General features: G+C 55.2%; 3 protein-coding genes and 1 long non-coding RNA gene across 5 annotated transcripts in view; 2 read left to right on the forward strand and 2 right to left on the reverse strand.

Annotated features, from left to right (window-relative positions):
* Positions 1-557: 557 nt before the first annotated feature.
* LOC119248189 (cytokine receptor common subunit beta-like) lies at positions 558-7,611 on the forward strand (the record flags this gene model as incomplete). The annotated part of the gene is made up of 11 exons (XM_037515166.2): positions 558-768; positions 1,149-1,300; positions 1,382-1,550; positions 2,065-2,200; positions 2,319-2,473; positions 3,528-3,664; positions 4,456-4,618; positions 5,080-5,170; positions 5,388-5,445; positions 5,979-6,082; positions 6,695-7,611. Coding segments are annotated over 11 exons (2,193 nt in total), but the record flags the coding sequence as incomplete, so codon positions are not given.
* Positions 7,612-13,877: 6,266 nt separating this feature from the next.
* On the reverse strand, positions 13,878-35,677 carry LOC119247297 (cytokine receptor common subunit beta-like). Its single transcript, XM_037513634.2, has 14 exons — positions 35,640-35,677; positions 27,586-27,832; positions 26,498-26,621; positions 24,036-24,226; positions 22,753-22,904; positions 22,503-22,671; positions 21,853-21,988; positions 21,580-21,734; positions 20,659-20,798; positions 19,625-19,787; positions 18,468-18,558; positions 18,193-18,250; positions 17,545-17,648; positions 13,878-16,933 (listed from the first exon to the last, which is right to left on the reverse strand). The coding sequence occupies exons 2-14, from the start codon at positions 27,659-27,661 to the stop codon at positions 15,811-15,813; spliced, it is 2,682 nt and encodes an 893-aa protein (XP_037369531.1). The 5' UTR covers positions 27,662-27,832; positions 35,640-35,677; the 3' UTR covers positions 13,878-15,810.
* Positions 35,678-35,837: 160 nt separating this feature from the next.
* Positions 35,838-37,055, forward strand: LOC119248244 (uncharacterized). Its single transcript, XR_005125877.2, has 3 exons — positions 35,838-36,176; positions 36,347-36,427; positions 36,709-37,055. It is a non-coding gene; the product is annotated as an uncharacterized LOC119248244 (long non-coding RNA).
* Positions 37,056-58,816: 21,761 nt separating this feature from the next.
* Positions 58,817-68,741, reverse strand: part of NCF4 (neutrophil cytosolic factor 4) — a 13,385-nt gene continuing 3,460 nt past the window's right edge. The window contains exons 2-10 of one of the 2 annotated variants that reach the window (XM_037513635.2): positions 67,527-67,611; positions 66,984-67,137; positions 65,893-65,963; positions 64,557-64,684; positions 63,471-63,528; positions 62,753-62,851; positions 60,275-60,405; positions 59,911-59,976; positions 58,817-59,189 (exon numbers count right to left, since the gene is read on the reverse strand). In XM_037513635.2, coding sequence (XP_037369532.1) covers positions 58,994-59,189; positions 59,911-59,976; positions 60,275-60,405; positions 62,753-62,851; positions 63,471-63,528; positions 64,557-64,684; positions 65,893-65,963; positions 66,984-67,137; positions 67,527-67,611 — 988 coding nt within the window. In that variant the 3' untranslated portion in view covers positions 58,817-58,993. Of the gene's footprint in view, positions 59,190-59,910; positions 59,977-60,274; positions 60,406-62,740; positions 62,852-63,470; positions 63,529-64,556; positions 64,685-65,892; positions 65,964-66,983; positions 67,138-67,526; positions 67,612-68,741 lie in introns of both variants that reach the window. The other variant, XM_054696057.1, reaches the window with a different exon arrangement.

A 68,741-nucleotide genomic window follows, 5' to 3' on the forward strand; every position in this document is an offset into this window, starting at 1 on the left:
CCCTGACAGACGCCCCTGAGGATGGCAGCTCAGTACCCCGTGACCTGCTCTCCTCCAGCTGAGCTTCATGCTCTGCTTTTTTTCTGGGAGACGCTGCTACCTTTTTCCATGTACCTCCTGTGAAGCCACCCCCATAAGGTTTCACCCCCCATGGCAGCCAACCCCCCTTTAGGATGCCTGTGCCTGTGTGCTGAGCCTCTATCAGCATTCCTGCCTCCCTGGTGACCTCTGCAGAGGCGCACGGGAGACCCCCTGCCTTCTGCTTGACCTCAGGACAGTCCACTCTTGGGGGTACTTTGTGTCTCTCTGGCTTCCGATATCCTGCCTGCTTCTCCCTGTGCCCCGCCCTGCAAAGGGTCAAATCACAGCCCGTCCCCTCCCGTTGTGTTTGTACGCAGTTTTCTCCGTGGACACGGGACAGAATACTCACCAGGAGGTCGGCTCTGCAGGCCGGGATGTCCGCGTCCATCACTGCCAGGCCCCCGTCCATGGCCAGGCCCCGTCCCGGGGAACCAGCCAATAACGCTGCTGCCGGAGTGACTCCTCCTCAGGGCTGACCCCCGCTCTCCCCTGGCAGGGACCCCCGTCAGCCAGTGTCCTGTGACCTCAGTGATGACAAGTCCTGGTTAGACGGCCCGTGTCCTGACTGTGTGCCCCAAAGATGCATCATTCCCTACCAAATGTTCTCTCTTGACCGATTGGACTCATTCTCATTCCGCCCAGACCGGCCTCTGAGCACCCAGATCAGCGTCCTTCTGACCCAGCATGGTGAGGCCTGGGGTCCCTGCAGGGGTGCTCCCCTGGTGAGCAGAGGGGCCCAGCCGGCAGGGAGCATGTCTCCCAGGGGAGGAGACCTGCTGGGCTGGGCTCCATCTCGGGAACAGAGGAGGCTCCTTGAGCACGCGCTGGCTCCATTTTTACCCAGCCTGAGCCACGCGCCCGTGAACGCTCCGCCTCACACTCACATGACAGCCCCTGGGTGCAGCCCAAAGGGCTGGGCTCCCGGAGGACAGGGGTCTCGTCAGAGTCACTCAGCTGGTGGGGCAGCCCGCAGCCCAGGCCAGTCTGCCCCAGGCTGGAGCCACACAGGCCCCTAGCTGCCCCCAAGTGGTGCAGCCCCTCAGGGGCCTTTCCCTCCTCCCCTGCAGTGCGACCCCCTGCACCCAAGGACCTGCAGATCAGAGCCTCTGGGGACCAGGTCCTGCTGAACTGGAGCATGGCCCTGGGGCCTCCCGGCAGCCTCTGGCTGTCGGACCTGGAGTACGAGGTGGTCTACAGGCGACTTGAGGACGGCTGGGAGGTAGGGACCTCGGCAGCTCTGCCCAGCACCCCCAGGGAGAGGGTCCCCAGTCCCTGCTCCAGCACCCCTCTCTCCCCACAGGACGCCCTCACCATCTACTCCAACTCCACCCAGGCCGCGCTGGGGCCCCAGCACCTCCTGCCCAGCAGCCCCTACCTGGCCCGAGTGCGCGCCCGGCTGGCCCCAGGCTCGGGGCTGTCTGGGCAGCCCAGCCACTGGAGCCCCGAGGTGCAGTGGGACTCCCCACCAGGTGAGGAGAGGGACTGGCCGGGCTGTCTGTGGGACAGCGGCTCTGGACGCTCCCAGGCAAAGCCAGAGCTTCACAGGGCAGGATCCGAATCTTCTGTGTCCTGGGGTTCCGGGAGCTCTGCGGCCCCCACGCCGCCCCCGCCAGGACTGCAGACTGCGGAGCTGCATCCTGCTCAGTCCTGGGCCTGGTTTTCTGAGTCCCTGCTGCCAAGGCGCACGGCCGCTGCCCATGCCTCCGGGCCAGCTGTCTGTCCTGGAGCTGCCCCGGGAGCGACAGCCCCCACCTTCATGTCGGCCCCGCACAGACACTTAAGTGCTCGGCGCAGGCGGGTGAGCAGCTTCTGGAACGTGCGCGCTGACCTGCGGGCAGGCCGCTGGCAGGTCCAGGGTTCCCTGTCGCCGCTGGGCTCACTGGCCCCAAAGCCCACAATCTGTGCAGAGGCTCCTGGCGGTGCCCGCGGGGGCTGGTGAGGGAAGGGAGCAGGCGAGGAAGCAGGGGCTGTCTGTGCTCGCAGGGGACGAGGCGCAGCCCCAGAGCCTCCAGTGCTTCTTCAACGGGCTCGACGCGCTCAGCTGCTCCTGGGAGGTGAGGTCCGAGGTGACCAGCTCCGTGTCCTTCTCCCTCTTCTACAAGCCCGGCCCCGACAGAGAGTGAGTGTCCACCCCTGCTCGGGTCTCCCGTCCCTGGGCCCCAGCGGAGTCCAGGCTCCTCCCGAGCGCCCCCTGCTGTGTGTGTCCCCCCACCCTTCACCTCCCCCGCGATCCTCAGGGAGAAGGAGTGCTCCCCAGTGCTGACGGAGGCCAGCGGCCCCTACACCCGGCACCGGTGCCAGATCCCCGTGCCCGACCCCGGGGTCCAGGGCCACTACACCGTCTCCGTGCGGCCCAAGGACGAGGAGAAGCTCATCAAGAGCTCCAAGAACAGTGAGTCTGTCCCGGCCCCCAGCGTCTCGGCACGGCGCTGTGTCGTCACGTAGCCCGTGCAAACTCGGGGTGCCCCGTGCTCCAGTCTCCGTGCTTGTCACTTTCAAATCACGCAGTCAGGGAGCCAGAGTGAGCAAACGCGAATCTCCCCCTCACGAAGGCCTGAGAGCACCGGCGCCTGACCCTGGGCACGGCGCGGAGATGCTGCCGGTGACTGCCCAGGAGTCCTCCTTGTCCCTTTCTCTCCTCTCCCTGTGCCCTTCTCTCCCCAGCTCTGCCCTGAGCGCCTCCCGCCACACCTCCCTTTTACTCCTTGACAGGACTGTTCAGGTTGCAAGTGCTGCCCTGGCTGGGGTCCCTGCCGGACGAGGACTGGCCAGCAGGGCCCGGGGGTGTCTAGGGACGGCCGCCCCACGCGGGCTCACGGCGTTGCTTCCTCTCCCGCAGCAGGGCCGGGGGAAGGGCCTCCCGCGCCGCTCCCCATGTCCAGGTCCTCGCCCAGGCCGCGAGTGTGTCAGAGCCCAGCCCAGCAGCAGGTGGTCTCAGCCCCCTGGCCCGCATGCCCCTCTCCCTGGTGCTGGGTGCGGCTGTGACTTCTGCCCCCGCCAGGTCTTAGTTGCCTGTCGCTGGGCCAGTTGCCGAGTCCTCCCGGGCTCCGTCTGCCCCGCTCGTGCGCGATGTGAAGAGCGCCCGCTGGGCGGCTGTGGGGTCGCGTGACATAATCACGCACTCTGAGCACGTGCTTCAGTGCCCACAGGTGGTCAAGACTCTGGAAGTTAACCCACTCATGGTGATTTTAGTTTCACTTTAACCCTCAGAGTCACCCGGTGTTGGGGTCACCTCACTACAAAGCAAGTGTATTTCAGCCTCGCCCCGGGGAAATGCTGCTGAGGTCCAGACAGATGACATGGTGACTCAGGGACACGAAGGCCCTGAGATGGGTGGCATGTGAGGTCCTGGGCCGGGGACACACCTGTGACCAGCATGCAACACCGGCACGTTCCCCTGGAGGGATGGTAGGAGCCACGTTCCCTAAAATGCCCCCTCCCCGCAGTCCAGCTGGCGCGCCCCACCATCAATGTGACCAAGGGTGAACATGGGTACATGCTGCACTGGGAGGCAGAGAAAATGCTTCGCCACATCGGGCAAACCTTCCAGGTCCAGTACAGGAAGGATGCAGCCTCGTGGGAGGTAAGGGCCTGGGGTGGTTGTGTCTGCGTGGGAGAGGGGGAGCCACTGCACCCCTGTATCCAGGGGCTTGGCGCTGATGACACTGTGTGATCAGCAGGTCAGCAGGTGAGGGAACTGAGGCCGGGAGAGGGGATGTGACTTGTCTGATGCTGTGTTGCAAAGGGGTGCAGAGGTCAGGGAGGGGAGGCTGAGAGATGCCAGGATGAGGGGTTTGAGACGATGTCAGGTCCTGGCACATTTCTTCAGAAGAGGCCGCTCTGGGACCCTAGCGTGCAGTTTGAGCAGAGCTGATCCTGATGGAGCAGTCAGGGCCCAGGCACCAGGTTCTGGCTCCAACCCCTCCCCCAGGAAGCCCTCAGACTTGCATGCAGGACAGAACCAAAAATGACACCTCAGAGTGTGACCAGTCTTTTAGGCTGGAAGTGGGAAACAGGGCAGGAAGGACAGCTGGTGCAGCGGGCATCAGCCTTGGCATCCAGGCCGCTTGCCAAGCATCCAGAGTCCAGCCACCCCACTCTGCCACTCAAGGTGGACATAATTGTGGTCCTGGCTGCCGCAGAGGTGATGTCGACTTAGGGATTCTCAAAGGGGGGGTGTCAAGTTAGGGTGAAATCAGGAGCTGTCCATGCCTCAGTGTTGTCACCTGTGAGGTGGGCAGGGCATGTGGGGGCACAATGGCAGGATCCCTAGCATGGGGCTGGGTGATGCTCGGGCAGGTGCTCTTGTCCTGGCAAAAGATGCTGCTGCAGTGGAGGAGTCCACCCCGCCTCCCCTCCCCTCTGCACCCACAGGATGCTGAAGATGATATTGTGCTGACCATACACCGCCTCACGCTCTCACGGCTGGCGCCGTCCAGCAGGTATGGGGCCAGGGTGCGGGTCAGAACCAGCTCTGCGGAATACAGCAGCATCTGGAGCGAGTGGAGTGCGGAGTGCACCTGGGACACAGAGTGGGGTATGTCCCCCCTCCACCACCCTACGGCACAGTCCCGGCAACAGGGGTGAGGCCGGCGGGGAGCACCAACCCCAGGCCCTTGTTAATCTCCTCTCCACCTGGGCCTCCTGCCCTCCCTAGCGGGAATCAAGGACGTGCGTCATCACAGACCAAAGCTCGCAGGCCTGGCCACAAACTGCAGGCCGGGCTTGCACAGTGACCTGCCTGCACAGCTGGTTGTTCTCGACATCCCCTAATGAAGCAACCCTAGGAAGGGGCCCCTGTAGTGCACTCGTGGGCACCACGCGACAGGGCTTCTGCAGAGCGGGACTGAGCAGGTGCCTTTGCTCCACAGGCACCTGCTAACATGACCTTGGGCTAACCTTTGCTGCCACCTCTGCCCAGGGACCTTCCCCTCCCTTTGAGCCCCCAGCCTTTCCCGCCTAGATGCTAATGGCCTTTTCCTCCCGGATACCCCTTAGTGCTGCCCACGTGGGCTGTGCCACTCCTCCTGGTCCTTATCACTCTTGCCTTGCTCCCTGTCCTGCGCTTCTGTGGCACCTACTGCTACAGGTAAGGGGACCCCGTGGTGGGCGGGGAGTGGGGTACCCAACATCCCAGGGGCTGTCATGACACCAGAGCCCACTCACCCAGATTCTGCTCTGTTCCCCTCTTCCTGTGGGGCCGTGGACACGTGACTGCCTCGTCGTGGGCCTCGGTTTCCTCTGCTTGGGCGCGGGGCAGTGGCCCTGAGGTCCCTGCTGCTGTCACCTCCCCTTTGTCTTTCCAGATTGACCCAGAAGTGGGAGGAGAAAATCCCCAGCCCCAGCAAGAGCCACCTGTTCCAGGTAGGATTTGATGTGAGGGCACTGGGTGGCCTGGGCTCCTTGTGGTGCCCCTAGGCCACGGCCACATGCCCCCCACTACCCCTCCCCATGGGCTCTGAGTGATGACAGAGGTGTCAGGGGGCGGCCGGCAGCTCTGAGAGCCGGGCCAGGACCGCAGCTCAGCCCTGTGAGCCCCAGGCCCTGCCCATGCAGCAGCCCTGACTGCTGCGCTCGCTTGGAGAGGAGCATCCACTGGGGCCCACGGACTCCCAGGTGGGCTCAGGGAGGGGTGAGTTCTGCAGGGTGGACATCAATCTGGGGGACACCTGGTTTCCCTACGATGACACTGGGGAGCTGTGCTTTGGGGCCCCAGGCCAATGCAGCTCCTCTCTGGCCTCTCCCCTCTGGGGTGGGAAGCGCAGGCCGGTCCACACCATGCTGAGACCCCCCTGTGTGTGGGTGGGGGCTCACTGGATCCCTGTCACCCCACAGCCCTCCCCTCTTCAGCAACCCCCGGCACCCACACCCACAGGCACACATTCCTTTCTCCCCAGAACGGGAGTTCAGGGCTCTGGCTCCCCAACAAGGTGCAGGTCCTCAGCGGCGGGTGCCCCCAACTCAAGGGGCCCTGGAACAGCCTCATCCTGGAGCCTCAGGGGTGAGTATGTGGTCTCAGGGTTCCTAGGAGCCTGAGGGGCACCCAGCCATGCACACTGTGGCTCGGAGGAGAGGCCGCTGCCCAGAGCCCTGTCAGGGTCTGCACCAAAGCAGGGGCTGCCCAGTGGGTGGGAGAAGCGCACAGGCCCCAGGCTAGTGAGAGAGGGCCTGGCTCAGGACTCAGCCAGAGGCAGGAGATGGAGCATTTGGCCTCCCCCCAGCTCAGGAGCCCCCACACTGCCTCGGCCTCCTGAGGCCGCTGACCATGGTGGCCTGAGCACCTCTGGGCAGCTCTGCTGGCCCCCCCCGCCCCCCAGGACAGCGACGCCTGGTGGTGAAGGCAGGAGGGAATGAGGGGGCTGCACGGGCTGGGGTTGACCTGGGCCTGAAGAAGTGAGGGTGCCAAGGAGCAGAGGGGAGGGGGCCTCACCCGGCACAGGATGACCCTGAAGGCGGAGACCCCCGAGGACACAGGTGACCCTCAGCTTTCCCACTCTGGCTGCTCCCCCGGCCCTGCTCTGTGCTCTCAGGACCCTCCCCTCAGAGGCCTCGCATGCAGGAGCCAAGGGTGTGTCCAGGGGCTCCCAGCATCTGTGCCCCTTTCTCCCTACAGCGTGTTCCCTGTGGACTTCGGGCGCAGCGAGGTGTCTCTGCTCACCACACAGGACCCTAAGGACGCCGCTGACTCCCCTTGTGAACCTGACACCAGTCCAGCTGCCTCAGACCCGCCCATGGCGCCACCCCCCAGTGCCCCACAGGGCCAGTCCACCCCCTCCAGCAGACCTAAGAGCCAGGCTTCTGGCTTTGACTTCAATGGCCCTTACCTGGGCGCCCCCCACAGCCGCTTCCTTCTAGACATGCTGGGCTCACAGCTGCCCCCACAGGCCAGCTTGAGCCACAGGACGCCCCCTCCAGGGTCCCTGGAGTACATGTGTCTGCCTCCGGGGGGCCAGGTGCAGCTGGTCCCGCTGGCCCAGGTCATGGGGCAGGGCCAGACCCCACATGTGGACAGCAAGCCCCGTCCAGGCACGGAGGGGAGCCCCTCACTGCAGTCAGGCACAGACCCTCCCCACTCTGCTCCTGGGTTCACGACTGGGGCAGTGGGCCCCAAGGACAGCCCCCCAGCTGTGTCCACCACCTCTGGGCACCCTGAGGACAGCATCAGGGCCTCTGGTTATGTCACCCCTGCTGACCTGGCTCTGTCCCCTCCCATGGGGACCTGGTCTACCTCCCAGTCTCCTCCTCTGGGCCTCCCCTCCTCAGAACTGCACCCCAGCCTCTGTCCTGGCCTGGCCAGTGCCCCCCCTGGAGGCCCAGCTCCTGTGAAGCCAGAGCTTGAGGGCTATGTGGAGCTTCCCGCAACCACAGGCCAGCTTCCCACATCCCTCGGGTCAGTTCCACCCCTCTTGTCCCCAGTAGTCCTGTCTTGAGCCCAGGGCAGCCCCCAGCAGATGTGACTCCGATCTCCCCACACCCCGAGGGGTCTAGTCCTGCAGCCAATGGGAGACTATATCCTACCTTCCAGCTTTGGGGCCTGCCTGGAACATCTCCAGGGCAGCCCCTCACTCTCAGAATGGGGAGTCCGGGTAATGTTGCCGGCTAAGCTATCCCGGCCAGGCCAAGTGTGATGCACCAGGTGTAACTCTGCTCCAAAGCTCCAAAGCCGCTGCAGGATCAGCACCCAGGAGTGACAATGGGCTGGGACTGGAGGGCGCCCAGCGAGCCTCAGCTGGGGTTCTGACCTGCTTTCCCTCCTGTTCCATCCGTGGGCTCCTTCCCATGATTTCCTGTGTATCTGTCAAGGCCAGTGGTGAAAATCTGGTTCTCAAACTTTTCTGTGGCCAGAATAGTGGCAGTGTTTCTTACAGTGCAAAAGGTTTGGGGTCAGCGGGTGAGTTTATATTTATAAAGAGTTGCCAGGTGATATGGATACCTGTGGCCTGGGCACCCCAATTTGCAGAAGAAAGTGTTAACAAGATCTTCCCTCTTCCTTCACTCTGACTGCATCTCATGAATGATTGGATGTGACTGTCATCACGCCCCATATCTGCATTATTTAACTGCTACCTAACAGGCAGGATGCTGGTAATCAAGATTCATTATGAACAATTGAGATTCTTTTCTTCCCCTTTATTACTGATTTTTGGTTTATTATATTGTGACAGAAAATGTGGTCTGTAAAATTCCTACTCTCTGGAACTATAGTTTTTTTGGTTTTTTGTTTATTTATTTATTTATGCAAGCACTGGGTACAGTCAACAGTGCAGGAGGGTGAGAGAATTCACCAGAGCCAGAGCAGGGAACAGAATAGGCAGACTGACAATACACTGCTGAGGGGAGCAGCGGGCGGCAGGAGAGGTCTGCGCGCCTTGTGGGACCCTCGCCTGGCGGCGGGGGATGGAACCGGCACTGCAGAGGCTGCGGGCAGCTTCGCAACCCAGCGCTCAACCGCTGCGCCACCGGGGAGGCCCTGGAACTATAGTTTTCTTGTGGATATCTAGATCTATCTCCTCCCTAGGAATAAGAGAAGAAAGCAAGAAAGGTTGGTCTTTCTATATTACACACACCTAGATATTATACATTTACATCATCTCACTTGTTAGTGATCATCATGTAAGTGGCAGGTTTACGAAGAGTGAAGAGCGCATTAGCTCTGGCGCTATAGCTAGGTTGTCTGGGTTCAGACTCCAGCTCACCAACTCACTGTCCACAGCAAATTCCCAGCCCTGTCTGTGCTCTGCTGCTATCTCTGTAAATGGGATAATTATAAGTCCATCTCCTGAGGTGGCTGGAAGGATAATAGAGTAAAGGGCCTGAGTAAACGCCAAATTCTCTCTAAAGGTCTCTAAAGGTCAGTGTCTATGCAATTTCTTTCATTCATGGAGCGCATAGTTGCAGTTCACTCCTTGCCTTGAGCCAGCTAGCTGCCTGCTTCCGTGTCATCTGTTTATTTATTTAATCTATGTGACCTGCCAAATATATAGCAAATGTATTACATTTTTTAATTTTTTACTTTAATCCAATTCTCTAAAATTCATGAGGATTTGCCTTCCACTGTCCAGTTATCCTACGCTGTTCAACTAAAAAGCTTTGTGTGCATAGTCTTGTCAAGATTATTTTTTTTCATTGTAAATATACTTTTTGGTCCTATTTATTTTGCTTGGCCTTAAATCTTATTTCACCTGATGCTAGCACTGCACTTGCATGTTATTATTGTTACTGTTAGTAACTGGCTTTCTAGATCTTTTCATGACACCATTACCAACACTCTAGTCCCTTTTGGGGTGAGCGTCAAACCAGCTAGAGCCTCCCACCCTGTCTGGGATTCCTTCCTTGGTGGCTTTGTTTGCTTTTGTAGTGACAGTGATCTTTGATTTTGTCTCATTTTTCCCTTTTCCACTTTCCTTGCTTTTGACACACTAACATACTTTTTAAAATTCTGGTCTTATTTTATGCAAGGAACACAAAAACATGAGACGATGTCAGTTTGAAAGCGTGCAGAGAGACATCCCAGGGTCCTTCCTGCCTCAGGATGCCCGGGATGTGGGTCGTTGAGTGTGTTCTCAAAGCTTCCCTGTTGGCTTTATCCACCTGTGCGGGACTGGCTACTTCCTTCCAGCCTCCTGCGAAATGTGAACCTACTCAGAGGCTTTTTCTAAGCCCGGCTGTTTTCAGTGTACAGCAAGAATAGTCTTTCATTCAATGTTATTTTGTGTCTCTTACACTGATGAGGAAAAAAAAACATACAGGCTGACCCTGAGTGACAAGAACGGCATTATCCAGGATCTGAGACCGTCACACGTGGCTTCCGTCACAGCAGTTCCCAAGCAGGTACGGAAGACAGGCAACAAGGGCTTGCTGGACTTGGAGACCTTCCCGTGATGTCCGTCCGGAGGCCTCTGGATGCACATACCACATCACGCGGCTCCCGCTCCAGGCAGCGGTTACGGGACTGGCTGCTGCCTTTTGTGAGGTTTCTAATTCTGGAAACAAGTGATGTTGCAAGTCATCTACACTCTCCTACCTTAGGATATGGGTCCTGACTCGTTTCAGAAACCAAATAGCAAGGTTGAAATGTATGTGTTTTTCATTCTGCTCATTAATCTCTAAAAAACAAGTTCCCTGCTGTAGGGTAAAGAAAATGTCAGGCTTTTCTGCCCTTCCGCCATCAGGATAGATGATGGATCCTTGTCCTGAATGCATGCCTGATGGCGGGCACCTGGAATAGGGTGTGGGCATAGGTAGATGGGATTCAGCTGAGTTAAGACTGCGCTTTTAAGGGCGGCGTCACGGGGGGACGCCAGCAGCAGCAGCAGCAGCAGCAGCAGCAGCAGCAGCAGCAGCAGCAGCAGCAGCAGCAGCAGCAGCAGCAGCAGCAGCAGCAGAGCAGCAGTAGAAGCCGAAGCAGAAGCCGAGAAGCAGCAGAACGAACGCCAGAGAGCCCAGATAGAGTGAAGACTTGCTGGGGGCTGGGAGGCCTGCCAGCCTCCCAGCCCCCCAGCCAGCACCCCTGCCTGCCATATGCCTGGTGAACCCCAAATAAAAAACCTGCAAAACTACTGAGGACTCTGACTCCTCCTTTACCCGGTCTGCATGGGATCAGAAAACCTGTATTGTGCCCAGTTCCTGCCTTTACAATTGGCGTAAGTCGGCAGGATCCATGCAGACGGGTATTGGAGCCCTCCGAAGACCTGGAGGGACTAAGGAGAACAGACTGTTTGCCTGTGATGACGCTGGAGGTGCCATGGCGGCACAGAAGGTGGATACGGTCCGGAGCTGTGGGACGAGACCTCGCATGGAGGAGACGCCCGAGAGGACCAGGCAACGACACCGGAAAGGACCAGCCAATGACCCCTGAGGCAGCAGGCCGCTGCTGACGCAGGGAGAGGCCAGTGGACATGGACTGATAAACTTGGACTGGCAATCCCGCCAGAAGGCGGAGGACCTTGGCAGGTTATGTTTTTTTTTTGAGAATCTGGGGGTGGCCAGTGGGCCTAGATGGCCAAAAGCAGCCTGTGCATGCCCAGCAGCCAGGTGGAGGAGAAAAGCCAACTGAGAAGGCAAAAGCTGGTGCTGATGCTAAGTTGAGAAGCCCTGAGTGGCTGTTAAGCAGCCTGGGTATGCTGAAGACCTGTGAGTCTCATAAAATCACCTGTGGGTGATGCCCTGCTCATTCTTGAGTGAGGGTGAGGAGTTGAGGAACCTGTCCTTGGGGGACGGGTGGGGAACGTGGCTTGGGGTGGAGCCCAAGCCTAATGCAGAGTTTGGATCCCCTACCCATGTGCTTGTGCAGTGGGTTGGCCTGAGTGCAGGGGGATGCGAGTCGCATGGGTGGCCATGAAGGCCGAGTGTTGGAGCGACTGCAGACAGAAACCCTGAGGGTTGGCGATTACCCCCAACAGAATAAAATTGCCAATCCCAGAGCGAGTGCATCCTGGGGGTGGATGCGGTGTGTGCCTTGTGGCCGGGACTACAGACAGAGAAGGCCAGGAAGCCTGACGGCTCCTGGTGTGATATAGTAGATGCCGTGAGTGGTTCCCCTCCCTCGTATGAGCAGTGCCTTCGGCAGCAGATTTGGTGGCTCATCTGCTGGTACCAATAATTGTCTTTTGCACTAGGTTGGTGCCCTGCCTGGACTTATTTGTGCTCTGTTGTATTTTGTTATATTGTATTTTGTTATATTTGATGTATTTGCTTTTGTGGGCCATGGCTGCATTGTTTGTTTGCTTAGAAAATTGTATATATATGTATAGACTGTATGGCAGAAAACCCTGAGGGGGTGGACTGTAGGGTAAAGAAAATGTCAGGCTTTTCTGCCCTTCCGCCATCAGGATAGATGATGGATCCTTGTCCTGAATGCATGCCTGATGGCGGGCACCTGGAATAGGGTGTGGGCATAGGTAGATGGGATTCAGCTGAGTTAAGACTGCGCTTTTAAGGGCGGCGTCACGGGGGGACACCAGCAGCAGCAGCAGCAGCAGCAGCAGCAGCAGCAGCAGCAGCAGAGCAGCAGTAGAAGCCGAAGCAGAAGCCGAGAAGCAGCAGAACGAACGCCAGAGAGCCCAGATAGAGTGAAGACTTGCTGGGGGCTGGGAGGCCTGCCAACCTCCCAGCCAGCACCCCTGCCTGCTATATGCCTGGTGAACCCCAAATAAAAAACCTGCAAAACTACTGAGGACTCTGACTCCTCCTTTACCCGGTCTGCATGGGATCAGAAAACCTGTATTGTGCCCAGTTCCTGCCTTTACACCTGCAAAAGAGTTAAGATTACCTGGCCTAAAGAATGAAGAGACGAGACATGGCCTGCGAAAAAACACTTGAAAAGACATATCTGAGAAAAGACGCTTAATTCAAAATATTGCAAGAACTCTGAAGACTCCACAATAAGAACACAAAAAACCAGATCGAAAAATGGGCAAAAGGCCCAGACATGTGCCCCAAGAGAACAAGTGCCATTGGCAGGCAAGCACAAGAAAGGAGCACCCCGACCAGGGAGCAACCCACATGGCGCAGCAGACCTCTCCTGACTCCCCGCTGCTCCCCTCAGCAGTGGATTTCAGTCAGTCTGCCTGTTCTGTTCCCCACACCTCTGGTGAATCCTCTCACCCCCCACACCTCTGGCCTGTATCCCAGCTCTTGTATGCATAATAAATAAATTTTTCAAAAAAGGAGCTTCACATCATGTGGAATGAGGGGTTAGAGGGGCAAGAACACCACAGCAGCCGCCACATGCTAATAAAATGGCAAAATTTCAGAACTGTCAGCAGCAAATCTGGCAAAGACGTGGAGCAACTGGAACTCCTTTCTGTTCTGGTGGGAACAGCAGGACTGGCAGGTTAACTGAGAAGGGAAAGACCAGAGAAGGTAGAGTTTAGTTTATGGGGGGCTTAGAGAACTACCCAGCCCCCCATTCTATTTTTAGCTCACAGCCCCAGGGCTAGGGAGGCTCCACTTGAATGTGGCCAGCACATCAACACGGCTGGAAACCCAGGGAAAGAAGAGGTTCTATCTCACTGCCGCGCAGTAAAAATTGACTGTTCATCAAATGAAGGCTATTGTAGCAGCAGGAAGGCACAGAGCAGGATCTCTGTGACTGGAGCAGACAGGTGAAGGAGGAGTCCTGGAGCCATTGGTGGCTTTTTCAGGCTTTTATTGGGATTATTACCAGGTACCTGGCAGGCAGGGGTGCCGGGGGGCCAGGAGGCTGGCAGGCCAGGCCTCCCAGCCCCCAGCAAGTCTTCACTCTTCTGGGCTCTCTGGCATTCTCGCGTGGCCTCTGCTTCTCTGCTCCTTTAGCTCTTGTTCATTCTCCTTCTGGTCTCTTTGGCTCTGCTGTTCCACTCTCTCTGCTCTACTGGTGTCCCTGTGACGCCGCCCTTATAAGCCCAGTCTCAGCCCAGGTGAATCCCATCTACATACGCCCACACCCTACTCCAGGTGTCCGCCATTAGGTGTGCATGAAGGACCACAGGGATCCATCATCAACGCTAATGGTGGGAGGGCAGAAAAGCCTGATAAACACCTACCCTATAGTGAGTCTGTCTTTCATGCCCCTTCCTGGCCACTAGCTTCCTTCATGCCCTCCTGGGACTTTCCACAAATCCTCCTGCTTCTCCCTCTGTTAGCACAGCAGCCCCACTGTTTCCTGACCGTCCCCAACTACCTGTGGGGCTTCATAGACCGAAGGCCCATCTGTTGAACAGAACAATCCTCCTTAACACCACGATGGTTTCCAGTAACACACTTCCCCAGCCCAGCATAGGGACACAAGTCTGGGTTTGGCTTTATAATAAAAATATTTTATTGCCATTTTCCCCCCAGTTAACAATATCCAAACCATATAGAATTAATATCTTGGACTTCTTTCTAATACATGTACATCCATCGCACTCATTTCAAATGCAGGATTCTACTTTAGAATGTTCTAGAATGTTGCTGTAGATGTCAATATTGGTGAATGTTTACATTGCTTATTAATATTCTTCAATCACAGTCATTGCTGTACCAAATGGGTATTTGTGAAGAGTACTCACAAAAGTTTTTGCTCTGCCTCAGGTTAACACATCATAAAGCTATGGGTGTCATTGAGAGAATGATGTAATAACATTGCTTAGAAATCAACATAGCTTAGAAATCAGCTCTCTATATATGGACTTTCTGGATCACAATGGTGGCAATTCAGAAGAAGAAGGTGGCAATTCAGAAGAGATTTGACAAAGGATGTAAAAACACCTGCTGGCTCCTGTGAGTGAGCTCCCCGCTCACACGCAGACATCCCAAACATCCTTAAGTAAAGCTGAAACACAGAACTAGGAGAAAAATGAGGACAAATGCCCGCTTGGAGTGGGGAGTGTAAATTTGACACCAATAGTGGAACTGTGAAATCTGACCACAAGGTGTGCCCACAGACGCCTGCGGCATGAAATTCAAGACAAGCACAAACTAGGAGAACAAAGCTGCGACCTCCAGGTGAGGCCATATGTTAATAGTTCATCAGAAAAAGAGGAACACCTGACAGAACAGTCCTTAATGAAGCCCAGTAAAAAAAATACCAACAGACAAGAGATGTGAAGTTATGTGCAAACTTGAGAGTTCCCTAATAACGCAAAATCAAACAACTTAATGCTATTTTTTTTTCCTATCAGAAAGGCAAATACTTAAAGGAACCATAAGCCCCAGAGCAGGTCCAGACACAGGCCAAGCACCCCTGGCCCACGGCTCTGGGGCTGGGTGGGGGAAGGTCTTTCCTGGGGAAGGGCAGCTGGTGATTCAGACAATAGGCCTTAAAGTATATGTGTGCCCTTTGATCATTTTCCTTTTGTTGAGCAGTTGTGTCTAACTCTTCCACAGTAGGCAGGGGTTCCAGAATCTGTCCTCCCGAACCTCCCCAGGCCGCACCTGCCTGGGTATAGAAGGGCATCACTCCCTGGCCATCCTGGGTGTAGCAGGGAGCCGGCTCCACAGGCTGCTCTGGCCCTTGGCCTGTCTGCAGGTCCGTGGTGCCGGGCATGCAGTCTTGAGACTCCCCAGTCACCTCGGGGTGATCCACAGGGCTTCCCCAGAGCTCAGGAACGTTCCTCCCTTGCATGTCCTCTATCATGCAAACTTCGTGAAGTGGCCACAGAGATGGTGCCTGGCTGCCACATCAGGGCTACACTGGCCAGTCCTGGGCTTCTCCAACCCTAAGCCCCAAGGCCCTGCCTGGGCCTCCTGCCTCCAGCACCTGCCCTGGCGCTGTGTCACCTGCGTGTGATGTGTCACCTGCATCAGGCCCCCAGAGGGACAGACCACAGACCCAATCCTCCGACATACCCAGAGTCAGATCTGAAGGAAGCCTGACTGACATGACACCACAGAACTGACTCAGCTCAGACCTCAAACTCACCCTAATGATAAGTAGTGGAAGGAGCAGAGGACAGCTGGTGAAGAACACGAGAGCGCGCGAGTGAGTGTGCGTGGTGCAGTGAGACTCAGGCCCCGGCCTACGTGAAATCCTAATAATAATGAGTGTGTGCGTGTGGGTGTGTGTGGGAGAGAGAGGAGAGAAGTGATGGGCTGAAGGTCGAGAGGGGAGGTGGAGGCTGATCCATCTCCCCAACTCATCTGGTCCGGCTCGGAGGCTGCCCCTTGGCTTTGCGGCCAGGACCGTGGAAGGCAGAGGGCCTGCGGGACCCAGGAGGGCAGGAGAGAGGACAGGCCTCTCCTCCACCCTTGCTGTGGGTTAGGGTCTCAGCACACTTCTCCCCGCCTGCTCACATCCCAAGGAGGCAGAGACAGGTAGTCCTGCTGCTTCAGGGCTTTGAAGAGCTGAATGGCCGGCAGCTGCGGTGTGGCCTGGCACCAGGGCTTCTTGTTCTGGAAAACCTGATCCCGAATCTCTGGACAAGGGTCCGGAGAAGAGGGCTTGCTCTTGGAAGAGACAGGGCTGTGGGCCAGGCCAGGGAGGAAGCAGTAGTCTCCCACTTGTTGCAGGACCAGGAGCCCCTCAGAATGTGGGGAGGTCAGGGTCACATCTGCTGGGGGCTGCCCTGGACTCAGGACAGGACTACTGGCGACAAGAGGGGTGGAACTGACTCGAGGGGATGTGGGAAGCTGGCCTGTGGTTGGGGGGAGCTCCACATAGCCCTCAAGCTCTGGCTTCACAGGAGCTGGGCCTCCAGGGGGTGCACTGGCTAAGCCAGGACAGAGGCTGGGGTGCAGTTCTGAGGAGGGGAGGCCCAGAGGAGGAGACTGAGAGGTAGACCAGGTCCCCATGGGAGGGGACAGAGCCAGGTCAGCAGGGGTGACATAACCAGAGGCCCTGATGCTGTCCTCAGGGTGCCCAGAGGTGGTGGACACAGCTGGGGGGCTGTCCTTGGGGCCCACTGCCCCAGTCGTGAACCCAGGAGCAGAGTGGGGAGGGTCTGTGCCTGACTGCAGTGAGGGGCTCCCCTCCGTGCCTAGACGGGGCCTGCTGTCCACATGTGGGGTCTGGCCCTGCCCCATGACCTGGGCCAGCGGGACCAGCTGCACCTGGCCCCCCGGAGGCAGACACATGTACTCCAGGGACCCTGGAGGGGGCGTCCTGTGGCTCAAGCTGGCCTGTGGGGGCAGCTGTGAGCCCAGCATGTCTGGAAGGGAGCGGCTGTGGGGGGCGCCCAGGTAAGGGCCATTGAAGTCAAAGCCAGAAGCCTGGCTCTTAGGTCTGCTGGAGGGGGTGGACTGGCCCTGTGGGGCACTGGGGGGTGGCGCCATGGGCGGGTCTGAGGCAGCTGGACTGGTGTCAGGTTCACAAGGGGAGTCAGCGGCATCCTTAGGGTCCTGTGTGGTGAGCAGAGACACCTCGCTGCGCCCGAAGTCCACAGGGAACACGCTGTAGGGAGAAAGGGGCACAGATGCTGGGAGCCCCTGGACACACCCTTGGCTCCTGCATGCGGGGCCTCTGAGGGGAGGGTCCTGAGAGCACAGAGCAGGGCCGGGGGAGCAGCCAGAGTGGGAAAGCTGAGGGTCACCTGTGTCCTCGGGGGTCTCCGCCTTCAGGGTCATCCTGTGCCGGGTGAGGCCCCCTCCCCTCTGCTCCTTGGCACCCTCACTTCTTCAGGCCCAGGTCAACCCCAGCCCGTGCAGCCCCCTCATTCCCTCCTGCCTTCACCACCAGGCGTCGCTGTCCTGGGGGGCGGGGGGGCCAGCAGAGCTGCCCAGAGGTGCTCAGGCCACCATGGTCAGCTGCCTCAGGAGGCCGAGGCAGTGTGGGGGCTCCTGAGCTGGGGGGAGGCCAAATGCTCCATCTCCTGCCTCTGGCTGAGTCCCGAGCCAGGCCCTCTCTCACTAGCCTGGGGCCTGTGCGCTTCCCCCACCCACTGGGCGGCCCCTGCTTTGGTGCAGACCCTGACAGGGCTCTGGGCAGCGGCCTCTCCTCCGAGCCACAGTGTGCATGGCTGGGTGCCCCTCAGGCTCCTAGGAACCCTGAGACCACATACTCACCCCTGAGGCTCCAGGATGAGGCTGTTCCAGGGCCTCTTAAGTGGGGGGTGCCCGCTGCTGAGGACCTGCACCTTGTTGGGAAGCCGGAGCCCCGAACTCCCGTTCTGGGGAGAAAGGACATGTGTGCCTGTGGGTGTGGGTGCCAGGGGGAGCTGAAGAAGAGAGGGCTGTGGGGTGACAGGGATCCAGTGAGCCCCCACCCCCACACAGGGGGGGGTCTCAGCATGGTGCAGACTGGCCTGTGCTTCCCACCCCAGAGGGGAGAGGCCAGAGAGGAGCTGCAATGGCCTAGGGCTGCAAAGCGCAGCTTCCCAGTGTCATCGTGGGGTAGCCAGGTGTCCCCCAGGCTGATGTCCACCCTGTAGAACTCACCCCTCCCTGAGCCCACCCGGGACTCCGTGGGCCCCAGTGGATGCTCCTCTCCAGGCGAGCCCAGCAGTCAGGGCCGCTGCATGTGTGGGGCCTGGGCCCAGGGCTCTCAGGGCTGAGCTGTGGTCCTGGCCCGGCTCTCAGAGCTGCCGGCCTCCCCCTGACACCTCTGTCATCACTCAGAGCCCACGGGGAGGGGCAGTGGGGGGCACGTGGCTGTGGGCACAGGGGTACCGCCAAGGAGCCCAGGCTTCCCAGCGCCCTCACATTGGATCCTACCTGGAACAGGTGGCTCTTGCTGGGGCTGGGGATTTTCTCCTCCCAATGCTGGGCCAATCTGCAAAGACAGCGGGGAGGTGACAGCAGCAGGGACCTCGGGGCCGCTGCCCCGCGCCCAAGCAGGGGGAACCAAGGCCCACGACGAGGAAGTCACGTGTCCAAGGCCCCACAGGAAGAGGTGGACAGAGCAGAATCTGGGTGGGTCAGCTCTGGGGTCGTGACAGCCCCTGGGGTCTCGGGAACCCCACTCCCCGCCTACCATGGGGTCCCCTTACCTGTAGCAGTAGCTGCCACAGAAGCGCAGGATGGGGAAGAAGGCAAGAGTGATGAGGACCAGGAGGAGCGGCATGGCCCATGTGGGCAGCACTAAGGGGCATCCAGGAGGAAAAGGCCATTAGCATCCAGGCGGGAAAGGCTGGGGGCTCAGAGGGGAGGGGAGGGGGGCTCGTATGTGCAGGCACAGTGCTCCAGAACTCATTGCCTTGGGGTGCAGATGGAAAGAAGGGCCAGACTCAGGCAAGAGGAGGAGGGTGTGAGTCTGGACTCCCCATGATGTGGGTCCTGGGGAGGACCCACAGCACTTTGCTAAGTTACCTGGCCCATGTAGGTACACGCACACCACTTCTACCCCAGCACCCCAGTTTTGCTGCTCTGCATAAGTCCCCAGATAAGTTGCATCCTCAGATCTGCTAAAGTGTCACTCTACCAGGGAGACCTGGGTAGGCACATAGAGGGTTAGGGCCTGTCCCGTAGCAGGAGCTGCCAGAGGGAGGGATGCAGTGAGCATGAGGCCCATTGGGAGTGCCCTACACTTCCTACTGGGCAGCCTGGAACCCCTCATGGACTGGGCTTTTGAGGTTACCCCTTCCCTGGTCTAGACCCCCTTTTTGCTTTCCCAGGTCTCCTCCCCTGACAAGGCTGACTGAGGAATGGGGTCCCTGCTGCCAACGCCTCTGCCTGTCACCGCAACCACGTCGTGGACTAGTGTGTTGGTGTCCTGGTGGCCACTCTGATGCAGATGATGGACAATGAGAGCAGCCCAAGCGGGGAAATGGGAAGGTCAAGATTAGACAGAAGCTTCCAATCCTGGGCCTAGTAGGTAGCTCCTGATGCTGCTGCCATGGTAACAGGCATATCAGGTTTAGTGCTCTTCTGGGTAGTGACTTCCCAAGAGGCTAAAGAGATCATGGGTCATATTACTAGAGGCTTCAGTTCCAGTCTGAGGGAGGAGAGGTGGTGAAACCTGCTCTTTTGTGCTCTTTCAAGAATTCCTCTGCAGTCTGTGTTGCACATCAGATGTCAATTTCCAATAAGTCATGACACCTGGAGAATAGGATGCTCAGGCTACATGGGGTCATGTCTGTGTGTCTAAGCCACTCTTGACCTCTGTCCATCTGGATTGCAACATAAGGTAGGAAGCCAGATGACGTACCCCACTCAGTGTCCCAGGTGCACTCCTCACTCCACTCGCTCCAGATCCCGTTGTAGCCACTGGGGGTGGGCTTGACCCTCACCCTGGCCCGGTATTGGGTAGATGACTCCAGACGTGGCAGGGACATGCTGTGGGCATTCTGGAGTGATTCTACCTTGGTAGCCTGTGAGTCAGGTATGTAAACAGATCTGCTGAGGTTGCTAAGTTACCTGGCCCATGTAGGTACACGCACACCACTTCTACCCCAGCACCCCAGTTTTGCTGCTCTGCATAAGTCCCCAGATAAGTTGCATCCTCAGATCTGCTAAAGTGTCACTCTACCAGGGAGACCTGGGTAGGCACAGCACTTTGCACTGGACCCAGATTGACAGCTCCTAGAACATGCCCCCTGTGACGTGACAGCACTGAGGGCTACAGACCCCGAAGAGTCAGTTGTCCCTGCGCCCTTGAGTCACCTCAGCTTACAACTTCTTTGGGACTAGAGAACCCAACAATGGCCCTGTCAGGACTGCAGTTTAGGACACTGGACTATGGAGCCCTGGACGGGGGTTTAGAGGCTGGACCTCATTCCCAGCATGCCTGCTGCCATGCCCTCCTGCACATATTTCCATTGTGAAGGCCTGGGTCTGACTCTGAGGTTTCCTCTGGGGCACTGTGGAGTCCTGGGTCCTATATGCAAGCCCTGAGGACTGCTGGGTTTGGAGCTAGAACCTGTTGCCTGGACCCTGCCTGCTCCATCAGGATCAGCTCTGATCAAACTGCACGCTAGGGTCCCAGAGCGGCCTCTTCTGAAGAAATGTGCCAGGACTTGACATCGTCTCAGACCCCTCATGCGGGCATCTCTCAGCCTCCCCTCCCTGACCTCTGCACCCCTTTGCAACACAGCATCAGACAAGTCACATCCCCTCTCCCAGCCTCAGTTCCCTCACCTGCTGACCTGCTGATCACACAGTGTCATCAGCGCCAAGCCCCTGGATACAGGGGTGCGGTGGCTCCCCCTCTCCCACGCAGACACAACCACCCCAGGCCCTTACCTCCCACGAGGCTGCATCCTTCCTGTACTGGACCTGGAAGGTTTGCCCGATGAAGTCAAAGAGCATTTTCTCTGCCTCCCAGTGCAGCATGTACCCATGTTCACCCTTGGTCACATTGATGGTGGGGCGCGCCAGCTGGACTGCGGGGAGGGGGCATTTTAGGGAACGTGGCTCCTACCATCCCTCCAGGGGAACGTGCCGGTGTTGCATGCTGGTCACAGGTGTGTCCCCGGCCCAGACCTCACATGCCACCCATCTCAGGGCCTTCGTGTCCCTGAGTCACCATGTCATCTGTCTGGACCTCAGCAGCATTTCCCCGGGGTGAGGCTGAAATACACTTGCTTTGTAGTGAGGTGACCCCAACACTGGGTGACTCTGAGGGTTAAAGTGAAACTAAAATCACCATGAGCGGGTTAACTTCCAGAGTCTTGACCACCTGTGGGCACTGAAGCACGTGCTCAGAGTGCGTGATTATGTCACGCGACCCCACAGCCGCCCAGCGGGCGCTCTTCACCTCGCGCACGAGCGGGGCAGACGGAGCCCGGGAGGACTCGGCAACTGGCCCAGTGACAGGCAACTAAGACCTGGCGGGGGCAGAAGTCACAGCCGCACCCAGCACCAGGGAGAGGGGCATGCGGGCCAGGGGGCTGAGACCACCTGCTGCTGGGCTGGGCTCTGACACACTCGCGGCCTGGGCGAGGACCTGGACATGGGGAGCGGCGCGGGAGGCCCTTCCCCCGGCCCTGCTGCGGGAAAGGAAGCAACACCGTGAGCCCACGTGGGGCGGCCGTCCCTAGACACCCCCGGGCCCTGCTGGCCAGTCCTCGTCCGGCAGGGACCCCAGCCAGGGGAGCACTTGCAACCTGAGCAGTCCCGTCAAGGAGTAAAAGGCCAAGACGCTGGGGGCCGGGACAGACTCACTGTTCTTGGAGCTCTTGATGAGTTTCTCCTCGTCCTTGGGCCGCACGGAGACGGTGTAGTGGCCGTGGCCCCCGGGGTCGGGCACGGGGACCTGGCACCGGTGCCGGGTATAGGAGCCGCTGGCCTCCATCAGCACTGGGGAGCACTCCTTCTCCCTGAGGATCGCGGGGGAGGTGAAGGGTGGGGGGACACACACAGCAGGCGGGGCTCGGGAGGAGCCTGGACTCCGCTGGGGCCCAGGGACGGGAGACCCGAGCAGGGATGGACACTCACTCTCTGTCGGGGCCGGGCTTGTAGAAGAGGGAGAAGGACACGGAGCTGGTCACCTCGGACCTCACCTCCCAGGAGCAGCTGAGCGCGTCGAGCCCGTTGAAGAAGCACTGGAGGCTCTGGGGCTGCGCCTCGTCCCCTGCGAGCACAGACAGCCCCTGCTTCCTCGCCTGCTCCCTTCCCTCGCCAGCCCCCGCGGGCACCGCCAGGTGCCTCTGCACAGATCGTGGGCTTTGGGGCCAGTGAGCCCAGCGGTGACAGGGAACCCTGGACCTGCCAGCGGCCTGCCCGCGGGTCAGCGCGCACGTTCCAGAAGCTGCTCACCCGCCTGCGCCGAGCACTTAAGTCTCTGTGCGGGGCCGACATGAAGGTGGGGGCTGTTGCTCCCGGGGCAGCTCCAGGACAGACAGCTGGCCCGGAGGCATGGGCAGCGGCCGTGCGCCTTGGCAGCAGGGACTCAGAAAACCAGGCCCAGGACTGAGCAGGATGCAGCTCCGCAGTCAGCAGTCCTGGCGGGGGCGGCGTGGGGGCCGCAGAGCTCCCGGAACCCCAGGACACAGAAGATTCGGATCCTGCCCTGTGAAGCTCTGGCTTTGCCTGGGAGCGTCCAGAGCCGCTGTCCCACAGACAGCCCGGCCAGTCCCTCTCCTCACCTGGTGGGGAGTCCCACTGCACCTCGGGGCTCCAGTGGCTGGGCTGCCCAGACAGCCCCGAGCCTGGGGCCAGCCGGGCGCGCACTCGGGCCAGGTAGGGGCTGCTGGGCAGGAGGTGCTGGGGCCCCAGCGCGGCCTGGGTGGAGTTGGAGTAGATGGTGAGGGCGTCCTGTGGGGAGAGAGGGGTGCTGGAGCAGGGACTGGGGACCCTCTCCCTGGGGGTGCTGGGCAGAGCTGCCGAGGTCCCTACCTCCCAGCCGTCCTCAAGTCGCCTGTAGACCACCTCGTACTCCAGGTCCGACAGCCAGAGGCTGCCGGGAGGCCCCAGGGCCATGCTCCAGTTCAGCAGGACCTGGTCCCCAGAGGCTCTGATCTGCAGGTCCTTGGGCGCAGGGGGGCGCACTGCAGGGGAGGAGGGAAAGGCCCCTGAGGGGCTGCACCACTTGGGGGCAGCTAGGGGCCTGTGTGGCTCCAGCCTGGGGCAGACTGGCCTGGGCTGCGGGCTGCCCCAGCAGCTGAGTGACTCTGACGAGACCCCTGTTCTCCGGGAGCCCAGCTCTTTGGGCTGCACCCAGGGGCTGTCATGTGAGTGTGAGGCGGAGCGTTCACAGGTGCGTGCGGCTCAGGCTGGGTAAAGATGGCGCAGGCCCGCGCTGGAGGAGCCTCCTGGGTCCTCAGGGGCCAGATCCAGGATGTTGGCGTGTGGACTCCTCCAGCAGAGGGCCTGGGCTCAAGTTACTCCCCCCGCCCCCCACCGTCCCCAAGCAGCTCCAGGACCTGGCATGAATGACCCCTGGGACCCGCTAGGTCCCCCTCCCAGGCAGGGTTATGCTCCCTTGTCCCCCTCAGTCCCTGGACGGGCTTCAGGCTCCTGGTGGGGTCAGGCGCTGCCCTGTCTGCCTCTCCGGGTGCCAAGATGGGAAGGAAGGTTCTTGTGGGTGGCGGGGCTGGACACCAGCTTCCCCCCTCCCCCGGGACCTGGCGGGCTGGCTCATTGCGGGGCAAAGCGCATGAGTGAGTGTGAGGATCTGCAGGAAGGAGGTACAGAGCACGGAGGCCACTGCCAGGGGCTCTTCATGAATCCACGACGTTGACCACCAGCAAGTGTGCACCGGCGGGACCCTCGAGGTCAGGGAGCAGACCGGTTACTGAATGATATGGGCCCGCCTTCCCCGAGCCCCAGCTGAGTGAGCGCTGAGGGGTGACTTTCAAACACATGAAAATTCAGTCACAGCCAAGCAGGAGGCAAGTGCTCTGTGCTGGCCCCGGAGCTGGTCTGGGGCATGTGCAGCCGGTGTGCACAGCAGCCACTCGGCCAGAAGGCAGCTGGAGCAGTGGTGGGGCTCCTGGTCTGGGCAGGAAGGGGGTGCCTTTGCCAGGGGCTCCTCTATGTCCCCGCCCGGGTGCCTTCCTCACCGAGACCATATCGTCTCCCCTCCGAGATGGAGCCCAGCCAGCCGGTCTCCTCCCCTGGGAGACGCACTCCTGCCGGCTGGACCCCTCTGCTCACCAGGGGAGCGACCCCATGCTCACCATGCTGGGTCAGAGGGACGCTGATCTGGGCGCTCAGAGGCCGGTCTGGGCGGAATGAGAAGTAGTCTGTGTCCGCAAGGACGAAAAGTTTGTAGGGAATGATGCATTTTCGGGGCACACAGTCTGGACACGGGCCATCTAACCAGGACTTGTCATCACTGAGGTCACAGGACACTGGCTGAGGAGGGTCCCTGCCAGGGAGAGCGGGGGTCAGCCTGGGTGAGCAAGAGTTACCTGGCAGCATTGTTACTGAGTGGTTACCATGCTGAGGCCCTGGCCAGGGACGGGGGCCTGGCGGTGATGGAAATGGACATCCCAGCCCTCACAGCCGCCCCCCTGGTGGATGGAGACACACGCGAGCCCCCTGAGTATGTGTGTCCTATATCAAATGGAGAAAACTGCATCCAGACAAACGATGGGAGGTAGAGGAGTGAGGAGGCCAAAGGACAGGTGTGGGGATGCAATATGAAATCAGGGGACAGGGCAGGTCTCGTGGAAAAAGTGACATCTGAGCAGAAACTTTTAGGAAGTGAGGAAGCAACCTTGAAACTGGGGAGAAGGGAATGCGGGTAAAGCACAGCACATGCAAAGGCCCTGGGGTCTGCACAGGTGGAGTGCTGTGCGACTCGGCAGTTCCCCGGGAGTTAAGGTAGGGAGAGTGGGAGGTCTGAGAAAAAGGTTGGACAAGGTGCCAGGAAACCACTGCTTTAAAGGAATTTAAGGAATTTGGATTTGATTATAAATAGAAACAAATTTGATTACATAAATTTAGTTCTAAGCCATGCAATGACATATTTTGACGTATCCCTTAGCAGCACTGGCTGCTGGACTGTAGATAGACGGGGTTGAAGGAAAGTGTGTGTGGGTTGGGGGAGGCAGGCTGGAAGGAAACATCAGAAGCTGACGGGCCAGTTGGGAGGCTTCTAGAACATCCAGGTGACAGAAGTGATTTGAACCAGAGTGGTTGTGTTAGCATCAGCCAGATTCACCTTCTGCTTGAAGATAAAATTAGCAGCACATACTGGTGGCTTGGATGCGGGGGTGGAGCCACGAAGAGCTCCCATCAAGTGGGGTGAGATGGGGAGACAGGAGCAGGGGTAACCACGGGAATTTGGGTTAGAACATCTAGGGTGAAGACACTTATCGTCTACAGTAAGGTGGAGAGCCAGATGCACCCCTTCTGGCATTCAGTGGGGTGCGGGCTGGAGAAAGCATGTGAGAGTTAACAGCCCAGAGCCTGAAGTGGGTCTCCTGAGCACGGGCTGGACAGAGAGGGCTGAGGCTGCAAGGGCTGCAGGGGGCATTGCGCTGTCCTAGTCAAGGGCTACCCAAAGTCAAGGAGGGAGCAGGTCAAGCTGCCCACTAGATGCCCTTGGGGAGGGGGTGGCTGTCTTCCAAGGAGCAGTGGGGCAGCCTGTGGGGTGCAGCAGAATCCTGGATGAGGGGATCGGGGGAGAATAACTGGAAAGTCACTGGAGACAGGGGTCTAGACAACCCTTTAGAGGAATGTCCCCGCAGAGGGCAGTGAGACACCGGCTGGTGAGGACAGGGTCAGAGATGCTGAGCTGTCATCCTCAGGGGCGTCTGTCAAGGGGGGCCTGGCTCGCTGGCCGGGTGACAGGGCGTGAAAGCGGGAGAGGGGCTGTGTCACAGGGCAGAGGGGGACAAAGGTGGTGGGTCTGAGCTTGAGCAGGAAGGCTGGGGGGACCCCAGCTGTGGCCTCAGACAGGCCTGAAACTGGGATCCCAGCAGGGCAGGTCCAGGGAGGTGGCAGATGTGGGGGGAGTGAGATCAGGGAGGGGGCTTGGACTTCACTTTGGGGCTTTCTGTGGTCTCAAGCAGGAGAAGCAGGTGCCAGCTGAGGTGGGGGGGGGGTGTTGAGGATGGGGGAGAAGGAACTGTGGGGGCACCTGGAGAGTAGGAAAGAGAACTGAAGGCAAAGCCTTGGGTGTGAAAGTGGACTCCTCCCCAGGGGGCCTGCCGGGGGACCCCAGGACCCTGTGACACCAGCTGTTTAACTCTTTCAATGCCGGGGTGTTAGGAATGGCGCCAGGCCCTTCTCCAGCGTCACATGTCCTGAAGACCCCCCAGGGCAGAAAGGACCCCCGCCCCTGGGGCAGCAGGTCCAGGAGATGTGGAGCCCAGCCCTGACCCCCACAGGACGCTGGTCCCCTGGGCCTCTCACCCCCATGTGTCTGGGAGGGGGAGCCCACCTGCGAGCCTGGCCCGTGTGTGACCTGGGCATTGGCACCCCCGCCCCACTCGTGGGGTGCTGTGATCACTGGTCAGGGTGCGAGGTTCTCATCGTCTCCATCAGCAGCATCGCCGTGGAGAGAGGGTCTCCCCTGCAGCCCCCACCTCAATACCAGCTGAGCTGCCGGGCGGGTCTCCCTCCTCTGTGCTCAGGGAGCCCCGCAGGCACAGCCCCAGCACCCCAGCCCGCCCAGCCGGGTCACACTCACGAGTTGAGGCGGCGGTGGAGGGTCACATTGAGCAGGCGCCGGGCGGCGCGTGTGTCCGCCCACCTGCAGGTGATGCGGCTGTCGTAGTCATTGTGGCATCGCAGCGTCCTCAGCGGGGTGGTCCCTGACCCCAGACAGGTAGGAAGGGTCACGCCTCTCCTCCAGGTGTCCCTTGTTCTTCCCACCCAGCCTTCCCAGCCCCTGGCACTGGGGGTGAGGGCTCCCCCAGAGTCCTGTGAGGCTCCTGACTCCCCAGGGGCCCTGGGTGGGGGCTCTGGGCTGCGAGGACTCTTGTGTGGACTCTCCCATCTACATAGAACCTCAACATTCTGGTTGGTTCACGTCCTGAGCCTTGCTGCACTCTGCTCCTGGAGCAGGGTCTCCCCAGCTCAGGACAACGGGACCCCAGAATCCCAGGACCCCAGGGCAGGATGTGCCTCAGGCCCGGGTCTGCCCTGACTCCTGGGTGCAGCCCAGGGGGAGGCACAAACCCACCCTAAGAAGCAGTGGGTCACAGCCTTCTCCCAACCCTAGTCTCCGGTGGGCACCCCAGCTTGATGGTGGAAAGAGGTTGTGGTTCCCAGGTGACCCAGAAGCCAAGTTCTCTGGGAGCCTGGACGAGGGGGTCAAGGCCTCAGGAGCCTGAGGAGCACCCAGCTGGGGTTCCAAGCAGGGGAGGCTGCTGGGGCCAGGGCAGGGAGATAGCAAAGGGGCTCGGGGGCCCCAGCAGCAAAAGTTCTGAGGTAGGAACCAGTCAAGGTCATCAGAGGAGCAGGTGCCTGGGGGACGGCGGGCAGAGAAAAATCTGGAACAGCCTTTTGGAGGTTGGAGGTGTCCAGTGTCACCGCACAAATGAGATGGACTCAGGGGCCGGAGGGAATGAGCAGGAGTGTGGGGTGAGGGAGGGTGGGGGCAGGCAAGGTCAGGGAGACTGGAGAATTGAAGAAGGGGAGGGAGGGAGAAAGAGAGCAGGGCAGGGGCGGCCAGAGCTGCTGGGGTCTGGGAGCTTCCTCGGGGAGAACAGCCTCAACCCCAGGGTCCAGCTGCAGGGAGGGGGCCAGGGAAGGCGAGGGGCCAATGGGGCTCACCTTGGGCTGCTGCCATGCCGGACCCCCAGCACAGAGCCAGCAGGATGATGGGGAGCAGCCCCTGGGTCAGTGCCATCTCCGCGTCAGTGCCTGAGGAGCATGGGGCTAGCACAAGTGGGGTCTGGCTGTCGGCTCAGTCTGGGGTTCCTCAGTGCCCAAGAATCTTGTGTTCCTCTGACTGGGAGCCAGGTCTGACCCATGTCATGGGCTCTTGTGATTCTGTCTCTGGGGCCCTCTTCCTCTTGGCCTGTGGAAGGAGATGTTGCTGGGACTGGTCCTCCCTGGCTTGTAGCCCCAGAGCAAGGACGCTGTGGGCAGCTGGAGAGGCTCTGATGCGCAACTGCACCCCCTCTGGCCCCGGGCAGCCTCTTAGTGTCACTGTGCAGGGCATGGCCATGTTCAGTAGAAGTGGGTCCCCACGGGTTGGTGCCTTGGGCCCAGTGTGCACTGTGCTGGGCACGGGAATTCTTGAGAGAGAGAGGCCTGGGTTGCAGCTGCCCTGAGTTGCCTGTGAGCTCCCACCCCACATCTTCTCTTGGGACATCAGTGGGCTCCCCTGGGCATGATCACAGGGTGCACACTGCCACCCTCCCTCACACTCCCTATCTGTCACTCTTGTCCCTCGCTCCCTTTACAGTCATTCCTCCCACACCATCTCGAGTTCCCTTTTTTTGCAGAAGGCTGGGGATTTCCTCTTTTCATTTCCTCTGGCCCTGGGAAGTACCCTGAAGTAGAACAAAGGACAGTGCATGTACACGGCAGAGTCCGTGTTTCTGGGAAAAGCGCGTTCTGGACTCAGGGGACCTGAGCTTCAGCAGAAGCCCTGCCCCTCCCATGCCGGAGCTAACTCAAAAGCTCCCTGAACCTCACTTGCCACATCTGTAAAATGGGCACGAGGGCACATATCTCACCCAGCTCTCAAGAGGACAACCAAATGCAATAATGTGTGTAGAATGGTTGGTCTGATGCGTGCACAGGAAAAGAGCGGGCTTCTTTAGGGAAGTGTTTGTTTGCATTAGTGTCTGAAGCAGGGAGCAGTGCCATGGGTGAGGAGCATGGGGGCACTGGGTGGGCTGGTACAGCTAGGGCTGCCAAGCCAGGACTAGCCCAAAAATGCCAGAGCTTCTGATTGGGACCTTATCACAATAGAAATACCACATGTGCAAAGAGAGAAATTCATCTCCCAAAAGTCGTAGGTTTAAAACAATTTCATTCAAAATGTAGTGGGATTTTTTTTTGCAGGAATTCAGAAGAAAAAATATGTGAGGATAGTTAGACTTTTTTTAAGGATTAGAAGGCCCTACCCAAAGTAAAGTGTATTACAAGCTCTGATAATGAAAGCAGTGTGTGCACACACACACACACACACACACATCCATGGACATGCTGACCAGATAAACTCTATTTTACCCAAGAATCTAATACATGGTAGATGAATCACTAATCAATGCCAACTGATAGAATAATAAAAAGTGCTAATTCAAATGATTCACAACATAAAACTGATCAGCCTAAACCCCTATCTCACACCATCTCCAAATATCAGGGTAATTAAAAAATTTGAAAATAAAGACTTGCAACAATACAATCCACAGAAGCAGACTTCACAATATGTTCCAGGACATCAATCACAAAGGTGTTTTTTGAGAGTCAGCCACGAGGGCAAGTGAAATAAAAGCAAAACAAATAACTGCCACAAATAAAAAGCTCAAATAAAAAGCTTTTACACAATGAAAGAAAATGTAAGTAGCAAAAAAGACATCCTACTGAATGAGAGAAAATATATGTATTTTACAAACTGACAAGGGGTTGATATCCAAGCTCTATAAAAAACAAATACAAAACAATTACAATAAATGGGTAGATCTGAACAGACAATTCACCAAAGGAGATCTCCAGAAGGCCCATCAATGCTTCTACTATGGCAGATGCAGATGTGAAAACGACAAGGAAATATCATCTCACACCCATGAGGACAGCACACATTAGAAAACAACAACAGGTGCTGGAGAGGCTGCAGAGTAAGAGGACGCTTTTGCACTGTGGGTGGAAGCACCAAACTGGTGCAGCCATTTTGGAAAGCAATCTGGCTTTACCTTAAAAAACGAAACATGAAAATACCATAGAACCCAGCCATGCCACTACTGAGCATCTACCCGGAGAGCACGCAGCCATCCACCTCCAAGCCACAGGCCTGCGATGTTTGTTGCAGCGTTGGTCACAGTCGCCAGGATGTGGAGACGCCGGAGCACCCACAGGTGCGGGGCTGGCTGCGTGGTCCAGCCACACGATGGGACAAAAGCGTCTGTCGAGAAGATGCAACGCTGCCATTTCAACAAAATGGGAGGCGTTCGAGGGGCTTACATGTCATAAAGTGACTCAGAATGACACAGTAGTGGACATTTACATAACGGACAATTCAACAGAACCAAAATACTGATAAAAATGACTGACACTAATAAATGAAGTGAGGTTTCTTGAGGTCAAGAGGCAAAAGGGGGGGTGAGGATGGCGGTGGGAAAAACATGGCGAAGATAACTGTAAAGAAATTAAATGTAATATAAATTTTAATGTAAGAAATCATCTTAAACTTGCAAACCATGGAATTTAAGCTATTTAAGCTAAAAGCAGAAAAAATCAGAGACAAAGGCTGGTGGGCATACAAAAACCCCCAAATCTTCTGTATTTCCTGAGAATAATGGAACCATAAAGCAAAGGACAAAAATACAAAGCCAAAAATGTGTGTGCTGAGTTATGGAGAACAGGTGATTATCTTTACCCTGTAAAAGATATTTACATTTATGTTATGTCAACAAACTAATGCCATTCAAGGGCATAAGTGCTCAGTTCACATACGCACAGACCAGGCATCACTGAAAGGGCTCTACAGAGAGTGGCCCATCAGGGTGCAGGTCACTCTTAGAATGTCCACTTGCAGACAGAGCCCCATGACCACAAGCCAATAAGGGACAGGCTGGGTGGCATGGAAGCCACGTCAGTTTGCCTTGGAATTTGTTCTCTAACCCACACTGCCAACAGGGGTTGTTTTTCGCAATCGATGTCTGTCCTGACATATACTGACCCACCAGATGTGCCTCAGAGATGTACGTGCACAGCCAAAGCAAGACAAAACTGTAGGACATCTTGATCGCATCCTTGGGGAGATTTGAGAAATGACAACTATAGACCTGACCTCTAGGCAAAGAACAAACATGTAGAGTTTTAGGAATTTGAAAGTTTGAAATCATAAAAATTCCTAATAATGGGTCAAATCACAGAATGAACATGACAAATGATCATGTTACAAAAGCAGATATTGAAGATAGAGAGAATGGGCAGGTATGGGGAGTCCCAGAGAAAAGTTGAGACTTAGGAGAAAAAGATCCAACACCTACAAGTCCAGGACAGAGAGAACTGAGGGCAGGTGGGGTAGACAGTGCCAGCCTCCTCACTTTCCCCTACCTCCTTGGGAACAGATGCGTAGGCTTTACCTGAGTTTATTGCTGCCAAATAAAAATTTATCCTTCCTACACTTTCCTGTCACTAGTGGTCATGTGATGTGACTAAATGTTGTCCAGCAAGATGTGAGTAGACATCTGGTGTACCTTCCAAAAAAGGCTGCTTAAAGGGAGTGGCTCAGGAAGAGGAGTCCATTTTTGTCCTCTTCATTTTCCTCCTTCTTCCAACCTGCAACTAGGAAGTGATGGCTGGAGCACCAGCAACCATTTTGTATCATAAGGTTACCTGGAGGATGGAAGCCATATACAACAACAAGAAAGGACTTTGGATCCCCCTTATCACTGTGGAGCAACCATAGCAACCTGAGACTACCTAGCTCTGTATATCTTTTCGGTGAGGTGGGACAAATAAACTTCTTTATTGCTAAGTCACTATTGTTTGGGGACTTTCCATGTGCAACCAAACAATACAATTGAAAATAGAAGAAAATATCATAGGCTTTCAAAGAGACAGTTGACTATGAAAAGAGTAAGATTCATTTATAATTAGTGCCATGCCCAGTCACAGGTTGGGGAACTCTTCAGTCACCCCAAAATAAAAGGATAATTCTAGGAACTTCCAGAAGGAAACAAACAGGCTATCTTCAATGGAGCAGGGTCTGGTTAGACAGCTTTTCTCACAAGTGACCCTGAACTCTACGTAGGTAGTAATATCTTGAAAATACTGAGGGAAAAATACGTTTAAACCTAGAATCATAAAAAAAAAAAAAACAATCAAAAGTCAAGCTTACTTTGAAGTTCCAGAACAAGCAAATCCCAGCTTGGAAATATAAAGAATAAGGAAGGTTTTTGGCTCTTTTCTGAAAAATAGATTACTTCAGGATTTTTTTTTTTTTTAAGTGCAAAAGAGAAAGAGTCTGTGATACTGTGGCCAGAGATGAGCAAAGAAACCACATTGTGAAGCCAGGAAGACTTGTCACCGTGTGAAGTAGAAATAAATCTATGATAACAATGTTGAAGTAAAACTCAGATGACTTTAATGTGGGGGCTGGCTGTGAGGTTGGAGGTGGAAGCTAAGGAGAACTGAAAGCTTGTGCAGGAGCTGTCCTGTCTGAGAGGAACAAATGCATGTTAATCAAACCCATGTGTTGATGGAAAATGTACGTCAAATATGTGAGGATTAAAAATCACTAATCATGGAGAGCAGGCATGGAGCCATGGCCGCGGGGTCGGGTGTGGGGAGGAGGCAGAGGGAGAGAAGAGAGGAAACAAAGCCCTCCTCACTCAAAATTAACATGTACCCCCCAAATCCCCAAACTCAGGAAGAAATTTAATAGTGGGCATAAAAACTGGGAAGGGAAAAAAAAAAAGCAAAACACAAGTCCATTCCAGAAAAATTCATTTTTGAGGACAGTCTGCCAGAGACTTTTAAAAGAAGACTATATCCTGGCCACGCAGGGATTGTCCCAGGCGTGGGAGGAGAGCCACCAAGAAACAGGCAGATTGTGAAAGGAAAGGGGAGAGTCTGTTTTGACAGATGCATCTAAATTAATTTGATAAAGCACAAGGCTGTCTTGATTGAACAAATACTCCTCTGCAAGGGAGGCTGGCGTTCCCCGCTGTGTCCCGGAATCTTGCAGCAACATGAAGATCAAAGGGAACGCGGGAGACTTCCCCTCCAAGACACAAGGAGGTGGAGGGGCCCAGTGTTCATTCCCAGCTGTCAGCCCTCCCCCCACAGCAACTGAAATTGAAACTCAAAAAAAGTCCAAAAGGATTTTTGATGGGCTTGATAAGCTGATATTAAATGATAGCAAACTGAAGATGAGAGACTTGCTAAGTTCCCCAGGAGAACAATAAGGAGTATAATAGCAGGCAGATGGGACAGTCAGGAAAATAACCCAGCAGGAACTGGGGAGTCACACAGGCATGTCATGTCGCTGAGGGAAGAACGGGCTTCATATTCACAATGAATGGTGCTGAGACAATACGCTGATAATTCTTTAAGTCAGATGATTGCATATCACCCCTCCTTCTAAATGCCAGATGAAATTCAAAAGTCAAAATTTAAATGCTGAAAGCACTAAAAAATATTTCTTTCAAATTAGCGATTGAACAAGACATCAAAAGCAGAAAGCAATGGCCTCCCCGGTGGCGCAGTGGTTGAGCTCTGGGTTGCAAAGCTGCCCGCAGCCTCTGCAGCACCAGTTCGATCCCCGGCTGCTCCCCAGCCACCGGAGGAGGGTCCCGCATGGCGCACAGACATCTCCTGCCGCCCGCTGCTCCCCTCAGCAGTGTACTTCGGTCCTTTTGCCTGCTCTGCTCCCCGCCTGGCTCTGGTGAATTCTCTCACCCTCCCGCGCTTCTGACTGTACCCAGTGCTTGTATAAATAAATAAATAAATAAATAAATCTTTAAAAAAAAAAAAAGCAGAAGGCAAAAAGTAAAATTAATATAATAGGTTGGACTTAGAAGTGATAAGCACATATAAATAAATCATTATGCTATATCATAAATGAGTCACTCCTAAAGTTAACATGGAAAAGACAAGGAAATCATCAAAAATGAACAGAGTTTTCCATGCAAAGCATAAGAGGAATTCAAGTGACTGATAAACCCGCGGACGATGCACCGTCATCCTTGAACACGGCAAGGGAAACCGCGAGCCAGGGCAAGTCACTGTCATTCGCTCCAGCGAACAAGTGAAAAGATGGGCAATTTCCCCAAAGACAAATGAGTCTTTTTAGGCACAGCATTGGGGTGGATGTTAATTTAGTGATGAGGAGGATGGTTTCATAATATCTGTGAAAATTTAAAATGCGCAATCTCCTGTCTAGCAATTCTGTTTCTAGGAAACTGGGCTGCCAGAAACCCTCTCACTAGTGAGGAAATATTGGAAACAACCCCAGTGCCAGCTGTGATAGGACTGGGGCAGCTGACATCATGCCCTTGCTAATGAAAGCCATGTATTTTTTAGGGTTCACCAGCGAGTGAGATCTGTGTGTACTACTGAGGAAAGTTGTCCAAAATGTGCATCTTATAATCCCATTTATAGGCAAGAAAAGCTCTAGACTTGGACCACGCTTAGCGATGTTTTGGAAGGATGCAAATGTTGGGCAGAGTGGGCTGTGGGACTACGGGACAGAGATGAGGGGGATTTGTCTTTAAAAAAAAAAAAAAAACATCTATTTATGCATACAAGAGCTGGGGTACAGGCCAGAGGTGTCAGGGCAGGAGAGGATTCACCAGGGACAGAGTGGGGAGCAGAACAGGCAGACTGCCTGAAACACACTGTGAGGGGAGCACTAGGCGAGTCGGGAGAGGTCTGCTGCACCATGTGGGCAGCTCCCTGGCCGTGGACCAAACTCGTGCTGCAGAGGCTGCGGATTGCTTCATGGTGCTGTGCTTAATCCCTTGCGCCACCAGGGAGGCCCCAAGGGGGATTTGTCTTCATGCTACATAATTCCGGTTCATTCGAATTTCTAATTAAGCCTATATCTGTGAGTTTATTTCAGACATGCTCCCTGAACAGCTACAGACTGTCCTGCAGTGCTGGTGGGTATAGGAGAAGGTAAATCAAACCAAGGGGTGAAGAGAGTGACCGGAAGCTAATAGGAAAGGTTGAATTCCTTATAAAATGATTAGAAACCAGGAAAGATGATAAGTAGAAAATATTAGAATCTGGTTATCCAAAAATATAACAGTGGGGCTTTGGAAGTGAAAAACTTACATTTTGGTGAATCTCCCCTGCCGCCTGTCTGGCAAGCCCCCATAAGCTTGTACCCCAATGTGGACCCACAGAAACATCTGCCGCTCCCTTCCACATGAAAGTACACACTCCTGCACCCACCGTGACACAGATACCCCCAGCGCCCAGACACCTGGCCCACACACTTGGATACAGAACACACATATCTGGACCCAAGCCTGGATGCACAACAGTTTTCAGGGTGGAGTGTGATAGTAAAAATCATCCTTTCATGGGGAGCAAAGTCTCTGGGCAAGGAACAGGGCTCTTGCTGCCTTCCAGCACCAGCTCTGGGCTCAAGTACAGCAAAACTCCAGGTTCACCCTCTGCCTCCCAGCCTAGCTGTACCTCTGCAATGTCCCCCACCCCTCCCTCCGCCCCAACATACACACACACTTTCCAAACCAGGACATCAGGGCCTATGGGTGTTCTCTGCCTTCCAGAGATGAGGAAACAGAAACTCAGGGCAGGGTGAGAATGTTCTCACCACCATAACACTTTAGGGACAACTTTGTGACAAAACAGAGACTCCCAGGCTGAGCTCTCTACTCCCACAGGCATCCTCCCTGCTGCCAGGACAGTTGGACTCCACTGGACAGGCCTGGCCCCTAGAAGCCCTTTGCATATCACCCAGGCAGGTTGGCACCCCTCCTGTCTCTGTGCCCACTGGCTGCCCAAGGAGTCTGGTCTTAGGTCTCCCAAGAGGCCAAACCCTAACTTCTCCAGTCCCCAGAGCACCCTGCCTACTTAACAGTCCTAGGCTTTCTCTGCCCTTTCCATCCCAGTCTCCCCACACTCCCCCTGCCCACCACCCACCTTCCAATCTGCCCCTCAAAGCCAGACCTTACCTCTTGGTGGTGGGGCAGACCAACCTTCTGCTGGAGCCTCCAGGGGGCAGCGAGTTTCTCAGGCTTCCTATTTATGCTGACGTTGTTAGGAAACAACAGAAAGAGGAAGCAACACTTGCCAGCCCTTTTCTACACAAGAGACTGTGCATACGATTGCCTGACTTCTTAGAAATGTGGACACAAAGACACCAAGTTTTTTTCTAAGTTTTACTGGCTTTGTAGGTGGTGTTCCCTCTGCCAGAACCACTTCTGCCTGCTTTGTCTCCTGTAAACTCCTACGCTGCCACTAACTGTCAACTCAATGCAAAGTCCCTCCATGCAGCCTTCCCGGATGCCTGGGGGCTGCAGTGGGAGGAGGCTGCACTGATCCAGGCAGGTCTGGGCTGGATTCCCCTCTCTGCTACTGCTCAGAATATGGCCTGTGAAAATCACCTGCTTGGAACTTGTCCAGATCCCTGGAGCCACCCTGCCTGTCACTTACAGAGAGGCATCTACAAACACTGAAGGCTGTAGAAGGAACCAAACTAGAGACTGCATGTAAGTCCTTCCCTCAGAGCCTGGCCTCTGCCAACCCCCAAGGGTTGGCAGCATTATTTTGATATCCCTGGTGTCCTATCCCTTTGTACCTCCTCACACTGCCCCCCAGGCTCCAGGGCCTTCCCCACTACTATCTGGTGTACATTCACATTTCTCTCCCTGGCACCCAGCACCATCCCTGGCACGGAGCAGACTATGCGGAATGAATGAATGAGTGACTCCCTGAGCTCAGCAACTGGGATTAAGGCAAAGTGAGTAGTGCACCCCCTGAGGTGCAAAATTGAAGGGGGCACCAAAACACTCAGCAATTCAGATTAATAATATTTAAATGCTATATCTCTGTCACACATTTACACCAGTTACATTCTGGAGGAATGTGAGGCAGAAGGAAAGGCTGGGCTGTTTCTCCTGAGTAGAGACAGCAGGAGAGAGGAGGAGGGCGAGTCCCAGAGGAGAGCGCCTGGGGGTGGGGGGGCCAGTGAGGAAGCCACTGGACTCTTGACCTGGTTGTTTTCTGTTTTCCTCCTGCCAGGAGGGCCACCCCTGGCCAGGAATGTTTGGAATGCCCTTCCCAGGTGGAGAAAGTGCAGGCTGGAGGGCATCACGGTGGTGGCAGCGCCCATGTGGTATCCACACTCCTGCCTGGGGAGTAATCACTTCCTGGGGAAGGGGGCAATAAAGGCGTCTGCCCAGGGCTGGGGAGTCCCCGCTTCTCTCCCAGGTGCTCCCACCCAGCCTGTCCTCCCCGAGTTCCTGTCTCGGGCTGGCCAGGCTGACGGTTGGGACCACAGAAGGGGCCACATCCAGGCCTGGCCACCAGGAGTCTTTCAGGAGGAGAGGGACCTGCTTATAAAGAGTAAATCAATAAAATCTGATTAAAACAAGACACCCCCAAATGGCCAGTGAGATATAGACATCAGCAAGGAAGTGGTCAAGTGTTCCTCCGTGTTCCGCCCGTGGCCTGGCTGGCACTTGGGTCTGAGGAAAAGCACAGGAGCTGGGCTTCCCGGGATGGCTGGGGTCCTCCTGTCCCAGGGCCTGGGAAGGTCCATTCATTGCCCTGAGGGAAGGACTAAGCCTTCACTGCCCACCAAGACAGGATGAGAAACCCACACAGGGGAGGCTCCTGGTTAAAACCTGCTTGTGAGTCTCAGGCCGAGCCCTAAGTGACGAGACAGCTTTCCCTGCCCTCCCACTCTGGGCTCAGGGCATATGCTTGGCAGGTTTTAGGGGGTCCCCCAGCCTGTCATGGCATCTTCTAGGGGGGCCCCCGAGTCCGTCATGCTCCTTCACACATTTGCATTCCTGGGCCTCTTATCTGAGGTCTTGGCCACAGCTCTTCAGGCACCTCCTCGGAGGCTGCCTTATGGGGAAGAGAATCACCTGGAAATCCCTGTCCGTATTCTCACTCAGCGCCCTGCACTCACCCCCACACCTAGTCTTCCGCCCTCTCCCTCATCCGGCCCAAGGGTCGTGCCTCGTTCTGGCTCCCTCAACAGCAAAAGCCACCATCTGACCCTGGAGAGACACCCTTTCTATGTGACAACGGAAGAGGGGGCATCAGTGCTTCCTTCCTTACACTTTTTTTAAAGTAAATTTTTATGGAAGTAACATCGATTAGTAATATCACACAGGTTTCAGGTGCACAGCTTTACAATATAACAACTGTATCTGCTCCACCGTGTTGACCAAAAGGCTGGTTTTCTCCTGCCATCTTGCTTACACCACAGCAGCCAGTGGTCAAGGCTTAACTCTTCCCATCAGGGGCGACTTGCTGCCACTGGCCGCTCCCGCACCTGGGGCTTGCTCCCCTCCCAGCTCAGCTCCTGACAATAATTCACACCCCTTCCTCAGGCGCACAGGCCCCTCGGCCTCCCACCGTCCTGTGTGACCAGGGCCCTGCAGCGCAGTGGCCCATAAGTGAACTTATCCGGAGGTCCCAGTGCTCAGGGTTTTTTTTTTTTTTTTTTTTTAAGATTTATTTATTCATGCATACAAGAACCAGGGTACAGGCCAGATGTGTGGGTGTGGGGGGGTGAGATGATTCACCAGAGACAGAGTGGGGAGCAGAATAGGCAGATGGACTGAAACACACTGCTGAGGGGAGCAGCGGGGAGACTGGAGAGGTCTGCTGCGCCATGTGGGCATCTCCGCGGCTGGCCAGGATGGAACCTGTGCTGCAGAGGCTGCCGACAGCTTCACAGCGCTGCGCTCAACCACCCGCGCCACCAGGGAGGCCCCCAGTACTTAGGTTTTAAAGCCAGAGTTGTCTAGACATGTAAATCGGTGAAGATTCTATGGAAAAGCGTATGAAATTTCCTAAAAAAGCCAGAGGCGAACGCCACGTGTTCCAACAATAGCACTTCCAGATTTTTATCCAAAAAACATAAAAACATGGATACAGAAAGACGTGTGCCCTGTGTTCACAGAGCACCCTCACAACAGCCAAGGTGTGGAATCCACCCAAATGCCCAGGTGCATTGCTAAGAAAGTATGGCCTACAGCCCCAGTGGAATATTACTCAGCTATTAAAAAAGATGAAATCCTGCCTTTTGCCACAACCTGAATGCTCTTGAGGTAATTGTGTTGATGGAAATGAGTCAGAACTTGAAGGAAAATGACAGATGGTTTCAATCTTTTGTTGACTATAAATAACCAAAGATAACAATCTGGCAAAACACAACAAAAATAACTCTGAAAAAGATGGTGGGGGTGGGGGGAGCTGGGGAGGGAGGCAGGGACAGAGGGGTTCTGTGATAGGGTCCTAGCCTGGCCCTGTGGGGTGGGTGAGGAGGGTGAGAGAGGCCGGGCACCTGTCAAGGTGCGGAGCTAGTTATGTGGCCAGGTGGTAGTCAATACAACTTGATTTAAAAAAAAAAAAAAGCAAAAAACAAAAAAAAATTGCCAGTGATATAAAACCAAACCAAGAAGAAGCAAGTCAAGCAAAAGAAAATAAGAAAATCTTCCTCATGTTCCCAGGGGCCTTCCCTGGGGTGTGAGACCTCACAGGGGAGACAGGCCTGTGGTGACTGACGGTGGTTCTGGCTGCGGGGCCCGGAGGAGGCTCGGACCCCGAACCCCCCGCCTGCCCTGAGTGTCGGGGAGCCTAGCTCCTGTCCAGCGGGGACCTATTTTTTCCATATATTAAGAAAATGTCTCCTCTATTGACATTTAAATTTTGTGGATGCACAGACTCGCAGGCACACAGATCTTGAGGCAGAGACGTGTATAAACCTACATCCTCATGGAACCACCACCGGCTCCAGCACAGAACATCACCAGGTCCCAGAAGGCCCCTCTGTGTCCCCTTCCCGCCACTGGGTTTCAAAAGTAACCACTTTTCTGATTTCTCTCACTGCAGATTAGTTCTGTCTGTTTGGCTTTTTTAATCGTGGGAAGTGATACATCAGATGGAATGGATGGCGAAATGGAATTTGTCATCATGACCATTTTAATGGCTTTAAATACAGTGAGTGTAATGGCGTTCTGGGAGGCCACCACATCCCCTTAAACATTGTCCCCACCTGTCTACTTTCTGTCTCTCTGAACGTGACTCCTCTGGGTGCCCCATGGAAGCCGGCCAGGAAGGTTTGTCCTTGGGGGACGCCACGTTCACGACCACTGTGTCTCCGTGGTCCCTCCACACTGCAGCCTGCGTCAGAATTTCCTTTGTTCAGGTTGAGTGCTGTTCCCCTGCGTCTGTGCACCACAATTTGTTTATCCAGTGTCCGATGGTGGATATTTGGGTTGTTTCCACCTTTTGCTGCTGTGAGTTCCGCTGCTGTGGCCAGAGGCGAGTACCTGCCACGTCCCTGCTTTCACTTCTTTCATGCGCACGCTCCTCAGAAGTGGGCCTGCTGACCTGATCACGGAGGCCTTGGATCGAAAGTTTGAGAATCGGCCTTACTGGATGGTGCCTGGTATGGAACCTCCCTTGTATGGAATCATTTTATTTTGATTGCCCCCAGCTTTATTTAGGTATAATTGACACGTAATGTGTCCAATATTGGGCCTCCCTGGTGGCGCCAGAGGTTAAGCCTCAGCACAATGAAACTATCAGCAGCCTCTGCAGCACGAGTTCGATCCCTGGCCAAGAAGCTACCCACGTGGCACAGCAGAACTTTCCTGTCTCGCTGCTGCTCCCCTTAGTAGTGTATTTTAGTCCATCTGCTTCTTCTGCTCCCCACTCTGTCTCTGGTGAATCCTCTCACTCTCCCCCACCCCCCACCTCTGGCCTATACCCTGTTCTTGGATGTTGTAGGGTAAAGAAAAGGTCAGGCTTTTCTGCCCTCCCGCCATCAGGATAGATGAGGGAACCCTGCGGTCCTGAATGCATGCCTGATGGCGGGCACCTGGAGTAGGGTGTGGGCAGATGTAGATAGGATTCCCCTGGGCTAAGACTGGGCTTTTAAGGGCGGCGTCACGGGGATGCCAGCAGAAGCTGAGAAAGCAGCCGAAAGAGAAGCCGAGAGAGAAGCAAAGAAGCAGAAGCAGAGATCACCGGAGAGCCCAGATAGAATGAGGATTTGCTGGATTTGCAGCATCCCTGCCTGCTGTATGCCTGGTGAACCCCAATAAAAGACCTGCAAAAGCCACTGAGGACTCTGACTCCTCCTTTACCCGGTCTGCATGGGATCCTAGAAAACCTGCTCAGTGGCCATTCCTGCCCCTTACAGATGTATAAATAAAATAAATATTTTAAAAAATAAAGTATCCAGCATGCTCATTGGATACACTTATATGTGGTGAAGTAATTACCCCAATAAGGAGAACTAACCTTCTATCACCTCACATCCTCACCTTTTAAAAACATCTCTTCAATTACAGCGTGTGGTGTTGTGAAAGCGTCACTATTGCACCTCAGCCCCCAGAGTGGATTTATCTTATAAGTGCAGGTTTGTGCCCTTTGACCAACATCACATTCCCCCATCCCGCCCCCTCCCTTGCACAGAATCATTTTTCACTTGGTTGCACCTGAAGTGCTTCAAGCATTCAAAGTCCCAGGCGGAGGCTCACTGATACCAGGACTGCTCACCAGCTGCTCCGTCCTGCGTGTTCATTCTGACTTGATGGCACCACAGGTAACCCAGGTCTCACCCTGAGATTCTCGTCCAAAGATCACCTGCAACTTGGGCGGCGCTATCAAAGTGCAGATGTTAGGCTTCCTGATTAAAGGAGTGAAGTAAACCCCTAGGCTCTACCTTCCTGATATCAATCAAAACATAAACTATTGCCTGAGAAAACCAGGCAAAGATGTCCCAGCAGCCACCAAGCCCCAGTGGAGGTCGTGGACGTGACTTTTCTCTTGTTCTCATTATGCAGAACGTAGGAAAGTCATACCACAGGTCACGGCTGCCACAGGGCATGCCTCTGACCCTTAGTCAAAAGCATACTGAGAAAGAGTGAGTCAACAAGTCCCAGCAGAAATAACCTCTGTAGAGCGAGGAGCTGCTTGAGGGGTGAAGTATGAGGCCTCTGCATTTCCAAAGAAAGGGCCTCAAGGCCTTGCATACCACCTGCGTGGGATTTAAAAAAAAGTTAGCCCAGCCTTCATGACTCCACTGTGACTTTCCACAGTGACTTTCCAGGATGCTGGAAGGACTGGGACATGGGTGGGTATCCTCCCTGAGATGCCAGGGTCCTTTTATCAGAGTGCCCCTACATCCTAGCTAGACTTCGTCTTTAAATGCCGGTCTTCTGAGCATGGAGGGAATTCTCTAAGCCACACACCCCGGTGAAAACAACAACAAAACCACAAATTAAATCAACAAAAATAGTGAGCTGAAACCTGAGTCTTAAGTGAACAGGAAACATGATGTTCAGTTTGCTGTTAGTGCAAACGCTCATCAGTGGTTTGACCATCTAGACTGGAAGCCTCAGGGCTTCCAACGTGGGGGCAGCTGAACTCAAGAGCCTCCCCTGAAAGTCAGGGTCCTGGTCAGGACCAAAGTCCACCCCAGAGTAGCGTGACTCACGCAGTCACGAGTGCAAATCTGCCTGGGACAAAGGATTCTCAGCCCAGCCCCGGGTTTCCCACAGATAAGCCAGCAGCGGACAATCACCAGACTCACGAGGAGACAGTCACGGGGGAGTAAGCAGACACGACAAACAGGAGACGCAGGCCCTCAAGCACGCAAGTCCCTGACACTCACATTTTGGATAGAAAATATGTGTGACAGAGACGGAGATGAGTGTGGTCACTCTCCTAGCACCTTCCCTCTGTCTTTCCTTCCTTCATTTTCCTCAGATTGCAGTTCTGAATATGGGCAGAATGTGGTAGTGGCTGGGAAGAAAACTCCAGGGAGAACTTTTCCAGGGAGGAAAGCCGCCACACCAACGCCCCCGCAGCCCAGAGGGTGCTGGCTAGTAACAGGCTCTGAATGAAACACTCCGAGCTCCCAGCTCCAGACGTGAACAAGCAGCCTCTGGCACAATGCGGCCAGTTCATGTTGCCCGTAATGTTCCTTTATGTAATCAGTAGTGACAGAAGATTAAGAAAATTCTACATTTAAAGAATTCCAAAAGGGCTCTCTCAACAAGGATTTCAAAACTCTAAGTGAGAAGAATCACTTTGTCACTTTAATTGGGCATGTTTTTATTTTTCCAATGGCAAATGATGATGATGATGATGATGAGGATGATGACGTGTTTGGTAACTGATGATCAGAGGCTATAAAACACAGTAAGATCCCGCCAAGTGCATATGGCTAAGAATGACCCAGCACAGTGCGTGGACACTCCTGGCAGAGGCTGCACTCTGCTCACTCCCACGCGTGAGCCCTCACGACACCCTTGATACCGCGTCTGTTTTCATGTTACAGATGAAAACACCGAGCCATAAAAAGTGAAATAACTTGTCAAAAGCAGCAGAGCTGGCCTATGGTCATATGGCACTTTTTTACTTTTATTCTGAAACAATTTCAAAATACAGAAGCATTAAGGGTTCTACAGAGAACTCCAACAGACCCTTCCCATGAAAACCCCACCAGTTTCACTCACTGCCTCGGTACCCGCCTCAGGACAGTCGGCCTCACACTTTCGCGGGTGCCGGCATTTTGCAGGTCGACTCTTGACCAGGCTTGTCTGCTGTTTTCTCATGATGAGACCCAGGCTCTGCATTGTTCACTAGAATAACCCAGAAATGATACTGAATTCTTCCTGTGAGTCCTACCAGGTTTTAGTTTCAACCTATTGCTGGCAATTTCACTCTGATCATTTGATTAGGATGGTGAGGGCCAAGTTTCTCCAAGGAATTACTCCCCACTTTTTTTTAAGATTTATTTATTTATTTATACAAGAACCGGGGTACAGGCCAGATGTGCGGGAGGGTGAGAGGATTCACCAGAGACAGAGCAGGGAACAGAACAGGCAGACTCACGAAATACACTGCTGAGGGGAGCGGCGGGCACGACAGGAGAGGTCTGCCGCACCATGCAGGACCCTCTCCAGCTGGTGGGGATCGAACTGGTGCTGCAGAGGCTGCGGACAGCTTCACAGCGCGGGGCTCAACCGCCTGCGCCATCAGGGGAGGCCCTACTCCCCACTTCTAGTAAGTGTTTAGTGGAGAGATCCATTAAGGCTACATGAAATCCTACTCCTCAGCCCACTTGCACCTGCTGTCTCACCACGCAGCTGTGGTCCTTAGGAAGTTAAACATGATCATGATGGCTGCTATTTTTAAAGGTATCAGTCCCTCAGCATTTATTAGCTGCCACTCTCATATAAGAAAGAGCTTTTTAAAACACTAAAAATGGATCTACCTTACAACCCAGCAATTCCACTCCTAGGTTTCTGCTTGTTCTCCAGGGCTGTCAGACAACCCTGTTCTGTTGTTTTAAGCACCCAGTTTTTGGTGCCATGTTACAGTAGTTCTAGGAAAGCAGCACCCCCTCCTTGCTGCCCGTCTGCCCTCATCAGTGACTGACTGAAAAGGATGGAAGGGAAGGGAGGCGGGCGGAGAGGAGCCGGGGACAGACGGGAGGCGGGAGGGAAAGAGGGAGGAGGGAGTCTGACTCCGAAGTTGAATATAGACCCATCCGTCCGCAGAGACTGTGCTCCTAACTGTTCTGTTCTTTTTATAGAATCGTAGGAGAGACCAAGATGAGCCTATCAGCCAGCAGATTTTACTAAGTGCTACAGCAGGTACAGGTGTACAGCCCAATAAGGATTCCAGCTTGTTTTCGTTCAGCCTATGTGCTAAAAATGCTTTAAAATGGTTGGGAAAAAAATCAAAAGAAGAATCCTATTTTGTGACATGTGCAAATTATCTAAAAGTCAGACTTCCATGCTGATAACTATTTTTGTTGGAAGACAGCCAGCGTCCTCCACTGACGATGTGTCTGCGGCTGCTTGTGTCTGGGCTACCACGCAAACATCAAGGAGTTGAAGCCCCAAGCCCTGTTTACTGTCTGGCCCTTGCAGAACAGACTGCCAGGCCCTGTTCTACGGCAGACAGTCAAAGAACATTCTCTGGGACATGAGGAAATGAGTGGGGACTTCTACCTAGAAAGACAGGGAGGGTTTCCAGGGCAGTGACGGTGGCTCTCGGGCGGGAGTAGGGAGCATCTGTAGTTTGGGCGTCACTCACTAGTCTCGCCTCCCGGTGCTGAGCACCTGCTGATGCCGAGTGATGGAATGTGGAGATGAGCAGTGCCAGTGCCCGAGCACAAGGATCCACAATCCAGGGAAGCTGGTGATCGGGTGCCCCCTCCTATGTAGGAGGAGTACCTCCACTCATAACAGAAACCCACGGACACCAGAGGCTCCCCCGCCCCCGGGAGGTCAGGGGAGACCCTACAGAGGGGGACACCCCTGGAGCTGGATTGTCGAGTTCCTGGAGGCTTTGTCCTGTGTTCTGGGCACCCCTTTGGAGGAGGAGACTTTTGTCCCTGGATCATCATTCCAACTCACTGACCTGGTTAATGCAGAAGGACCTCAGGCAATCAAGGCCTCCACGTGAGGCCCCACTTCCAGGCTCTCTGGCAGTGAGTGGGGTCCCGAGGTCACTACCTGCCAGTGGCTGAGCTGAGGCCAGAGCTGCCTCAGGAGCTCGAGCACAATAAGCTATCCCAGGGCACATGTGAACCCTGAGCTTTCTGTGTCTTTCCAATCCCTGCACCTCCCAGCTCTGGGGACTTTGGGAAGAAGGGGGAGTGAGAAAGCTCAACACTCATCAGCAACATAGGAAACAGGCAAGAAGACCCTTAACTCTCCCAACCCTCTGTCCCCCCGCCCTCGCTGCGAACCTCCAGTTCCGCATCCTCTATGCCCTGTGGCAGCTGCCTGCTCCTCTGTCTCCCTTGCTGACCTGACAGCCAGGCCAGGGCAGGGCCCAGAACACTTCTTTCTCATCTCTGATGCTGAGACACTGTAGGTGCTCAATTAATGTCCGTTGAGTGGACTGAATGTAGCTGAACTGAAGGGCATGGCCAGGTTGGGGCTGAGCCGCGCAGGGAAGGTACAGGCGCCAAAGCGTGGCCCAGCAGGGCGGAGGCGGCTCCCTCTATCAAGCCCAAGTATCTCAGACTCTCCCAGTGACTTTCGATGGGGACGGAGGAGGGAGATAAGTACTAAATTATCTTGATGAGTCTTGCTGACAATTTATTTGCAATTGTACTTAAGACCAAGAAAATTATGGTATCTCAGTGGACTTCCTTTTTCTCTCTTGAGCAACTGCAACTACCAAAACCTCAGTCGATTATCTCCCCAGGACAGCCCCCGCCCTGATGGAGGTTTTCCAAGCAGGACCTGCACTCAGTACTCCCCAGCCGCGTCCCTTCCCCGCTGCTAGATCTGAAGTTGGGTTCATTCTGGCCTGGCAAAAACATAGGCTTCCATGATGTTCTGCTGTCCTGTTCGTCCTCCCCTGACCCAACCAAGCCTGATGGTGTCTCCAAGGGCTTCCTGCTGAAAGTTGTCCCAGCGCCAGCTCATCCTTGCAGGGCTGCGGGGTCACAACCCCTGGTGCACCACTCACTCTGTGCTCCACGGGACTGAGTGGTCCCCAGAGCAATCGGTCACACCCTCACTCAAAAAGACCATCAACTGGATTTGCACCGCCTCCCCTCCCCCGCTCCCAGGTGTGAATCCGAGCCCCTCGGGGTTCTGTGAGACTTTCTGTGAACCTGATCTCAACTGCTTCACCCCTCAGCTCAGGCTTGTGCAAAATAGCTGACCGCATGACAAAGGTCAGACGCTGGGACCTCCCTGGAGTATAGACAGGCAGGTTGCCAGGGAAGCATTGGGCGTGCTCATTTTTCTTCACATTCCCTTCCTGAAATGTAAGATAAATAAAGGACTATGGTGTGCAAAAGTCTGTTCAAGTTCAGTCCAGTTGTTTTTACTCACCCCCCTCACACCTGGAGCGGTGGAGGCTGAGTCTTGGGCTTGATTGTGGGGCGGTTGGCTGATGGCTCTTCCTGGGTAATGGCTCTTCCTGGGTGATGGCTTTGCAGGTGCGTTTTGATCTACTTCTGGATCTCACATTTCCTGAAGCCCACTTGTCTGGTAGAGGCGGAGTTTCAGAGAATAAGCACTTCTGCTTACTCTGATCCACCAGGTTTTATCTTATGACACACTCAGCTGCAAGGGAAACTCTTTACGCGCAGCGACTACGGGTACTTCTGTCCTTGAGTTGCTGTCCAAATCACTTGGTGGCTGCAGACGACTGAAATTTATGTTCTCACAATTTCAGAGGCCAAAATTCCAAAACTGTGTGTTAGGAAGGTCCTAGGGAAGACCCATGGTTGGCCGTCTGGCTTCTGGGCTCTCCAGGAGTTCAGTGGCCAGAAGCTAATCCTTCTCTACCTCCACCTCTGATAGCCAGACTCCCGCCTTCTTCCTGTGTCTGTCCTCTGCCCTATACTTATAAGGACACTTGCCACTGGATTCAGGACCCACTTGGATAATCCTGAATGATCTTATCTGCAGATCCTTCACTTAATTACATCCACACAAGCTCTTGTTCCAAATGAGAGCACAGTCACGTGCTTGGGCTTGGATCTCCTGGGGAGAAGCATCACTCCCATCACTGCCCTGCTGTCCTGTACAAATTCTTTCATGAGGAACAGAGATAGATACTGGGGGATGGTGGGAAGTCCCTGCCACCTGCAGAATGGTGGGGGACTCTGGGAACCTACAGCGCAAGCTGGGAAGGTAGTTGGGGAGCTGCAGATGATGGCTTTGGGAGAGTTGCACTGTCATCCACAGCCACCACTGTCACCACTTCCTTCTCCTGACTTACCCCTCCTGCCCCTGACATTAACAGCCTCAGCCCCACCCCTGTACTGCTCACCGCCTCCCAGGGGCTCTCCCATCTCAGGGTCTGTGTCACCCACACTATTTTCTATGTTACAGGTGAGCTCCGTGGGAGGCAGACTCTGGTGTGGAGGTTAGGGTGTTGGGAGTGCTTATTCAAGCATGCCCCTGGGAGCAGCACTTGTAGGGGGCAGGAGAAGCAGCACCCCAGCAGGTGCTGGGGGGCAGGAGAGGAAGCAGCACCCCAGCAGGTGTTGAGCATGATGCAGACCTGAACTCAGCTGCGGCCCTGAGTCCGTGTCCTGCCTGGGGCCACTTCTTTTTCTGCACAAAATGCTCTGCCCACAAGGAGGGTGTTTCCTCGCCAGTGTCTTTCGAGGCCACTTCTGTGTGGGATTGCAGGGCAGCTGCTTTCCCCTTCTGCAGGCACCCCACACCCCCAGCCCCAGTAGGCGTGGTGCTTAGCTTTTTCTGTCAGCTTGTTTAAGGGCCCCTTCTGTGCTTTGCAGTCAAAGCAGGAACCGAGGGAGAGGAACTGGCGCAGGCAGCACCTGGGCCCAGAGCATGTCTGTGCTATGCCCTCTGCCCTTGTTCATGCCTGACCCCAGTGGGCCTCTGTCCTCTGATGATGTGATGCTCGGGCCTGCCTACCTCACCACTGCGTGTATTTGACAGGTATAAAGTTCCAAGTGTGCAGAGCTGGCCCCATGTTGTGGGGCTCGCCAGAATCAAGCCTTGTGTCTCCAGCAGGACCCCCCAGCATATGAAGAATGGTTTTTCAAAAGATATACAACTCTCCACTGCAGATGGCATAGCTTTGCCCCAGCACCCCGGGTCTCTGTCATCATCGTCCCCTGGGGCTTGCCACGTGGCATTATTTCCCAGCACGATGCTGAGCCACATCGCCCAAGGGCAGAGCTGCCTGAGCTGGAGCTGCCTGAGCTCTTTCCTTCTCTGAGTCCCTCTCGAGTCTGGGAATCTCTACTGTGCCCAGCATGTGCCCAGCATGTCAAAGACGTCGCCCCAGTTCTGGAACATGCTCTGTAGAAGCCTCCGCGCCCTGTGATCTCTCCTTTGCAGCAGTGAGCGTGAGAGGCACTATTCTGTGCTTCACTTTGGGTGGAACGCCCCACACTCTCTTGGCACTGGATTCTTTAAAATGCATCAAAATGGAAAGCCCTTCCCACACGCAGTTGCAATTGGAGCTGCTGCCCTGGTTGCTTTTGCAGTAGGCACCCCACTCTCCAGGACCGCAAGTTTTCTCAGGGGACAATCACTGGTGACTTCAATGGAGTCACCCCTGTGTCCTCTAGATCTTTAAGAGAGACACTGCTGTGCCTCCCCGGTGGCGCAGCGGTTGAGCGCTGGGTTGCGAAGCTGCCCGCGGCCTCTGCGGCTCCGGTTCGATCCCCGGCTGCTCCCCGGCCACCGGAGGAGGGTCCCACATGGCGTGCAGACCTCTCCTGCCGCCCGCTGCTCCCCTCAGCAGTGTACTTCGGTCCTTCTGCCTGCTCTGCTCCCCGCTCTGGCTCTGGTGAATTCTCTCACCCTCCCGTGCTTCTGACTGTGCCCAGTGCATGTATAAACAAAAACAAACAAACAAATAAATAATAAATAAAAACATGCCTCTATAAAAAAAAAAAAAAGTTTTAAAAAAAAAAAAAAAAGAGAGACACTGCTGTCTGCCGCCACCATTCACCGCTGGTGAAAGTGTTCGCAGCCCAACTGCCACTTTGCTATTTATGGTTCACCCGCCCCAGTGATGGGGGTCCTCACCTCCAGCTGGGCAGAACCAACCCCCTTTTAGTGCCTGCTTTCTTAAGCCATCCCTGCCGCCAGCTGTGGCAGGTGAGCTTTCCCAGGAAGCTCGAGACGGTTTAGTGCAGAGGGTATTTGCTAAGCCATGCCCTCGGGCACTGTGGAAGGGAGGACTGGGAGGGGATTAAGCTTGGGGAGAAGCTGAACTGTGACTCGGACCCACAGGTGCCCTGACCGACCCCCCAGTGTTGTCTTGCGTTGGGTGAAGATGGCCAGGCTTTCTAGTGTACCCACTAGTCACCGGTGCCTCCTCTAGGGAAGGGCACAGCCCTGGGCAGGTGAACTCTGCAGCCGCCCCTGAAGGGGCAAGTGAGCCAACAGTCCTGCCAGTCACTGGGGAAAAATCCTTCGTGGTGGCGGCTGTCAGTAGCGTGCCCGTGTCTCATCCAGGGTGTTTCAGCTTCTGCTCCCATAACCAAACCCTCACTCGCTCACGCATCTGTTCAGGTTCACCAAGGAGAATGAAACAGACTCAACTAGCTCCAGAGTCGCTGATGGACATGCAGCCATGGCTGAGGCTGGCCCCCTCGTGGGCTCGGCCCCACCATGATGCCCACCCACGCCTCCCCATGCCTCCCCAGGCCAGCCAGGGACCCAGTGCACGTCTCGCTGGTCTGCTGGGCATCCGGGACAGAAAATGGGGAACTGCAGGGAGGCTCAGACCCCACCTTCCCCTGAAACCACTCGCTTTTGTGAGAGTGGGCCACGGTGACGGAGGAGATACCAGGAACACACAGTGTGGTTTGGAGTCATGAGGGAGCTAAGAGCACGACAGGGTTTCACATGTCAAAGCCAGATAGAACATCCCTCGCGCCAGGAGGCCCAGGAAAATCCCTGCCCTACTTACTCCCCCTGCTGAGAGACAGGCTGCCTCCCCAGGCCTCCGAGCAGGAGGGTTCAGAGTGAGGAGACAGCAGGCAGCTACCAGAGGCAGAGAGAGAGAGAGAGAGAGAGAGAGAGAGAGAGAGAGAGCACGCCAGAACAGAAAGCCGCTGTCAACAGGCCCGGGAGAGGGGCCTGAAGCAGACCCTGCCCTCAACCGCAGCAGGAACCAAGCTCGCCTTCACTTTGGCCTTCCAGCCTGGGAACTGGAGACAATACCTCTCAGCTGGCTAAGCCGTCAGCCGGGCACCTTGTTGGAGGTGGCTCCAGCAAACCACTACACACCTCGGCTCTGAGGGCACCTGCTGTCCGCCCACACCCGCCTTCTACAAACCCTGGCTGGTCAGAGGTTCACCCCATCTTACTCCACCCCTGCCCTGGGTGGCTGGCATCTTCCCCGGGGAACCCAGAATCTCAGAGCACTGAAGCAGAAATGACAGGTTCTGGAGGGGAGATGTTCATCCTCTGGAGCCAGGTGCCTGGGTTTAATTCTGGTGCCATTAGCTCCCTGTGTGGGTGGAGGCGACCTCCTCCCAGTTGCATGGGGCTGAGAGCCCCGGAGGCCGAGTGCTGGGGGGGCTCAGCCTGCGCTCCTCAGGCGCTTCATTTCTCCAGCCTTCTCTCTGCTTGTTTTGCAAGCATCCCAGGCCGGGTAGGCTCACCGTTGGTTCAGGTGGTTCAAAAAAGAAGCTTGGAGCCCTTGGCATCATCCCCACACGTTTTTCAGCAGTACGCAGGGCAAACAGCCGGCAGGGCGACAGCAACTTGGCCCCCTGCGAATTTTACACGCGTCCCTCTGGGCTTCCTCTCACAGCCGTCACCCGCCCACTCGCAGCCCCGCTGCGTCTGAGTGACGCCACCCTTAGGTCCCTGACCACTGGGCACAGGTGTGCACGCTTACGCATGCCCACGCCACACGTCAGGTGTCCACAATCAGGCACGCGTGCCCGCGCCCACATTCACAAGCACTCTGGCACTAGCGGCGTGAAAGCCTGGCCGATTCACTTACCCTACACGCCCCACAGCAGACACACGTGGGGGAGAGCGCCCTGTTTCTGGGTGTGAGCAGCCCACTGAGGAGAGCTTGGCGACAGGGTCACTCCTGGTCGGTGGAGACGCTGTTTCACTTCATAACCACCAACAGCAACAACTCCAAGTCCCCGGATGAAGCCGCCACCATAGTTCTCAGATGAGCACGTTTGGTGTGGACTTGAACACCCTCATTTGCCAAGACGTGGATTCTGATAACAGACCGAAAGTCAAAATAAAACCTAAGCCTGGAACCAAGCCTTGGGCCCGGCCACAACTCCACCTCACGTCTGAGCTGCCTCCCACCACCCACAGTGTCCGACACCCGAGAATGGTGCAGGTGAGTCTGATGGGGGGAAATGTGCTACTTCAAACACTGAGGGGACTTCTGGAAGGATGGAGCATTCAAGTAAGGCCCATCCAGAAAGAAACACAGATGCTCTCCCGCCCACAGGGCTGTGGTTCCCGACTCAAAGGCACCCATTTCTCGTTAAAGCCCAGGACTTCTTGGGGGTTCTTATTCTCTAGTCTGCGCTTATTGGGTGGCTACTTTGTGCCAGACAGTGTACAAAATATGTTTCCTTGTTTTTACAAAACCTGATGACAGAGGAAGGCAAGGTGACGTTCGTCCATTGGACACGTAAGGAAAGTGAGCCCCCCTCCAAAGTTACCCTGGTGGGAAGTGGTGGAGCCAGCCGCCAGGTCTGCCCCGGGGGGGGCCCCACGGCCTCCCCAGCTCCCGCTCTCTGCTGGCAGCTGCCTCCCTTTCCCTTCAGCACGAGCTCGCCTCCCCCGCCCATGCCGGCTGTACCTGCCCTTGCTTCCTCGGGTCCTATTCCTCCTTGCCCCTGAGGACTGACCTCTAATCCAAGACTACCGCTCGCAGGGAGATGAGGCGCGAATCAGAATTTCACAGGTGGAAAGTCCCAACATTTTCAGGCTGGGAAGACAGCTCCCGTCCCCCCACGCCCCCTTTGGCCTCCTGCCCCAGATGCTTTCCTTCACCATCCACAGCTTCTTCCCTCCCTGTCTTTCAGGAAAGTCCCCTCGTGACTGCGGCCAGAAGAACTGAGAAAATAAATATGTCTCCAACGCAGCGTGCCTGCTGCAGCCTGCGCCGCCACGAAGAACAGACATCTCACAAATTCCAGCATCGTCCAATCATTGCGGAGAAGGGGAAGGTCACCCCTGGGTCCTGCCTTGGGCCTTCTGGAGTCAGGAGAAAATATGATCAGTGTCACTACGTCAAAATGTGCAAAGTGACCCAAAGTAGGGAGAGCAAATGCTCAGCTTAATTGATCAAAAGAATTAATTCACATGAAATGAAGCCGAGTTGAAGAATACAAATCTCCCATGGGAGCCAACTTTAAAAACGCAATCTCTGGGCCTCCCCTGGTGGCGCAGTGGGTGAGTGCTGGGCTGCAGTGGCTGCCTGCAGCCTCTGCAGCACCAGTTCGATCCCCGGCCGCCAGGCGAGGGTCCCACATGGCGCGCAGACCTCTCCTGCCGCCTGCTGCTCCCCTCAGCAGTGTACTTCGTGGTCTGCCTGTTCTACTCTCCACTCTGGCTCTGGTGAATTCTCTCACCCTCCCGCGCTTCTGACTGTACCCAGTGCTTATATAAATAAATAAATAAATCTTAAATAAAAATAAAAATGCAATCTCTGTTATATCTTTAATGTCACATTTGATACACGGACAGGAAGATATATACATGTAAGCTATACATGTAATATAACAGCCATCCAGGAGCCTGCCACTCAAACCCAGGTGCTAGAGTACAGCATATTACTGTGACCGAATTAACGATTACTGAATGCTAGAGTCATTCTGATCCGCTTGTGTCTCCTCTCGGTATTCCTTCCCTCTGCCCCAGAAGCACCGCCATTTGAATGTTTTGTTTACTAGTCTTTGTTTAGTCTTTGAGCTTTATAAAAATAGAATCCTATCTTCTGAAACTTGACTTTCATTCAATTATGTTTCTAAAAAATCATGTTGTCATTTGAGTTTTCTTTGTGTCTTAGGATCAGTGGATTGATTCTCTGGACAGGTATTAGGGTGATTCACTTTTGTGGGGAATTCTTGCAAAAAGGGCCACCATGGATATTTCTGCTATTGTCCCTGGGTCTTGGGTAAGAGTTCCGCGTTGCATCATAAAAGACATGAATATTCAGCTTTAGAAAATAAGGACAAATGGTTTTCCAAGGAAAACATTTTTTTTTTGTTTGTTTTATTTGAGGAATTCCTGCTCTCCTAGGATTCCAGGGTTATACATTTTCACAAAGTATTTCCCTTCCCTCTTATGACTTAACACGCCACAGCTGCCTTTGGAATGGTTTGGATTAGGGATGCAGTCTCGTTTGGTGGTGTTGCTCCTGATTAATCAGTTTTCCCAATTGCCCTTTTGGATTTTGTTGCTTCTTCCCCTGCTGACCTGCAAAGCTTGCTCTATCAGGAGTGCTTGGTACTCATGGCCCTCCACTGGGTCCTCTTTCCCCTTCACTGCCCCTCCCACCCCACCTGCTGGCTTGATTCCACAGTGAGATTGCTAGAGTTTGGTTTAATTTGATCTGTCCCTTTGTGTTGTTTCTTCATATTCCACATGTGAGGGAAATCATCCAGTATTTTTTCCTTTTCTAACTTATTTTGCTTAGCATACATAACCCCCTCCAGTTCCATCCATATTGTTGCAAATGGCAAGATTTCATCTTATATTTTTTTAGAGTTGTGTGGTATTCTATTGTAAATAGGAAACAACCCAATTGAAAAATGGGAAGAGAGCTCAATAGACACGTCTCCAAAGAAGCCACACAGATAGTCATCAGGCACATGAGAAAATGTTCATCGTCACTTACCATCAAGGAGATGCAAATCAAAACCACAGTGAGATACCCCACAACACCCATTAGAATGACCCATATCAGAAAGACCAGAAACAAGAGCTGACAAGGATGTGGAGCTAAAGGAACCCTCGGACACTATTGATGGGGACATAGACTGGTCCAGCCTATGGGAAAACAGAATGGAGGTTCCTCAAATATTAAAAATAGATCTACCATATGACCCAGCAATTTCATTCCTAGGAATCTACCTAAAATATGTAAAAACACTGATTCAAAGGTTATGTGCACCCTTGTGTTCACAGCAGCACTATTTACACAAGCCACACTATGGGAAACAACCTAAGTGCCCCACGAAAGATGAGTATATAAAGGTGGAAATTTAAATTTAAATAAAGTAAATAAAGGTGGAAATTTGGAAATCTAAAAGTAACTGCTAATTAACTAATATTTCAAAGAAAATAACCATAATTGAATTTAAAGTCTACTTACAGCTGAATGACAATGGGACATATCAAAACTTGTAGGATACAGCAAAGTCACATTTTTAAAAATTAGAGATTTGGGGACTCTTTTTGCCACTGATCCAACAGACAGATAAAGGGGTTATTATCTTGACTGGGGTGTTTGATCCCCATTAAATTGGAGGGGGAAAGACAACAACCTTGTTGCTGTACGAAAGAGGCAGAGATATTTGGAACTTGGGAGATTTACATGGGTGCTGCTTGGTATTTCCTTACTGAAGGAACAGGGTGGGCAACTTAGGCTTTTTTTTACCTCCCACCACCAGCCTCTGCAGCCACCACCTGCAGCTTTGTTTTCCTCTGAGGTTTCATTACCCACACATGATACCTTGTTATTGTAAGAAAGTGCTTAGGAGCTGAGTACAGCATGCACACCTATAAATACAGGCTCCTGGGCTGAGAAGCTGGTGATCACAGGGACTAGGAGGCTTGGAAGCTGCCTGCCTGCCTGCCTCCCTGCTGGTCTGCCTGTATCTGGTCCCCTGCTTCAGCATTAAAGCCATGTCGACTATACCTAAGGCTCCAAGATTCTTTTTCTGTTTACCCAAATCAACTGTGAACCTGCCTGGCCGGGGACAGTTGCACAACTCTTACCCAGAAGTTTTGGTCAATGAAAGGCTAAGGAAACCCAACATGACAAGACTCCTAAGAATGCAGATGCCATAGGAATGGAGTCTCGGGTCACTCCACCAAATCAAGACCCCTAGGAGGTCTGTGTTGCAGAGTAAGGGAATGTGAAATGACTGGTGGAAGGAAGGAGCGTGCACGACCAGCTTAGGACAGGTGTATGTTATTCAATCCATGGTGCCTCCCACTACTCTATACAAGGAGTACCTGTGCAGCTAATGGCTCAGGTGTCAGGAGGGAACATATCTGCCTTGATATTCTCCTACCAGCTCAGTGTAGATGATGGATTTTTCCAGATTCTCTGTCCAGGAAGTGTGGAATTTTCATTTAGATGAGGGACAAGGTGAGGAGAAATGGGTGGACAACTTCATCTACACGCTTCACCATCGCACCCTGTCCTGGAAAGCAGGCCTGTGTGGATTATAACAGCCTGTTAGATTTAGCAGGAGATCTGGACGATCAGGAGGAGGAACCAGGGGGAGGAGAGGGGATTTGTTTCTCTGATTCCCTCCCTGCAAGGTTATTTTAAGCTGACTGTGTCCAACAACCAAAGGTCACTGGTTTTCTCGAGAAGGCTCTCTCCTTCCAGGTTTTGTAAACACTTCCTCTCTTTATTCCTGTGGACCCAGGAATGTAATAGGTCCACAGTCCTAAGTCTGGGATATTAAACTATTCTTTGTGGTTTTCCTACATACTGCCTCCATCTTTATAAGTACTTGCTTTATTAAACGTACCATGAATTACTCTCATCTGAGGATGCTGTGGATTTCCCAGTTAGACATTGGATCGTCAGGAACAAGGTTCTCCAGTGAAGAAGCAGCTTTGCCATTGATTTTCTTCTTAATGATTCCTCCAGGGGTCTAACCCATTAACATGCATTTCTACCTAAGAAATCTGTTTCTATTAACTACAAATTGCTTAAGTCCAATAATTAAGTGATCACGAATGTTCACCGTATCATCGGGGTGAATATTTTCATCTGTCTCCATTATCTCATCACTGTCATCATGATTTCGCCAGTCAAGTCTATTAAAGCCACTTGAGCAATTTTACCACCACACAAACAAGAAGGATAAATGAATTCAGCTCCACTAAGTTGGATCTACTTTTGGCAAACAAGCATTTTGTGCAAGAATGAAGCTTTATTTCATCACCTTCTCATCCATCACAAAAAAGACTTGAAAACCTTAGGGAACGGGTCATTTTTCAAACATCATGGTACACAGTGGGTGTCAAGCTTTTGTGATTGTTGATTTATCAGCATCATGCTGGAATGTGTGCTGATGATATTCTTAAGACCAAACTCTTTGGGGAGTTATGGCGTGGTTGGAGCACGGACGCTGATGAAAGGGTTTAACTTTGCTCTAAAATGCTTAGTACCCAGGCTGTGCCATGCGGGTCCCTCTGGGGAGAAATAAAAGCGAACACCACATTTCACAAGAAGTTCAGGAAGGGGTGTGCACTTCCAGCAATTACGGTAACATCTGAGAGTTGCTTTTTCCCAGGCTAGCATTAGTTTGCTTTATTGGTGGGAAGCGTATTTGCTCTAGTGACCCTGGTATATTCTTTGCATCATAACGGGCAGTAAATGACATACACTTTTCTAAGATGGTAGATGCCGGCTTTTCCCATTTAGCTCCAAGTGTGTTCTGTGTCCCTGGAGCTCTGGACACACAGTCATTCCCTTCTCAGTCATTTCGCAGAGCACTTTGATTCTTGCTGTCAATTGATCAGCATCAAAGTTTTCATCGGGTAACCCACTGACAGGCTGGCAGCGCAACCCACTGATGCTATTTTCAGCAGCTTCATTGACAGCAAAAAGGTTTGCATTTTTGATTTTGACATTTTCTTACTGCAATTATAAAGTCACAAAGTCTTTTGTTTTATGCAGTACATACTTATGACATACTAATCTCCGAGACTTTCTATGCTAGGAGGCTGCTCTGCTCCACCCCACTCCACGGATCAGTCCTTCAAATCTTTCCCCGAGTCCTCCCGGGCAGCCAGCCTAAATTCTCCCCTCGGACACCGGTTTCCTCGCGCATGGGCCTCTAATAAAGCCTTGCCTGGCTCCACTACACCTGACGCTTTCTGGTGAATTCCTCCTCCAGGGGCAAAGGACCCGCGTTTGGGCTGGGGCCTGTAAGGGCACCTCCACCACGTGCAATCAGGAGAAGGCACAGCAGCACGCCGTGCTCACGTGCCACAAGCGCAGTGTTCTCCCTGGGGTTCCGTCCGCATTCTTGAATAAATGCTCCTCCCTTTGCTGCTGCTCTCGAACAAATTCCAGACACACTAAATGCTTGCTTTCAGGTACTTCCCGTCAGTGGAGAAAGGGCCCGCCAAGCTCCTCACACCACCATCCTGGTCACATTTTCACAAGTCAGAAGAGAAAGTCTCCAGTTCATAGAAGGTTCCATCCTTCTGCTTCTCTTTCCTCCTCAGTGTGCCACAGGCCTCCCCACCTAATCCCCGACGCGCAGTGGAAACCACCAAGGCTGAGACCCAGGTCTGCGCTCCCCTCTGCAGAGCAGAAGAGGGCAGAGGAAGCCCCGGCCACACAGGGGGCTTGTGGAGGGGAAATGAAAATTATCAGGATTTTTCCGCCCTCCCGCCATTAGCATTAATGACAGACCCCTGCGGTGCTACACGTGTGCCTGATGGCGGGCACCGGGAGTAGGGGGTGGGCGTGCATAGGTGGGTGCACCTGGGCCAAGAGACGGGGCATATAGGGGTGGCGTCACGGGCATGCCGGGAGCAACAGCAGAGAGAGCAGAGAAGCAGAGACCATGAGGGAACGCAGAGAGCCCAGAGAAGTGAGGATTCGCGGGGGGCTGCCAGCGTCCTGGCCCTGCGGCCCCCCTGCCTGCTGCGCCCCAGGCTGCTGCACTACAAATGGTATACAAAGCTCAATTAGAGCCCGAAAAAGCCACCGCGGGCTCACTCGCCTTTACGCGTCTGCCTGGATCATAGAGAACCTGCTCTGTGCCTTGCTGGTGCTGCAGCTTGGCATGGGCATGACCCTCGAGGGCCCTGGGTGTGGACTGTATCTGAGACAGGCAGTCCCAGCAAAGGGGGCAATGGGCGAATGGATTAGAGGCCCAAAGTTGGGGGGCTCCTAGATAGCCAGGACCCCAGTTGACACCCATTAAAGGATATTCTCCGTAGGGAAGCGAAACGCTGCCATCCCAACAGATCTTTCTGGCAAAAAGTGGATTTCAGGGGAGCAACTCTGCAGGCTGGGGAGAGGGTGCCTCTGAAAGAGACATTTTTCTGTAAACTCTTTAAGGGTCTGGAACAGGAAGAACCAATTTTTCAGCGCAGGCAGAACTCGTTCTGCACACTTCCCTGTACTGACCCTCCCAGCAACCTCCCAAGCTCACCCTCCTCTCCCCCCACAAACTCCGTCTGTGTTGATGAGGCTGTTGAAGGTGACATCAAGGCCACCAGGCCAGGTCACCCCATCCTGCTGGGTCTCCCCCACATACCCAGGAGGTTTGCAGGTTATTATTAAAGTTTGTTTTTACTTTTATCAATCTGTCTGAAGCTTGCTTGCTTATTGCCAGCCTAGAAAAGCCCAGAGGGGTAAGGGATGGTTGCCTTTGCACCCGGCAAGCCCCTCCTCTCTTCCCTCAAAAGACATTATCTTAAAAAGTCTGACCCTTGACATGAAATGGTTTATTTAAGTGAGAACCAGGCACGGACGCTGACGGGACAGCCCTGCAGTCCATCAGATTCAGGACCATGAAGGCAGCCCCTTGCCAGCTGCTCCAGGCCCTCATCTCTTCCGGGGCTGAAGTTTCCTGGCCAGTGTCCCCTCATAGCCCAGGGGCATCGTGGGCTCAGGGGGCTGTGTTGTAGACCCTGTAGTCGTCTCTCTGGGTGACATGCAGCTTCCAGGGGAAGAGGCGCTTCTGTGTGGGGAGATGCTGGGCCTGCCTCACCATGAGGCTCACATCCTCATCCGACAGCAGCCGAACCAGATCCCCCTCGGCGTCCCGGTAGTTCAGGGCGATGTCCTCTCTCTGGAACTCCCGCCTGGGGGGTTGAGGGGAAGGCAGGGTGAACGAAAGGCCCCTCAGCCTTGGGCCTCAACGTGGGGCCGGGACAGGGGGCTTAGGGCCTGAATGGAAGAATTCAGAAAAGGTCAGAACTTGACTTGGGCCTCCATGGCCACAAGGTGAGCCTCCCAGGAACAAATGCAGAAACAGACTCTGGGGGGGAGGGGGTGCTCAGAATAAACCAGTGTCCCAGCCTGGAATGTCTCCCGTTACTGTGGGCTGAAGGTCTAAGAACTGTTGTGGGGAGGAGGAGCCAGCCTCAGCCTGGCCGGGCGCAGCAAGGCCTGCGCGGCCCCTGAGGAGAGCTCGTGGAGGCTCGGAGGGTGCGATGGGTGCAGGGAGCCGGCATTCCTACAGCTCTCTATGGGTCATTAGCAAAATGGCCCAGAAGCCTGACAGCTGTGCCAGCACTGCGATCCCCAGAGTCTACTGCTAGGAAATCATCTTAAGAAAACCACTGGGCAAGTCATCAAATATGTTACCCAAAATAGTCTGTAGTAGAAAAAAGTGGGAGATAAACTGTGTGATGTCTCTGCATCCCCCGGGGCTAACAAGGGTTGCTGGGATCTACCTTGTCAGGGGGACGGTGGGGAAAACCAGAAGGCAACAGATGCAGAATGTCTAGCGCTTAAGCACTCTGTGTCCCTCCTCTGCTTCTCCAGGCCCTGACCCCTCTGCCTCCCACTGCAGCGCCTCACCTCATGAGCGCCAGCAGGTCCTTGAATAGTGGGGTGCTTTTGAGGTCTTCCTCCACTGCAATGTCCCTATGGGAACAAGAGGCCAGGGTGAGGAGGCATCAGGCCCGAAGGGGCGCAAGAATGAGGCTAGCCAGGCCATGCTGGACCTGGACCTCTTGCTGTCATGGCTTCTCTGCAGGTGAGGGGCAGCCGCTGCAGGAGTGTGGGTGTGTGCGGGGTAGGGGGGATGTGTGTGCGCGCACGCGGGAGCTGGGAGTTGACATGCCATCTAGTTTGGGTCTCTGGGGCAAGGTGGGTCATGGGGGGCAGGGAATGGCCAGGAGTGTGGCAGGACGGGAGGCCCCTCCCTCCTGCAGCCACACACTTGATGGTGCTGATGGTGTCCTCGTAGTAGTAGCAGCGCAGCCAGTTGGTGGGGTCGTCTTCCTCCGGGAAGTCCTTGAGGATCTTCACGAAGGACAGGGGGAAGATGCCCGTGGTTCCCCGGACAGTGCCCTGAGGAGGACAGGAAGGCTGACCTCGGGGTGGGAGGAAAGGATGCAGGGTTCTCCAGGCCCTCTTTAATGATGCGAAAAGGCGGATGAGGTCTCTTAGGTAGAGGGAGGAGAAAAAAGCAAGCCAGGCCACGAAGCTGTTCACCCCAAGAACAGATAAAGGCCTGAATCTGTCTCGGAAGAGACTCTCGTCTCTCACTCACTCCTCACTCATCCCAAGCCTCGCCCAGCACCTGCTCTGTGCCAGCTCTGGCCGCTCAGAAAGGACGTGGTCCTCGCACACCCCCAGGGAACTTCCACTATGGGGAGGTGACAGCCCACGGCAGGTAAGTAGGTGAACTTCCTTTTCCCCTGGGTGGGAGAGGTTAATGGAGAAAACAGAGAGGGAGGAAGCTCACACTTTCATCATTTTGCTGACACCACCTGCTCGAGACCAGCAATCTGCGCATCTCGGGCCAAGACCCAGCCTCGCTTCTGCCCACAGGTTTTCTTCATCTTCATCTTCACAGCCCTCCAGAAGACAGTATTCTTGTCCCATTTTACAGACACATAAACTGAGGCTTGAAGCAGCACCTTCACCCTCCCCTGGCCCCTCCCCCCATCTGAGGTCATAGCTGGCCACATACTGACACAGAACTTTCCAGAAAATAGGAAGCAGCAAACACTTCCTGTTTCTGCACAGTGACCCAGCATCAGGCAGCAATTGAGTACTGAGACAGCTCCGGGCAAGGAGGGGGCTGGTGGCGGGTGTGGAGAAATCAAAACCACAAAGTCGGCAAGCCCAGGGGTCCCTGCTCCACACAGGGACTCCCTCCCTCAGTGGTCCTGAACAGACTCACTCCCCCACCCCCAGCCCACAAACTCCCTCAGGCTCCCTCTCCAAGAGCCCCGAGCAAAAGGCATCTTGTTTGAAAACCACAAAGGCTGGCAGCCAGTGACCTCCCATCTCCACTCACAAGTCCTACGGAACCCTTGCCTGCGCCACACGCTCGTCACCACACGCGCACGCGCGCGCCTGTGTGTGTGTGTGTGTGTGTGTGTGTGTGTGTGTGCAGGGACAAAGCGTGAACAGGACAGGCAGACTGTGGCTCCAGAGTCTCACGGAGCCCTCCCAGCACCCGGCTAACGGCCACCTGGCACCCAGGCTCTACCACCCAGCCCTGAGCAGCCATGCCCCCCTTCAATCTTCCCAGAACCCTATGAAGCAACTGCCCTCACTATCGCCATTTGCAGAAAAGGAAACTACCCAGTTGAGCAACTTTCCCAAGGCCACAAAGCTGCTTCAAAACAAAGCTGTGATGTAACTGCAGACTCCAGGGCTCTTACTGCTGCCCATGAGACCAGCAGCCCAAATCCAGCCCGTGGGTTTCGGCCCAGTGGCCTTGCCCCTGGCCCCAGCCAGAAGTCTCACATGCTTGATGCTGCAGCTGCAGGGCTGATACTGACATCTTGTGGGTGGAGGCCGAGGTCGCTGCTAAACACCCATGATGCCCCCATGGGACCCCACAACAAAGAGCTGCCCAGCCCCAGGACTGCTACTGAATGAATGGGCTGAGCCCAGCACAGGCTGAGCAGCCAGACCAAGAAACTGCCTTCAGGTTCCAGTGAAGACTAACTGATGTGCCCCAAGTGACTGCTTTTGGGGTCAGAACCAAAGGCAAGTGAGGTTCCAGAATCTTCTATTCACATACCTACCACCCTAGTGGTTATGTCTCCTCATAGTCCCCCCATCACCTGCCCAGATGTCCAGGATCACCCTCATCAGTGTCTCTTCCTCTGGTTCTCTGATCCCCCACCAGACTCAGTGACCTCACCTCCAACTTATCTCCAACTCCACCTCCATACTCACCTCCATACTCACCTCCAACCCCACCTCCATCTGCACCTCCAACCCACCTCCATACTCACCTCCAACCCCACCTCCATCTGCACCTCCAACCCACCTTCATACTCACCTCCAACCTCACCTCCATCTGCACCTCCAACCCTTCCTCCATACTCACCTCCAACCCACCTCCATACTCACCTCCACCCACCTCCATCTGCACCTCCATCCTCACCTCCATCTGCACCTCCAACCCACCTCCATACTCACCTCCACCCACCTCCATCTGCACCTCCATCCTCACCTCCATCTGCACCTCCAACCCACCTCCATACTCACCTCCACCCACCTCCATCTGCACCTCCAACCTCACCTCCATCTGCACCTCCAACCCACCTCCATACTCACCTCCACCCACCTCCATCTGCACCTCCATCCTTGGCTCCCCCCCAACCATCACTCTCACCGCCATCCTCATCCCCGACCTTGACTCCATTCTCCTCTCGCTCACCTCCAACCTTACCTCCAGCCAGTCTTTATTGATCCGACTGAGCAGGAAGATCACATCTCCAACTTTGAAACTCAGCTCCAATTTGCTGTTCCCAGTGAAGTCAAACAGCGCCTGGGAGAGAGTGGAGCAGGAGGGAGGGAGGAAACGTTAGCTGGGTTCCCACGAAAGTGCTTCACGTGCCAGGGCCCATTTAACAGGTGAGAAAACAGGCTCAGGGAGGGTGAGTGACTGTCTGAGCTCACACCATTCACTGGGAGAGGAGCTGGGATTAGAACCCAGGTCCTCCTGACTCCAGAATGAGTCCTCTGCCTAGATTGGCAGGATGAGCATGGGGAGGGAAGGGTCCAAACTCTCCTGGGGCTCCCTGTGGGGCCTCTGGCTCTCCCATAAGCTCCAGCATGTGGAAGTGCTGGCTGCACTGGTGTTGAAATGCCCATTTCCAAGTGTGTGTCCCTAGGGGGCCATGAGCTCCTCGAAGGCAGGGCTTTGAGGCAACTGAGACTTCGGAACCAAGGCGGGGATGGCCAGGCGGAGGCTGAGTGAATGGCAGGGAGCATTCCTGGTGCGTGTCACATCCCCTCCCCTCATCCAGCTGGGGGCCGGGGGACCCTTCTCCCTGACCCGGGCCATCCCGGCACACAGAGGGCCCAGCAGGAGGGCCCCGGCGGCCGCAGGTGGAGCCAGGCTGCTGCCGTGGTGTGAGGGAGGAGGCCCGGACCGGCGGGAGTACCTCTGCGCGAGGAGCTGCCAAGCGGTCCAAGGGGGCACCTTGCCGGGACTGGCTTTTGCTGTGGGGAGAGAAGAGTCTGGTGGGCACCCAAGTCCTCTCCAGCTGCGCTCCCTGCGTCTTTGCCCAGAGGAGACTGCCCACCCCCACCCAGGGGTGGGAAAGGCAGGAAGGGAGAGGACATCAAAAATGCAGCTTGCACACTAGCCCTGGCTCCCAGCACCCCTCAGCGGGACTGAACCCCTCCTTGGTAGGCAGGAGGCAGAGGCTTGCGGAAGACGTGGGAGGAAGAGACATCCCAGCTTGGCGCCTTCCCTTGTCAAGCAGTTCACATCTGTTCTTCTTTCCCCAACTCTATTTTTCCAGCTGAGGACAGGCGTGGAGAGGAGACTGGCCTGCTCCAGGGCGCAGGGCTGCCATGGGCATAGCTGGAATCCTGCCCAAACCCCAGAGCCGCCTGGACGCACAGGGGTGGCGACCAGGCGCCAAAGGACTGTCATAACACAGGCCGGAGGAAGGGTCAGCACCTCTGCCCCTGGACTCCTCAGCAGCGGCCCTATCTCGGGAAGCACACCTTCTTTCGGAGATTGGCCTTTCAAAGAATATTTCCTGCTGGGGAAGGGCCTGGAGGCAGCGCCTCGCTTCTTCGGAATTAGGGAGTGGGCAGCAGCGCCCCCTGGTGGCCAGTGTGAACGAAAACTAACCAGGGACCTGGCACCCCAGGACCCCTGGGGATGTCAGTGGATAGAGTGACTCCTGCCTCTTCTTCCTGCTCCCCACTCTCTCCAGGCATCCAGAACTCTCAGGCCCAGCCCAGTTGTGCTTGTGACCGAGCCCACTCCATCAATGTCCCCTGTCTGGCCTCCAGGTTTTCTGGTCACTCCCATGGAAACACACCCACCTCTGTCCCGCCAAGCCCTGCACTAGATTTTCCAGGCTCATCTCTGAAGCAGAGCCATGCTGGAGGGCTCAGGGGTAGAACTCCTGGTCGTGCATCCTTTTCATCCAAGGGAGAGTTGCCTGGGCCTCCAGGATGGAAGTCTGCTTGGGAAGATGCCCAGGGCTCCCGCCCTAGAGACCCGCACTTACACTTTCCGGGTGTGGGGGCGCAGCCTGCGGAGCGCCTGCGGCACCTGCTCGGAGTCATAGGGTGACTGGTAGAAGAAGATCCGGACGTCCTCGTCCATCAGCACCCAGACAGGCAGGCTGAGGAGGTCCTGCATTTCGGGGACAAGGCAGGGTGGGAGGGCAGTCAGAAGAGAGGTTGGGGGCCCAGACCTGGCTGCTCCGTCCCCACCCCCACGCTGGCCTGTCTCTCCACTTATGTCTCTGCCTGACAACAGAAGCAAGATGTATTTTAGCAACCTCAGTAACATTTCACAAGCTTTGTTCCTGGGTTCAAGGTCAGGGGGGACCATCTGGCTTGAGAAGGTCATTTGGAAAAGATCTAAAGATTTCTAGACCCAACGTGGTGATGAGAGGTCATACTCCGGGCCACCCTGCCTCCATTTCCCCAGAACCTGGGAGTTAGGGTCAGAGAGGTGAAGGGACTTGCCCAAGGTCACACAGTCCAGCAAGGGACCCAGAGCGGGCACCTGCCACCAAGGCCCATGCCTTAGCTCGAAGTGAGAGAAAGTGGGGAAGGATCCCCCAAATAACCCAAATGAACAGCAATTCATGGTATTACGGCCTAAAAAACTTCCCAGTGCCTTATTCCAAATCAGAGTTGGGGAAACTGAGGCTCAAAGATGGAAGCAACTGGCCCATGTGGCAAAGCGAGGCAGCAGTGGGGCGGGGACTCTCATAGGATCCCAGGCTGGTCTCACCCCCGTGGAGCCAAGGCTGTGAGGGTGTGGGGGCGCGGGTCTCAGCAGGTCTGGAGCTCAGGTCAGGAGCACCGTGGCGGGCTGGGGCTGTAGCCACTGAGCTCCAGGCCCCTTGAGGAATCCTGAGGACGGGAGTCAGCCCTGCCACCCCCCTGCTGCTCGCTCCACTTAGGTTCTGGGGGCAACTCCAGTTTACAAAGCACTTTCCTGCCCTTTTCTCAATAGATCCCAGTCTCACCAGTGACACAGAGCTGGAGGCACCACCCCACTTCACAGAGGAGAAAGCCAAGGTCTAGAAAGGGCAGAAAACTCTCCCCAAACCACCAGAGTAGACTCTGAGACTCCTGCTTCTTCAGCGCTGAGAGTAGACCAGGAGGGGGAGCCCCAGTCTGTGAGCTCGCCTGAGGCCCTGAGAGGCCCTGCTGCCTCCTCCCCCAGGGCCCTGCAGATACTTCCTATTTGTCCCCCTTAACCAGGACCTCGGGTGTGGCACACAGGACATGGGGGCAGGAGACCCAGCTTCATGCTCCAGCGCCACACCCGGGGAAGATGCTTCTCCCTAAAGGTCTCCCCAGGAGCCCAGCCCCACCTGCTGCTACCTTCATGTAGGCGTTGAGGACCGGTATCCGCGACTCCGCGATCTCCTGCTTCACACCCACGTAGACTTTGGCTGGGGAGAGGCAAAGCGCCTGTGAGGAGCCTGACCGGGAGCGCGGGCCCTGGCGGCCCCCCAGGCCAGGATCCCGGCCAGAGCCCCTCCCCGTCCAGCACAAAGGGCCGCTCTGGGCTGCCCCTCCATCCAGCCTGTTGGGGGGGCATCAGGGAATGGCCAGCGTCCTGCCCACGCGGGCGGGTTGCACCGAAGCTGCAGAGAAGGGTTGACCCAGGGGGATGACGATTCTCACAAGGAAGAAAGAACCCGGCCCACGGGCTGAGGCCCTGCCGCAGTGGAGGCGGATCCACGTCATGTGCTGACACGTGAGGACACATGCGGCGGCCGCATGTGGAGGGGGGGCCCCGAGGAACACAGGGACAGCTGTCGGGGAACAGCCCAAGAGAGAACAGGGCGGAGACCAGGGGCTCCGGAGGTCAGGGCAGGGGCTGGCCTAGGGCAGGGCAGACCCTCTTAGACCATCCTCCCTGGCAGCAGGCAGGGCTGGGGCAGGGCAAGCCGGGCAGAGCCAGGCCTGGGAGAAACAGATAAGGGGGAGTCACTGGGGCAGAGTCGGGTCCTGGAGATGCTGTTGCTGAGGAGAGAGCCTGGAGGTGGCACGGGAGCTTGAAGGGAGGTGCAGAGGGCAGAGCGCAGAGCGCACCCGGGGCTCACCCCCATCACCCACCCCCTGAGTGTTTCTCCTGCAGGCCTCAAGTGGGCGGGTGCTGAGAAGCCAAGGGGTGTGCTGGGATGCAACTAGGAGGCAGGGGCGCTGGGATGTGTGGAAGCAGAGCTGTGACACTCGTGGCCTAGCAGAGCAGGGACGGGGGTGTGGGTGGCGGAAACAGGGTGGCTGGGAAGGTCACGGGGCACAGGGTCGAGGGTTGTGAGGCCTGACTGTCAGGGCTGGTAGCTGGACTGCCAGGAGGGGGCCCTGGACCAAGGGAACAGTCTCACGGGCTGAAACAGGACAAGGGACAAGTGTCGGGTGCTAGATGGGGGGGGCAGGGCAAGGGAAGGAGGCAACCCGGCTACCTGGAAGGGTGGGCAGGGTGCAGGTGAAGGGGCTCATCTTGTTCTCGGGCCCGAAGCGCTCCTCCAGCTTGCTGTGCAGGGCGTAGAACTGGCGGTAGCGGCGGTAGATGAGGTACTTGGAGCCCCCTTTAGTCTTCACCTCGATGACAAAGACCTGGAGAACAGAGGCCAGAGGCCTGGGGACGGGGCTCGGAGGTCAGGGGTAGAAGGTAGATTTGGGGGGATGGGAGTCTGAGGGCCCAGGGTTAGAGCAGGGTGGATCACCCTCAGTATTACCTCTGGGCCAGATAATGGTTTACTGGGGGGCTGCCCCGTGCAATGTGGGATGTGAAGCAGCACCCCAGGACTCTACCCTCTAGATGTCAGGAGGACCCCTGGCCCCAGCTATAACATCCCAGGGTTCCCTAGAGATCAAAATCGCCCATTAGGAGCCACCAGGATCAAAGTTAAGAGATGAAGTTGAAGGGTCAGAGGTCAGAAAGGTACAGAAGTCGGGTGGGTGGGGTTTCAGAGGTGGGAGCAAAGGCCCGGGCTCTCTCTTACGAAGTGGCTGGTGAAGCCTCTTTTCTCCTGGGTGTCGGCGATGTTGGCTGAGATGGCGACATCGTCAGGAAGTTGTTCAAAGTCGCTGAGGGCGGTGGAGGGGAGAAATCGTGGTTATTGCTCATGCGCTGGATGGGTGTGGTGTGGGTGTGTGGTGGGGTGAGGGGCAGTGTGCAAAGTGAGCCATGTAGGTATCATGTCCCTTGTTTGACACCCCTTCCCATGCAGGCCCAGGTAGACAGACCAGCCTTGAGGGTGAAGGCGTTTGCAGATGGGGCCACCATCAGCAGCTGCATTCTAAGCTAATAGATCCCTGATCCCCGTCATTCAGTCAGAAACAGCATCAGTCTCTGCCACCACTCAGACACCCAAGCTCCCGTTTTAGGTCACAGGGGTGTAGTCCTCAGAGACAATGACATTTGGGTCAGGAGTCCACCAGGTAGGACATGGAGGAGGGTCCTCCAGGCAGAGGGAACAGCATATGCTAAGGCTCCGGGGCCTGAACAGCAGGTCCAAATGTAATGTGGCTGGAGTCTGGTGCAAGCAGACTGAGCAGGCAGCTGTGGCCAGGCTGGGGCGGGCGGAGGAGGGCCTCATGCCGAGCCAATACTGCTATAAGTAGCAGGGAGCCACACAGGCTTTAGAGGAATGTGAAACAATGTGATCCCAGATTTAGGAAGCCAATACAGGCAGCTGTGTGCTGAGGATAAGGGACAGACACTGACGGGACAGAACGCCACTGGGAGACTCCCGAGCTCAACCAACAGGCCACATCCAGAATAAGGCTCAGCCTGGGGGCTCCTGAGATTGACCAGCCAGCCCCCAGCCAGACAGCCTGGAGGCTCCCAATGGCAACCACCATCCAGACATGGACTTAGACATGGACTCGGACCCAGCCTGGAGGCCCCCGAGGTCAACCAGCTGCCCCACCCGGACTCAGTCTGGAGGTTTTCGATGCTGACCAGCCGGCCACACCTGGACTTAGAGTCAGCCTGGAGGTTCCTAGCATCAAGCAGCCACCACACCCAGACAGATTGAAGGCTCCCAAGGTCGACCAGCTTGCTGGACCCAGACTCAGACTTGTCCTGGGGGCTCCCGAGGTCCAGCAGTCTTCTTGGTCCCAAAGCATCTCTCAGGATGGACAAAAGGGTCACCTTATCAACATCATTATCATTTGCAGTGTCACTTGGTTTTTCCCGCTAAATGAGCTCCAAT

This window comes from Talpa occidentalis, unplaced genomic scaffold, assembly GCF_014898055.3.
Source record: "Talpa occidentalis isolate TD23 unplaced genomic scaffold, MPIMG_talOcc4v2.1 talOcc4.16, whole genome shotgun sequence".
NCBI classification, from domain to species: domain Eukaryota; kingdom Metazoa; phylum Chordata; class Mammalia; order Eulipotyphla; family Talpidae; genus Talpa; species Talpa occidentalis.

Coding starts and splice junctions, on each gene's coding strand:
- LOC119247297 (XM_037513634.2), bottom strand. CDS start 27,661: ATGGCACTGACCCAGGGGCTGCTCCCCATCATCCTGCTGGCTCTGTGC. Junction 26,622..27,585: donor CGGCATGGCAGCAGCCCAAG/GTGAGCCCCATT, acceptor GTCTGGGGTCAG/GGACCACCCCGCTGAGGACG. Junction 24,227..26,497: donor CTCCACCGCCGCCTCAACTC/GTGAGTGTGACC, acceptor TCTCCCTGGCAG/GGACCCTCCTCAGCCAGTGT.